This window comes from Nerophis ophidion, linkage group LG09 (assembly GCF_033978795.1).
Source record: "Nerophis ophidion isolate RoL-2023_Sa linkage group LG09, RoL_Noph_v1.0, whole genome shotgun sequence".
Lineage (NCBI taxonomy): Eukaryota > Metazoa > Chordata > Actinopteri > Syngnathiformes > Syngnathidae > Nerophis > Nerophis ophidion.
This window is the reverse complement of record NC_084619.1, coordinates 76365558-76437646: the sequence shown is the minus strand read 5'-3', so window position 1 is coordinate 76437646 and position 72089 is coordinate 76365558. Positions and strand designations below refer to the sequence as shown.

At 38.6% G+C, this 72089-nt stretch overlaps 2 protein-coding genes across 3 annotated transcripts in view; both read right to left on the bottom strand.

Annotated features, from left to right (window-relative positions):
* fas (Fas cell surface death receptor) overlaps positions 1 to 2816 on the bottom strand; it is a 41144-nt gene extending 38328 nt beyond the window's left edge. Inside the window, exon 1 of the mRNA XM_061911804.1 lies at positions 2703 to 2816. The gene's annotated coding sequence lies outside the window, so the exon portion shown is untranslated. The remainder of the gene's footprint in view (positions 1 to 2702) is intronic.
* A 12197-nt stretch (positions 2817 to 15013) lies between these two features.
* LOC133559742 (phosphatidylinositol 3,4,5-trisphosphate 3-phosphatase and dual-specificity protein phosphatase PTEN) lies at positions 15014 to 69685 on the bottom strand. 2 transcript variants are annotated; one of them, XM_061911801.1, is made up of 10 exons: positions 69000 to 69685; positions 32782 to 32866; positions 32661 to 32705; positions 32540 to 32583; positions 32182 to 32420; positions 27744 to 27885; positions 25106 to 25174; positions 24505 to 24671; positions 15474 to 15770; positions 15014 to 15404 (listed from the first exon to the last, which is right to left on the bottom strand). In XM_061911801.1, exons 1-10 carry the CDS (start codon positions 69076 to 69078, stop codon positions 15219 to 15221), a joined length of 1353 nt encoding a protein of 450 aa, XP_061767785.1. In that variant the 5' UTR covers positions 69079 to 69685; the 3' UTR covers positions 15014 to 15218. The 2 variants fall into 2 exon arrangements, with proteins under 2 accessions (XP_061767785.1, XP_061767786.1); XM_061911802.1 differs by lacking the exon at positions 25106 to 25174.
* Between the last annotated feature and the right edge of the window lie 2404 nt (positions 69686 to 72089).

Genomic DNA, 72089 nt, shown 5'->3' with positions numbered 1-72089 from the left:
TCGATCCCGGGCTCGGGATCTTTCTGTGTGGAGTTTGCATGTTTGCTTGGTCTATTTTGTTATTTATTCCAACAAAGTGCAGATTGGATTTGAACCTATTTAAAACATGTCATCAAAATTCTAATATTAATCTTAATCAGGAAAAAAATACTAATGATGTTCCATAAATTATTTATTTATTTATTTTTTAAATATTTGAATTAGCTAGTTTTTCTCTTCATTTTTTTCAGTTGAATTTTAAAGAGTCAAAATTGAAGACAAACTATGTTTCAAAATTTAATTTTCATTTTTTTTGTTTTCTCCTCTTTTAAAACGTTCAATTAAGTGTTTTTTCATCATTTATTCTCTACAAAAAACCTTCCGTAAAAGGAATAAAAATGTAAGACGGAATGACAGACAGAAATACCCTTTTTATATATATAGATGTATTTATTACAGGTAAATTGAGCAAATTGGCTATTTCAGGCAATTTCTATTAAGTGTGTATCAAACTGGTAGCCCTTGGCATTAATCAGAACCCAAGAAGTAGACCTTGGTTACAAAAAGGTTGCTGACCCCTGAGTAAAAGTATAGAATGTTCTATATGTTATAGTTATTTGAATGACTCTTACCATAATCCATCCATTCATTATTCTACCGCTTATTCCCTTTGGGGTCGCGGGGGGCGCTGGTGCCTATCTCAGCTACAATCGGATGGAAGGCAGCGTACACCCTGGACAAGTCGCCACCTCATCGCAGGGCCAACACAGATAGACAACATTCACACACTAGGGACCATTTAGTGTTGCCAATCAACCTATCCCCAGGTGCATGTCTTTGGAGGTGGGAGGGGCCTATCCCCAGGTGCATGTCTTTGGAGGTGGGAGGGGCCTATCCCCAGGTGCATGTCTTTGGAGGTGGGAGGGGGCTATCCCCAGGTGCATGTCTTCTTTAGGTGGGAGGGACCTATCCCCAGGTGCATGTCTTTGGAGGTGGGAGGAGCCTATCCCCAGGTGCATGTCTTTGGAGGTGGGAGGGGCCTATCCCCAGGTGCATGTCTTCTTTAGGTGGGAGGGGCCTATCCCCAGGTGCATGTCTTCTTTAGGTGGGAGGGGCCTATCCCCAGGTGCATGTCTTTGGAGGTGGGAGGGGCCTATCCCCAGGTGCATGTCTTCTTTAGGTGGGAGGGGCCTATCCCCAGGTGCATGTCTTCTTTAGGTGGGAGGGGCCTATCCCCAGGTGCATGTCTTCTTTAGGTGGGAGGGACCTATCCCCAGGTGCATGTCTTTGGAGGTGGGAGGGGCCTATCCCCAGGTGCATGTCTTCTTTAGGTGGGAGGGGCCTATCCCCAGGTGCATGTCTTTGGATGTGGGAGGGGCCTATCCCCAGGTGCATGTCTTCTTTAGGTGGGAGGGGCCTATCCCCAGGTGCATGTCTTCTTTAGGTGGGAGGGGCCTATCCCCAGGTGCATGTCTTTGGAGGTGGGAGGGGCCTATCCCCAGGTGCATGTCTTCTTTAGGTGGGAGGGGCCTATCCCCAGGTGCATGTCTTTGGAGGTGGGAGGGGCCTATCCCCAGGTGCATGTCTTCTTTAGGTGGGAGGGGCCTATCCCCAGGTGCATGTCTTTGGAGGTGGGAGGGGCCTATCCCCAGGTGCATGTCTTCTTCAGGTGGGAGGGGCCTATCCCCAGGTGCATGTCTTTGGAGGTGGGAGGGGCCTATCCCCAGGTGCATGTCTTCTTTAGGTGGGAGGGGCCTATCCCCAGGTGCATGTCTTTGGAGGTGGGAGGAAGCTGGAGTAGAACCCACGTATTCACGAGGAGAACATGCAAACTCCACACAGAAAGGTCCTGAGCCCGGGATTGAACGCAGGACTACTCAGGACTTTGGTATTGTGAGGCAGACGCTCTAACCCCTCTGCCACCGTGAAGTCCGGTATTTTTATGTATTTTATGTATTTTTTATATATTTATCTGAGTACCATGTGCTAATGTTTTTATGTCCATCCATCCATTTCCTTCCGCTTGTCCCTTTTGGGGTGGCGGGGTGTGCTGGCTCCCATGTCAGCTGCAATCGGGTGGAAGGCAGGGTAAACCCTGGACAAGTCGCCACCTCATCGCAGGGCTATGTTTGTATGTGTTATTATGAATTTGCACTAAATTAGTGTGCTTGCAATTTCGTTGTACAATGTAAATAAAGATATATTCTATTTTATCTATTGTGATTTATTATCATTTATTGAGCAATGACAATAAAAAAAAAAACAACGTTGTTATTAGAGTCAACATTGCAACCATTTTTCATGCACCTGTTTGCTCTTTTATTTAAATTTCAACATAAAAAAAAAAAAAGAAAAAAAAAGGCTTGCAGGACTTCCGGCAGGCATCGTCACGTGACCACTTTTCACCAATCCGACGTTTGATATTTGTTCCATTTCCCCAATCAAACTATCACAAAGCGGTAGAAAATGGATGGATGGAAGGTGTGAGAAGCTCAAATAGGTAAGTATTTGACTTAGTTGTCCAACAACAAAGTAGACACTTTAATTAGGGGAGATGACGTCATCACATCGCGGCTGCTGAACACAAACCTCACAAAACACTTGACTTTAAAGAAACAAAACGATCTTTTTGTATGTCTCTGATGATCCTAATAACCACCATTGTCATTTAAACACATTAAAAGGTTCGGGACAAGCTGAAAAGCAGTGAAGATTGTACTCACATGTTAGATCCCTGTCTTTAAAGTTAGTCACGCTAGCTTGTTAGCACGAAGCGTTATCTTCTTCTGTTGCAAGTACATCTAACGCCGCTAAACAGGCTGAGATGGCCGCCATCGCCCCCTGGCGTACTTTAGGAACACTGCGTGTGGCCGACAGTCACGTGACAGATAAGAAGATGCAAACTACAACTTCACATGTTGTGCAAATAAAAGAAACTGAATTATTTGACGAATCAGACTAATTTAGAAGATAGTTTTTTTCACAGAAACTTACTTACTCAAGTAATTATTTTTGATGGCAACTTTTTACTTGTACTTGAGTCCTATTATTCTAAAGTAACAGTACTCTTACTTGAGTACTTTTTTGGGTTCTCTACCCACCTCTGGTCTACTAATACTTGCATACTTGCATACTTGCATACTTGCCAGCCAACAAACCTCAGGACAAGGGAGGTGTTCAAAAGGCCCGCTGGGGGTCACACATTCATACATAAATACATATATAAATACATATATATATATACAGTATGTGTATGTGAAGTGAATTATATTTATTTAGCACTTTTCTCAAGTGACTCAAAGTGCTTTACATAGTGAAACCCAATATCTAAGTTACATTCAAACCAGTGTGGGTGGCACTGGGAGCAGGTGGGTAAAGTGTCTTGCCCAAGGACACAACGGCAGTGACTAGGATGGTGCAAGCAGGATCAAACCTGCAACCCTCAAGTTGCTGGCACGGCCACTCTACACCCTGAGCTATACTGCCCCGCATTATGTATATGTATATATACATAATGTATATATATAAATACATATATAATACATATACATACATATAATATATATATGTACAAATGTAATATATATATACATATATAATATATATATACATATGTATGTATATATAATATATATACATATATACATATGTATGTATATATATATATATTTATGTATGTATATATGTATATATATATATATATATACATATATACATACATACACACACTTAAAAAAAGACATACTTGAATTTCAGTGTTGATTTATTTCCACATATACACACATTACAGTCTTCTACCTGTGGTTGTATTTGAAGGTGTAATGCTTTGCAGCCAGTAGCATAAGCCTTGAAGGAGCATAGGTATGGGCAGCACCTTTTAGTGGACGTGATTGAGGACGTGATTGAGGACAGCATGAGACTGTTAAAGGGTGAAGGTTCCAGGTGAGAGAGGACACTAAAAGCTCGCCCCCAGTGAGCAAAGAGTGCTGCTATGTGTGTTGTAAATAAAAGAATGGCGTACAAACACATCACCAACATGGAGGAGGGGGCACTCATGTTTTACATCTTGTTGAAGCTGCGTGTGGAGAAGAAGGGGAGCAGCAGCTTAGAGAATCATACGCACAAATGTGGCAAGAGAAGTCGGCTGTTTGTTACTCTTGTGCTCGCTCCTTTTCCAACATCATCCCCGGTGAAGGAAGGAAGGAAGGTGTAGCAACATTGTTGTCTGAATGGAAATCAGGAGACATTCCTGAGATTGGTGGCCCGGGGAGAAATGTTCGGGAGCAGCACTGAGATTCACGACTCTCCCGAGAAAATCAGGAGGGTTGGCAAGTTTTTTCAAATGTTATACTTTTTTATTTGACATTTTATACTTTTTTATTTGACATTTTATACTTTTTTATTTGACATTTTATACTTTTTTGACAGTTTAGCATCATCTTTCCTCACTGCCTTGCACACATGCTTATTTACCCCCCAGACCACCATGAAGAAGAAGAGGAGGAGGCGCAGCGGCTTGAGAGGCCCTTCGTATGCACACACACACACACACACACACACACACACACACACACACACACACACACACACAGTGTGTGTGGGCACGTACGCTGCAATGATCCAATATTATGCCTGTGGTCCTCATGGCTTTATAGGAGACAGTGGGAGGCAAGCTAGGACTTTGTGCTTCCTCTAGCTAGTCTGTGTGTGTGTGTGTGTGTGTGTGTGTGTGTGTGTGTGTGTGTGTGTGTGTGTGTGTGTGTGTGTGTGTGTGTGTGTGTGTGTGTGTGTGTGTGCACTTTTTTTCTTGTTTCCACAGGCCTTGCATGCGTGAGTGTGCTCCTCCATGTGTGTTTAAGCTTTTTGTTTAATTTCTACTTCCTGTTTTATTTTTGGCCTAATCCAAACGCAACACAGCTGGGCTGCACATAGTGGGGGGGGGAGGGGGGAGGGGGTTATTAGTGGGGGTGTGGGTTGCCAGGTCCTGACGAGTGCGGCCATGCTCGCAGCAGATGGAAGGGAAATGGGGTCACCAGCTCAGAGTTTGTCTTGTCTTTGGGAGGCTGGACTCCTGCCAGCCCGCTGATATTCACTCATCAATATTCACCCATCAATATTCACTCATCAATATTCACTCATCAATATTCACCCATCAATATTCACTCATCAATATTCACCCATCAATATTCACTCATCAATATTCACCCATCAATATTCACTCATCAATATTCACTCATCAATATTCACCCATCAATATTCGCCCATCAATATTCACTCATCAATATTCACTCATCAATATTCACTCATCAATATTCACCCATCAATATTCACTCATCAATATTCACTCATCAATATTCACCCATCAATATTCACTCATCAATATTCACCCATCAATATTCACTCATCAATATTCACCCATCAATATTCACTCATCAATATTCACTCATCAATATTCACCCATCAATATTCGCCCATCAATATTCACTCATCAATATTCACTCATCAGTATTCACCCATCAATATTCACCCATCAATATTCGCCCATCAATATTCACTCATCAATATTCACTCATCAATATTCACTCATCAATATTCACCCATCAATATTCACTCATCAATATTCACCCATCAATATTCGCCCATCAATATTCACTCATCAATATTCACCCATCAATATTCACTCATCAATATTCACTCATCAATATTCACCCATCAATATTCACTCATCAATATTCACCCATCAATATTCACCCATCAATATTCACCCATCAATATTCACTCATCAATATTCACTCATCAATATTCACCCATCAATATTCACTCATCAATATTCACCCATCAATATTCACCCATCAATATTCACTCATCAATATTCACTCATCAATATTCACCCATCAATATTCACTCATCAATATTCACCCATCAATATTCGCCCATCAATATTCACTCATCAATATTCACCCATCAATATTCACCCATCAATATTCACCCATCAATATTCACTCATCAATATTCACTCATCAATATTCACCCATCAATATTCACTCATCAATATTCACCCATCAATATTTGCCCATCAATATTCACCCATCAATATTCGCCCATCAATATTCACTCATCAATATTCACCCATCAATATTCACCCATCAATATTCACCCATCAATATTCACTCATCAATATTCACTCATCAATATTCACCCATCAATATTCACTCATCAATATTCACCCATCAATATTCACTCATCAATATTCACCCATCAATATTCGCCCATCAATATTCACCCATCAATATTCGCCCATCAATATTCACCCATCAATATTCGCCCATCAATATTCACTCATCAATATTCACCCATCAATATTCACCCATCAATATTGACGGGTCAATAATAATAATAAAGAGCAAACCACGAGACTTTTTTTGTCCCACCGCGACGGCCGTGTAATCCCGCCCCCGTCTGACCCAAATAAAAGCGCTCGCTCAGCATGTTGGCGATAAAGCTCCGCCTTTAACAGGTGGGCTTTCCCTCATTTCCCCCCCGGCAGAGATTATTATTGATCTGTCTTGTCTGCCCAAGCCAGGGTTCTCCTTCACCTCCTTATATGGTCAAACAGGAACAGCCCCGTTCAAAGGGGAGGGAGGCCGTGTTTATTATGACGGAAATGACAACAAAGCTGTTTGATTTATTTCTGCAAGAACGCGAGTCATGCAATCATGTGAAGGATATATCCGCGTCGTTATAACTTTTATCTAATTGTTGCTGATATCAATTTTCGATGGTTTATGAATTTGACATATACGTGTATCGCAACGTTGACGGGATAATAGTCGCCTGTAGGAGATGAGCCGATTGTTGTAACAATTTGATAAGGTGAAGGTCATTTTAAGTAGAAAGGCTTAGTCAACAGCCGTACATGTCACACTGAGGGTGGCCGTGTAAACAACGCCAACACTCTCATAACCCTGTGCCAAACAGTGACACCACACTGATCAACAACAACAATCACATTTCGGGAGAACATTTGCACCGGAACACAACGTAAACACAAGAAATTCCCAGAATTCCCTGCAGCATTAACTCTTCCGGGACGCTACATTATCTACCTTTAGCAGTGTTCCTAACAACAATGTTATATCATAACGCATTTACGAGTCATCTCATGAACTACTTTTAGGTCCGTGACACCGCCGTCAGCGATAAGTTGATGTAACGTAGCACGCTACTTTGGATGTGCTTTTATTTACATCCACGACCAGCAGTATCGCACTAAAATAATCTTGATATCAAACCAGAAGTGGCAACATCACATTGTGAGTCAGTAGACAACAACACACGTACACATTGGGGAATATTGAACAACAAAATCAATGATTTAAGTGACAAACTTGCCATCCAAACAATACACCGTTTGTTGACAAAAAGATATGACAGCCATGCAAAAACTGTCAATCTATTTATTTATTTATTTTTTGAACCGAAGGGAACACAATCCGGTGGAAAGATGTTTTAAAAAGTGCATTGCTAAAGCTAACAAACACAGTTCGGTTGAAAGTTTCCATGACGTCACACGTCACTAAGCAACAGGACAAGTCACTTCATGGATGTTTGTCTCTCAACATTCACTCAATAACAATACAACACTTTGAATTGTTCACTTAGATACAAAATAAGAGCATACATTGATGCTCAGCTCTTATTCAATAACAATATCATGCTTTAAATCCTTCATTTAAAAAAATAATAGCGTGAATGTTCATCTCTGAGCATTCATTCAATAACAATATGATGCTTTATTGGCACAAAATATACACAATATGTTCCATTTCCAGTATTTACTCCAACAATATTATGCTTTGATGATTTTTTACGAGTAATAGTGTGAATGCTATATCTCCTAGCAATCATTCAATGACATTGTTATTTAAATCCTTACTTTTTGAAATAATAGCATGAATGCTCATCTCGGCATTCACTCAATAAAAATATCATTCTTTCTTGGCACACAATGTGTTCCATTTCCAGTATTTACTCCAACAATATTGTGCTTGCTAAACTTTTTGGAGGGGACATCTGTGGTCCCCTCCAAGGTTTCTCGTTGTCCCATTGGCCTGAGTTTTTCCTTGCTGAGGATGCGGTTGTGGCTTGTGCAGCCCTTTGAGACACTGGCGATTTAGGGCAACATAATTGAACATTGATTGACTGATTGAATGTAATGTTTAGTTTCAGCGCATCGTCATTTGGTTGGGAATTGTTGACTTTCTAGCAGCACGTTGACCCTCTGACACCTGGCAGGGACGTTAGCGAGCGTGTTAAGGAAGAGCGTCTCTCTCCAGATGAAGTGAGCGCTCGGCTGCCAGCCCACAAGGAAGATGAGGATGATGTTGAGGAGGAGGCGAGACGGGCCTGCTCCACTTGGAGTGTGTAACAGGATTATGTGACTGCAGAAAGTGGCCAGACCTGACTACAGACTACAGACTACAGACTACAGACTAGAGACTAGAGACTAGAGACTACAGACTACAGACTACAGACTAGAGACTAGAGACTAGAGACTACAGACTACAGACTAGAGACTAGAGACTACAGACTACAGACTACAGACTAGAGACTAGAGACTAGAGACAATCCCCTGCTCTCCTGATAATAACCTCGCAGTGTTTGATTAAGTGAACATTTTTATATTCCCATAATCTTCTCTGCTCTGGTGAGATGTCTCATGCACGTGATGAGACATCAAAGTGGCTGAGGGACCGCGTGATTGGCTGAGGGACCTCGTGATTGGCTGAGGGACCTCGTGATTGGCTGAGGGACCTCGTGATTGGCTGAGGGACCTTGTGATTGGCTGAGGGGGACCGAGGAGACCAGGGGCCGCGTCCTCGTGGACTCCAGCATCGGTCAGAAAGGTCATGTTGACTCAGGACTTTAGCGTCCAGCAGCTTCTACTATTAATCACCTCTTAAAGCAACCATCAGGAATAATTGTCTGTCTTTTGTGCCACTTAAAGGGGAACATCATCAGCAGACCTATGTCAGCCTCAATATATACCTTGATGGTGCAGAGAAAAAATAATTTTTTTTAACCGATTTCCGAACTCTAAATGGGTGAATTTTGGCGAATTTAACGCCTTTCTATTCTTTGCTCTCGGAGCGATGACATCAGAACGTGACGTCATCCAGGTAATAAAGCCGCCATTTTCATTTTCTCAAACACATTACAAACACCGGGTCTCAGCTCTGTTATTTTCCGTTTTTTCGACTATTTTCTGTAACCTTGGAGACATCATGCGTGGTGGGTGTGTTGTCGGAGGGTGTAACAACACTAACAGGGAGGGATTCAAGTTGCACCACTGGCCCCAAGATGCCAAAGTGGCAAGAAATTGGACGAGATTTGTTCAAAATACGAGGGTGTGGGGAAAGCCGACGTGGTTTGTTCCGCACACTTTACCGACGAAAGCTATGCTACTGCAGGGATGGCAAGATTGTGTGGATATCCTGCGACACTCAAAGCAGATACATTTCCAACGATAAAGTCAAAGAAATCTGCCGCCAGACCCTCATCGAATATGCCGGAGTGTCTCCACATTTGACCGGCGATGCTAAGGCAGACATGGCACAGAGATGTATGGATAACCTGCAGATGCATTTGCAACCATTAAGTCAACGAAATCACAAAGGTGAGTTTTGTTAACTTATGTGCTAATCAGACATATTTGGTTGCGGCATGACTGCCAGCTAATCGATGCCAACATGCTATTTAGGCTAGCTGTATGTACATTTGAAACTATATTTACATCCAGCGTTTCCCTCCACCCACATTTAATGGCAAACAAACACTTACCAATCGATGGATTTAAGTTGATCCAGTGTCAAAAGATGCGAAACTTCTGATTGTTGGTCTGCTCATCTTACCGGCGATGCTAAGGCAAACATGGCCGAATAGCATCAATAGCTATTCGCTCAATAGCTTCAGTTTCTTCTTCAATTTCGTGTCCGCTATCTGCCTCCATACTCCAACCATCTGTTTCAATACATGCGTAATCTGTTGAATCTCTTAAACCGCTGAAATCTGAGTCTGAATCCGAGCTAATGTCGCTATATCTTGCTGTGCTATCCGTATTGGCATCACTGGATGACGTCACAGGAAAATGGACGATGGCTTCACAGATAGCAAAAATCAGGCACTTTAAATCTTTTTTTAGGGATATAACGGGATGGGTGAATTTAAAAAAAATAACTTTCAAAAATAATATAAGCTACTGGGAACTGATTTTTATTAGTTCTAACCCTTCTGAAATTGTGATAATGTTCCCCTTCAAATAATATTGTTCTTGAATACAAGCTGAGAGATGAGCATTACTCTATGCTATTTTTATTTAAGTGTAGAATTCAAAGTGTTGTATTGTTATTGAGTGAATGTTGAGACTAACATTCATGAGTTTACTAAAAAAAAAATGGAGGAATTAAATATTGTTCTTGAATATGAGCTGAGGGATTAGCATTAATGTATGCTATCATTTTTTATTTGAGTGGAGAATTCAAAGTGTTATATTGTTATTGAGTGAATGTTGAGAGACAAACATTAATAAAATTGGTTTAAAAACATTCGATGATTTAAATAATATTGTTCTTGAATATGACCTGAGATATGAGCACTAATGTATGCTATTATTTTTATTTACTTAGTTATTAGAGATTTCAAAGGGTTTTATTGTTATTGAGTGAATGTTGAGACATTTAAATATTCATGAAATTACTAAAAACATAGAGGATTTAAATGATATTGTTCTTGAATACGAGATGAGAATTACTGTATGCTATTATTGTTGTAAGTGCAGAATTCAAAGTGTTGTATTGTTATTGAGTGAATGTTGAGACAAACATTCATGTAATTACAAAAAGAAAATGGAGGATATAAATAATTTTGTTCTTGAATACGAGCTGAGAGATGAGCATTACTTTATGCTCTTATTGTTATTTAAGTGAAAAATTCAAAGTGTTATATTGTTATTTAGTGAATGTTGAGACAAACATTCATGAAATTACAAAAAAATGGATGATTTAAATATTGTTCTTGAATATGAGCTGAGAGATGAGCACTAATGAATGCTATTAATTTTATTTAAGTAGAGAATTCAAAGGGTTATATTCTTATTGAGTGAATGTTGAGAGACAAACATTCATGAAATTACTAAAAACAAAATGCCATTATGCTATAATTAAAGAAATAACTCGCAATTTAGCGAATTGTGTGTAAATGCTGTAAGACAGCATTCGTGTTCATGTGTCCACAAAATGTTATTTTACTCTGTGAATGCTGGGAGATAAACATGCACACCAATGCTTTTTTGTATTCAAAAAAATGCATTCTAGCTGTGTGAATGCTTAAAAACTATATAGGACAGCTATGAGAGACAAGTATTCATACAAACTATTCTGCAAGTTAAAAAAACTAAACGATTTTGGTTGAGTGAATGTCATTTTTCTTTACATGCTGAGATACCATCTTGAAGATTATGCTAACAAACGAATTGTTGCACAAATGCTGAGATAGTGTGTTGTAAAATGATCATGACTTTGTGAATGTTTCTCCGTCAATTGTTGTGTGAACGCTGAAACATGCGTGCATACAAACGGTTGCGTTGGAAAAGGCTAAATTGCCTCGACTAAATGCAATTTAGCCAACTGTGTTTGAATGCTACAAGACAGCATTTGTGTTTATGTGTCCACAAAATGTTATTTTACTGTGTGAATGCTGGGAGATAAACATGGACACTAAGTTTATACATACACACACACATATATATATATATATATATATATATATATATATATATATATATATATATATACACACACACGCACACACACTAGGGGTGTAACAGTACATGTATTTGTATTGAACCGTTTCGGTTCGGCACGCGTGTGTACCGAACGAGTTTGCGAGCCAAAGTCTTAACAAGCTGCTGTGCTTTCTGCCTCTGTCTCCTACACAGCACCCAGCATTGTCCCGCCCACACAACCATCTGATTGGTTACATACAAAGCCAATCAGCAGTGCGTATTCAGAGCGATGTGACAGCCAATCAGCAGGGTGTATTCAGAGTGCATGGAGTCAATGCTTCAGCGTCGAGTGTTTAGCAGGTGAGCAGCGGACAGCGTACTCTCCCCAAATGATAAAAAACACCTCCCAGTCACAACTACCAACATCACTATGAGCCCGTTGACCTTCTAGAAACTTAAACTGCAGCTCAGCTCACTCGCAGTCCTGGCTTTAGGTGAAGGCTAATTAGCTTTTAGCATAACGTTAGATCATTTTGCTGTGTGCGTGCGTGTGTGTGTGTGTGTGTTAGGGGCAGCAAAGCCCTGTCTGTCTGTTATTTCATTGAACTCCATGGTGTTCAGGGATGAATAATCTCTCCTATTGCTGTTGTACTATTCTTTCAGCTATAGTTACATGAATCATTAGTAATGTAGCAGCCTAGTTTTGAATGGCAGGGTCCCTGCTATCACATGTTGATAAAAATATAACATTTACAACATAAAAATCAACTACAGGCTTCCCCAATGCTGTAATAAATTAAGCATGATGAGTTGACCTGAAACTGTTTAATGATGCACTTTTTATATGTAGAAGAAAGGTTTTGTCGTTTTATTTAATCTGAGCAACAAGTTGAAGCAGTTTAATGTGGATTAACGTGGGCAGAATTATTATTGTGTTCCCAGTGTTAAAAGGATAAAGCCATCGTTTACAAATTTGGTAAATAAATAACCAAAAGATTTATATTTTGTTTTCTTACTGTACCCAAAATGAACCGAACTGTGACCTCTTAACCAAGAAACGTACTGAACCGACATTTTGGTGTACCGTTCCACCCCTAATATATATATATATACACCATATTTCCTTGGCGCTAATTAATTTAAAACCTCTTCTCACTCCTGCACTTACCAAAGGCATGCGGTAAAAGTAAGCATGTGCTAATTATTTTAAAACCTCTTCTCACTCCGGCACTTACCAAAGGCATGCAGTAAAAATTTAAGTGCGATGTAAGAATACCATCATGAAAATCACATTTAATTAAAAAAAAAACGTTATTATGGTCTTACCTTTATTTATAAATGAAATCCATGCCAGCTCCTTCTGATCAAAAGCATCGATAACTTGTTCATAGAAGTCTTCCTTATCTTTCTTCAGTTTTAAAAGTCCTTCTGTCTCGATGGAGATCTTCCTTTACCTCCTGCTTTGATTGAAAGTCCAGTTTGGAAAACTGCTATCAGACCGCTGCTATCAGTTAGCTCGGGTGCGGGCAACGACAGAATTACCCTCGGACAACTCCCCCTCCCGATCTGCTAAATGGGCGATCTCTTTATCCCACCGGTGCCAACATGAAGTGTTATTGTATAAATAATACACTGGGTATTTAGGACTGGAACACGCTTTATTTCAGCCCGGTTGTTTACATAGCCAGCATAGGTGTTACATCCTAAAAGGTCCGTCGTGCACCCGCCGTGTCATATCCGTCCCAGCACAATACACGTCACTCATTTCACTTCTTCTGCAGCCGAGTAGTCGCAAGAAGGATCACTAGCGCCCTCTACCACCAGGAGGCAGGAGTCATTTAATGACTCATATTTGACACACGCAGCTACGGTATTGTGACGGTCTCAAGCCGTCGTCCTGCAGGTTCCCAGGACCACCAAGGAAGGACATGGCTTGAGCAGTTTGACTTTTTTTATTTTTCAATAAAACCTCAGTCCAGGTTGCTTTTCCGCTTCTCCTCTCCGCTTGCCTGCAGTCTCCTCACCGCCATCTTGGGCCAGGCTCCAGCGTGCCCTGCCTGTCTGTTGGACCATCGGCTCCACAGGTATATTAATAAAACATAGCTGCTTACTCTTCTTTTCAGCATATTCAATAGCTTGGACCTTAAATCCTACTGAATAGCTCTTAATCTTCTTCCCTTTATGCGATTTCAAATGATTGAAATCAGCCTCCTCCATTTTGAAAATGATGACAGGTGAAGTGTCACTCGTGACGTGATGAGTTTGACCCGGCGGTAATACTAAGCATGCGCTAATTATTTTGCGAAGAGAGTTTGACCCGGCAGTAATTCAAGGCAGGTGCAGACTATATTCAAGGAAATACGGTATGTATGTAAATATATATTTATGTATGTATATATATATATTTATGTGTGTATGTATACACACACACACACACACAATGATGCTTGGGTTGTTCACTTGGGCTGCAAAGTCATATATTTTGCATGACAGTCCTCAGCTGCTCGGCCTGCTTTGCTGCATCTTTACGTACGGTAGACAGCGACACTTTTGGAACATTTTTTTTTTAAAAGTAAAGACAAGATGGCCGACATTTATCATGACACTGCACCACACTCGCTTCCCCTGCTTGTTTTGTGTATTATATTTTTATTATCTTAGGATAAAAAAAACATTAACAATTACATGGGATGCCTTGTTCTGCATAATTTAAAAGGTATACACAGTGGGAACAGGAATGGCAATGCTTTTTAGACATCATCACAGCCTCTTCATAAACCCGCCCCGCCCCAGCCCGCCCGCCCAAAAAACCCGCGGCCCGCATGCAGTTTGCACTGCACAAAAGGCCAAAATTCACGTGAGACAGCCTGCAAAGAGCACAAGAAGCATTCACAGTAAAGGAGGAGGAGGAGGATGGAGAGTAAAAGAGGAGGAAGAAGAGGAAGAGGAGTGAAACAAAGTGACTGCAGCACTGGCCTTGGTTTCGACAGGAGGAGGAGCAGCATTGTCCCAGCACATGGTTCTTCTCCTACTTCCACTGCCGTCTCCTGATTGTGGTACTTGTCCATTGTCTTTGACACCAAAAAGAACACAACTTGTTGATATATATATATGTATATACATAGGTCTATGTATATAGATATAAACACATTGGATAGCTACAGCACCTTTTCCTGTGTCAATACCTGCACGTGGTGGATGGCCGTGCCAAAGGGGCAAAAAATAAAATCAAAAGAAGAAGAAAAAACAATATATTGGTCAGGATATTGATCTTTTTCCCTAAAGTTGGCATTTGACATGATGATGTTCTATTGCCAGGTGGGCAGGGAGTGGTAGGGGGGTGGGGCCACAAAAAGGTTCTTTTAAGTTTATATTCAAGTTTTCTCCTTTTTTTCTGGTGTATACTTTCTTCTTCTCCTGCTTTTTGTTTCGCTTTTTTTCTTTCTTTAAAAAGAGTTCACACTTTTGTGATTTGCGTGTGCTGCTCTTCGTCAAAAGGTTCATTTTCCGGGTCAGAGTCAGTGGTGTCAGAGTATCGATAATGGTCTGGCTCATTGTCGCTAACGTCCGGCGTGACGGATGTCGAAGTGCTTGCCTCGGAATTCGAAGGCTCCTCCACGGTTTTTGTGAAATACAACTTCACCTGCGGGCGGGGAAAAGGGCAAAGGTCAGCGGTGGCGCCACACCGGTCGGCTTTGGTGGCGGCTTTTACCTTGAAGTTTGGCGAGAAGTAGCGGTTGGCTTTGTCTTTGTTGGCCTTGTCCAGGTCGTTTTTAGTCAGCGTCAGGATGAGGTAGTCCCTGTCGCCGTCCCTGCACTCGGCGCTCAGCGGCGGGCCTTGGCCCCCAGCCCCTGGCTGCTGCTGCGGCGGTGGTGGTGGTGGTGGTGGTGGTGGTGGTGGTTGTTGTTGACTCTCCAGATTATTAAGTGCGCCGTTCTCCAGCTTTTCCCCGCTCTCCTCCGGCCCCGGGATGAAAAAGGTGTTCACCCAGAAGTGAAACATCTTATCCTGCGGGAATGAAAGGAGTCATTGCATTTATGAAGTTAAAACACCAATAATAGTCTCACAAACACACGAGGTGTGGTGACATTCCACCCATCCCCTTGTTCATCCTCTAGGACAGGGGGCGGGAAACTTTTGGGCTGAGAGCCAAAAAGCCAAATATTTAAAAATGTATTTCCGTAAGAGCCATATAATATTTTTTTTACCACTGAACACAACTAAATGTGTGCATTTTTAAGGAAGACCAACATCTCTAGAGTGCCGTACTTTTCGGAGTATAAGTCGCACCTGCCAAAAATGCCTAACAAAGAAGGGAAAAAACATATAAGTCGCATTTTTAGGGGAAATTTATTTGGTAAAACCCAACACCAAGAATAGACATTTGAAAGGCAATTTAAAATAAAGAATAGTGAACAACGTAATATGACGCATAAATAATCAGTCCACTTTATTTATATAGCACATTTAAACATCAAAATGTTTCCATTGTGCTGCACGACAATATTAAAAACATTCAAATCCTATCCTGAGCTCCACCAATGACTGAAAAAACAAAAATAAAAATAAATTTGTATTATCCTCTGTGTGTTCTCTCCTGAACAAAACACTGTTGTATCATTCGTAAATAATACTAACTGTAAATCTCTTGTAACTTTACAAATGTCATTTATATAGAGATTGAATAATGTAGGTCCTAGTATTGATCCCTGAGGTACACCACAGGAAACATTGTGGAAGTGTGTTCGCCTAGCTTCATGTATTGTTTCCTGTTTGTTAGATAACTTCTTATCCAATTTAAGACTAACCCTCTGATGCCATATCGTTCTAGTGTTTTTATTAAAATATTGTGATTAATTGTGTCAAATGCTTTAGTTAGATCCATAAACACTGCTGCCGCACATTTTTTACTATCTATTGCATTGGTCATTTCTTCTGTGATTTCAATGAAAGCCATTGAAGTTGAAACATTAGCTCTGCATCCATATTGCTTCTCTTCGAGTATTCCATATTTATTTATGAAACTCTCTAATCTGTTATTGAACAGTCTTTCTATGATTTTAGAACATTGTGGAAGTAAAGAAACAGGTCTATAATTTGTAAATAGATGTTTATCTCCAGTCTTATTAATTGGTGCAACTTTAGCTATTTTCATTTTGTTTGGAAATGTACCTGTTTGAAATGATATCTTACTAATAAACATTAATGGTCCTGAGATCTCATCAATCACCTTTTTTATCGTATCCATATCTATTCCGTTACAATCAGTTGAAGTCTTTGATTCACATTTTTTCACAATTTCAACTATTTCCTCCTGTGTCACATTACTGAGGAACATAGAGTTGGGATTTTGCTCTAAGGTATCATTATAGTCCTTAATTGAAACTGGGTCTGGAATCCTTTCTTCCAATTTTGGGCCAATATTTACAAAGTACTTATTAAAGCTTTCAACTACTTCCTTTATGTTGTCATTATGTTTATTTCCGTCTAAGAAGTATTGTGGGTAATCCCTCTCAGTGCCATTTTTAATAATGCTATTGAGAATGCTCCATGTTGCTCTCAGATTATTTTTGTTCCTGTCCAATAATTCACTGTAATATTCTTTTCTACATGATCGTAGTATGTTTGTTAACTTGTTTTTATACTTTTTGTACTTAACTTCTGCCTCTGTAGTTTTTTGTACTATACATTTTCTATATAGTGTATTTTTCTTCTTACAAGCATTTTTTAATCCTTTTGTCATCCATGGTTAATTATTCTTTCTCTGTTTACTACTGGGGCTTCACGGTGGCAGAGGGGTTAGTGCGTCTGCCTCACAATACGAAGGTCCTGCAGTCCTGGGTTCAAATCCAGGCTCGGGATCTTTCTGTGTGGAGTTTGCATGTTCTCCCCGTGAATGCGTGGGTTCCCTCCGGGTACTCCGGCTTCCTCCCACTTCCAAAGACATGCACCTGGGGATAGGCCCCTCCCACCTCCAAGGTTGATTGGCAACACTAAATTGGCCCTAGTGTGTGAATGTTGTCTGTCTATCTGTGTTGGCCCTGCGATGAGGTGGCGACTTGTCCAGGGTGTACACCGCCTTCCGCCCGATTGTAGCGGAGATAGGCGCCAGCGCCCCCCGGGACCCCGATAGGGAATAAGCGGTAGAAAATGGATGTATGTATGTTTACTGCTGAGTTGTCTCCATGGACAATGTTTGTCATAAAGTATTATGAACTTGTTTAAGAAATATTCATATGCTTCATCAACCTCTTCTTCATTGTACACATTGTCTCAATCTTGCTTTTGTAGCTCCATTTTGAAAGCAATCATCCTCTTCTCTGTGCACAGTCTTTGAAATGTCCTTTTGTCTTCCATGTTCTTTTTGCAGTTTCCATCATATATTGTAAAAACTGGCAGATGATCACTAACGTCGGTTATAAGTAGACCACTTGTAGTGTTATTATCAAAATCATTAGTAAAAATATGATCAATAAGCGTGGCACAGTGTCCTTTGATTCTGCTTGGCTTTGTGATTTTAGGACATAAACTGATGCTGTACATTGTATCAATGAAGTCATCAATAGACTTTTGCTTGTTAGGGTTCAATAAGTCAATCTTAAAGTCACGGCACAAGAAAATTATTTTTTTTTACCATTGTCCATGAAAGTTGCCTTGATCCATTCTTCAAATGTTTCTATACTTGACTTAGGTGATGGGTATATACTACTGATTACTATGTTTTTGCTATTTTCCTGACATATTTCAATGGTAATACATTCCAAGATATTATCTACAGCAAATGACATGTTTTTTACCACTTTGTAGTTCAGGTTCTTCATCACATACACAGCTACTCATCCTCCATTTTTGTTGGTTCTGTTAATATAATTTAGTTCATATCCTTCCAGATCAAAATCTATTCCTTTTTTATCATCAATCCATGTTTCTGTGACGGCAATCACTTTGAAGGGTTCGTTGATGTGTTCCAAAAAGTTCTTAATGTTGTTGTAGTTTGCATACAAGCTTCTGCTATTAAAATTAATAATTGAATATTTGTTATCACTTTTAATGATGCTATTGTATTGCTCATCTGTGTAATAAAAACAATTACTAATGTGGGAGGAAAAAAATTGTATCTGGATCTATATCGTTTTCCAAATCCTGGTTTTTGTGCTCTTTGTTGCAGAAGTTTTGTAGTTCCATATTTCCTTGCTCAACAATCTTTGATGTCGTTTCAATAATCTCTATAAGTGTAGATGGATGCAGTCCTGAATCTAGGTCTTCTTTTTTAGTCGTCCCTTGCAGCGTAGAAGTGTTGATGTTGAGTTTAGGTGCTTGTTTTCTGTCAGAGTCCATTATCATCGTTGTTGTGGAAGCTGTGTAAACTTAAAATTTGTCCAGGCCTTTGATGTCATCGACAACAATTACTCTTGCTTCTGGACCTCCATCCAGCTCGATGTAGATTTTACAGTTGGCGCTCCAAGTTCCCTGGATTTTTCCCTGCTTGCTCAAGTCCCGTGCTTTCTTGGCGATTCCAGCATTACGTTTAGTGAGATGCTCATTCATGTCCACATTTGTTCCCTTCAGCTTCTTTCCCTGTCTCAGCAATGCCATTTTAGATTTTCTGCATACGAATTTCACGAGCACGACTGGAGTGGCGTTGTTGTCTCTTCTGTTCAGTGGGATGCATGTTTCGATGGTATTAATGTCGATTTCAATTTCCTTTGATTGCAGAAAGTTGACCACTTGCTGTTCTGCCGAGACAAGATCCATTTCATCTGGTTCACTTCATTATTCAAAGCCTTCACATAGGATCTTGGTTTAATTCGGTACCCTGTCACCATGATATCATTCATTCGTTTATCCTGCTCCATTTCATCTATGATATTCCACAGCATGCAGTTGTCTTCTTGAAGGGTCTTCTTTTGTTGGCACATTTCTTCTTGAACGGTCTTCAATTGTTGGCACGTATCAGAGACTTCATTTTTTCTGGTGATGATTTGAGTTTGCAGACGTTCAATATTTTGCTGCAGACTTTTCACATCTTGTTTGTGTTCTTCCATTGCTTTTTTCAGATCTTTTTTTATTTCTTTCATTTCTATCCAACCTTCTTTTAATTCATGGAGTATTTTTAGTAGTACTCCTTGTTCCCCGTCATGTCATGTGTCCAGTCTCAAATCTTGGTCCCAGTTGTGTCCTGTGTCGGCTGACACCGAAGGTTTCGGGCTTTCAGTCTTCCCTTTAGCTTTTGGCATCGCAGCAGATCGATGACGTCAGTGCCTCTTGTGTCTTAAACGGCAGTTACTTTAGCAACTTGCAGCACGTCTAACTTGGTTGTTCCAACAATGCGTACCTTGTGTTGTTCACAGATCAATTTGAGGTGTTAGTCTGTAAACTTATAAAACTCTGCGACGTTGGAAGCACTTTAAAACAGCTGTAAACTCGCCGTAGTTTTTGGTTGCTAGGCAACTGCTTTGAGCTGCGGTAAGGCGCAGATGGCTTGAGGCAAACGTCTCATCCAACTTGCCTTATTTCAGTGTATCAGTGCCTCACAACTGACCAAAATGAGGTCAAGGATGCCAGGTGACTCCTGTGGCTGTGATCGCAAATCAGTGGTCAAAATCTTCAGAATAAACAAAAACTCCGGTAGCAAAAGCGGAGCCTTTTTCTTTTCTGTCCTTTCTCATCAACAGGAAGTTTTCTCCTCTTAATTAAGACTACAAGCTGGAAGGCGGTTGTTCTTTACTCCAAACATTTCCATTCTTTTTAAAAATACAATATCTGAACATTTGAACACATTAGAACTTCTGAATAAAGGATTGGTATGTTCATAGGAGCAGGCTTTGTGTATAACAAGGAGAGTATCAGTACATGATCAATTGTAGACTGATTACATCAATATTTGTGTTTACTCAGGTCTTTTTTTTTTTGTTAGATTTTTTTTTTAATGTTTACAAAACCAGGGAATAGTTCCCTGGACACAGGATGACACAAAATAACATAAATGAGTAGTAGTTAGTAGTTGTTGCTTTCTTTGGGTTATTGTGTACCATTGACTTTGTTTTGCTCAAACAATTGTGTCAAATGAAAGAAAAGGAGGAACTAGTTTACGGTACATAGTCTTATGTTAGACCACAGGTGTCAAACTCAAGGCCTGGGAGCCAGATATTGCTGGCCGCCACATTTTATATGGCCGGCGAAATGGTTTTTTGACATTCAAAAAAATAAACGAACTGCATTCCTATCTTTATGTACAAATCCGCAACCGCAGACGCCACCACCGTGGATATGTTTCTTTTACTTTTTATTCATAGCTGTATGTAGAAGTGTCTGGTTGTATCTGCTGCTTTAATGTCCTCTGTGTTCTTTAATGTTTGATGTTTCCCTCTTACACACATGGAAGAGGGATGTGTGCTATGGCTATGAGTTGGTTTTGTTTCCCCTTGGCCTCAGTCTGCACCCCCTCTCCAGGGCCCAGGCTAAGACCCATCCATCCATTTTCTACCGCGTATTCCCTTTTTGGGTCGCTGGCGCCTATCTAAGCTACAATCGGGCAGAAGGCGGGGTACACCCTGGACAAGTCGCCACCTCATCGCAGGGCCAACACAGATAAGACAGACAACATTCACACACTAAGGACTATTTAGTGTTGCCAATCAACCTATCCCCAGGTGCATGTCTTTGGAGGTGGGAGGAAGCCGGAGTACCCGGAGGGAACCCACACATTCACGGGGAGAACATGCAAACTCCACAAAGAAAGATCCTGAGCCTGGATTTGAACCCAGGACTGCAGGAACTTCGTATTGTGAGGCAGACGCACTAACCCCTCTGCCACCGTGAAGCCCCAGGCTAAGACCGATTTTTATTTTATTTTAATCTTCTATTTTTTTCTCCCATTCCCTCCTTGTTTACCTGTATCTCATCTTTTTTGTAAGGGGCGCTGGAAGCCGGCAGACCTGTCAGCAATCCTGTTCTGTCTCCCTGTAATGCTTGTCTGATCTTGAATGGGATTGTGCTGAAAATTGTAATTTTCCTGACGGAATAAAGTACTATCTAATATCTTTTAAAATGCGATATCTAATATCCATCCATCCATTTTCTACCGCTTATTCCCTTTTGGGGTCGCGGGGGGCGCTGGCGCCTATCTCAGCTACAATCGGGCGGAAGGCGGGGTACACCCTGGACAAGTCGCCACCTCAATCTAATAATGCAACAAAATGTTATCATATTTACTTAAGTACTTATAAATGAGTAGTAGATAGTAGTTTTTGCTTTCTTTGGGTTATTGTTTACTACTGACTTTGTTTTTCTCAAACAATTGTGTTAAAGAAAAGGAGGAACTAGTTTACGGTACATATTGTCTTATGTTAGACCACAGGTGATCTGGCCCGTCACATTTTAATATAACATTTTAATATAAAAATATACTTTAAAAAAATAATATTTTCATATTAAATAGTTGTTCTTTTCATTTTGACATTCAAAAAAATACATGAACTGAATGCTTATCTTTACATACATAACCTTTAAAATGTGATATCTAATAATGCAACAAAATGTCATCATATTTTACTTGAGTACTGTATTTTTCGGAGTAAAGGTCGCTCCAGAGTATATGTCGCACCTGCCGAAAATGCATAATAAAGAAGGGAAAAAACATATATACGTCGCACTGGAGTATATGTCGCATTTTGGGGGGAAATTTATTTGGTAAAACCCAACACCAAGAATAGAACATATAGAACATACTATACCTTTACCAAACTATCTGTCACTCCTAATCCATAAATCCCATGAAATCTTATACGTCTAGTCTCTTACGTGAATGAGCTAAATAATAATATTTAATATTTTAAGGTAATGTGTTAATAATTTCACACATAAGTCGCACCCCGGGCGGCCAAACTATGAAAAAAAACTGCGACTTATAATCCGAAAAACATGGTACTTAAATACCAGCGTGACTTGTGATTTCAAAGCAACGTATCAAATTGTGCACTGTACAAATGACAGACATTTCGGTAAAACTTTTTTTTTTTTACCAAAAACAACTTTGGTACAGTATGTTTACAGTAAAACACTACAAAATCTACAACTTTAGATGTTACCATAAAAGAGTTGTACTGTTTTTCCATTCCATTTACAGTATTATGCCGTGAAAAAACATTGCAACCTTTACGATTAAATTCCGGCAACTAAGCAAGTTTTCTTTTTTTTTTACACAAAAATCTTTTATTTTCTTTTTTTTCAAGCCAAGGTAAAAAAAAAAGTGAAAAGTCAAATGCTAGGGCAAAAATGCGACATTAAGAGGCGAATCCTTACACTTAAAAAAAAAGTCCTACATTTATAAGTGGCCCTGTGAGGGCGGACATAACTCAATGAAAACAAGTTAGTGCGTCAATAGCACTCCCCATAAATACATGAATATGTGCTCGGTATCGGCCAATCTCACTCATTGATTAGCATACACGCCTGATCAGAAAATCCCTCATTTCTATGGCATATGTGTCAAACTCAAGTCAGATCCGGCTTGACACGTTATTTACTGTGGCCTGCGAAAGCTTGGAAATAATGTATCATTGTTCTTACTCAATGTTTTCATTGTTTCCATTTTGACAGAATTTTTTTTTTATGTAATACAGGAAATTTCACATTTTAAACTTTGATATTATATGCTCATTGGGCCGGGCGATATATGTAATATACTGGGTATATCGCGGGGTTGTTGCTCTGCGATATAGCAAATGACTATATGGTGATATTGGAGTATACGTCCTCACGCAGTTGCTTTTAGCTGCTGGCATTACACTGCAGGAGTTTCTCACTCTCTTGTCTCTCCTCACACAGACATAAAACAAGCGCACCTTCTTACACACGTCACATACTGACACGAGTGCAACGTCATACGCCCTCGCCGAGCAGAGGTAGAGACATTGGTAACGTTAGCGGTGCGAGTGGTAATACAAGACAGAGAAGGTGCGAATCTAGTAACAAATGAAGTATTAATTCCCAAGAAAAACAGCAGAGGTCCATCGTCTGGTGGTGGTTTGGCTTCAAGCGGGAAGATGTCGAACAAGTATGCAAAAGCCTTGCTACAAAAAGTAGCGCCACTGCTAATGTGTAGCATCCTTTGAAAAGTCACCCACAAGAAAATGAAGAGTGCTTGAAACTCTGCATGTAGACATCTCGGCCGGTGCACCACACACAAAATGCGCAAGCAACCATTTCCACATCAACACCGTATGAAAAAAGTGGTCAACAACAGAAGGAGATAATGTCCGCAGTAACCTACCACATAGTGAAGGACATACACTATTTGATTTCCTATTATGCAGCTAATTTTTATTTGACACTTATATGGCAGTGCAGTGTTTGTCTTTTTTTTTCCATATCTTGAGTTGATTTATTTTGGAAAACCTTGTTCCATTGTTTAATGCATCCAGAGGGGCATCACAACAAAATTAAGCATAATAATGTGTTCATTCCACGACTATACATCGGTATCGGTTGATATCAGAATCGGTAATCAAGAGTTGGACCATATCGGGATATCGGCAAAAAATCCATTATCGGACATCTCTAACCCAAATGCATAGGCAATAATATAATGAGGCGATTACACTTTTCTATTCTCACTTTCACCGTTACAAGCAGCCCTCTGAAGGCAGCCATGGCTGCAACGTGGCCCTCCAAGAAAACAAGTTCGACATCCCTCATTTTTAAATGTCCTTGGACTTAAGCAGGAAGTGACCCGACTGACCTTTTTCATCATTTTGCTCTGCTTGTGGAAGAACTCCACCTTGATGTCGCCGCAGACGGGCAGAGGCTGCGGGAACTCGAAGAACATGTGCTTGTCCTCGCGCCGGGTGTGGGTGGGGTTGGATGTGTGGATCTTCACCTTCAGCTGGTAGACCACAAACTGGGGATCTGCAAGAGGCGGCGGCCACAGCGCCACATATGCCCAAGGTGCCATTGTCAGAAAAGGTTTTTTAAGCAAGTTGGACAGAATGTTGTTTGTTTTTTTTTTTTAAAGAAGAAGAAAAGGGGGAGGGTGGGAAATATTGTTATTGTGTGAGTAAACACATGCACTAAAATATAAAATAAGAGAAAGGAACATGCTATGAAATAAAACACCACTAAAGAGACCCAAAACCAGAGATGCAGGACCCTATTCTGATAGACTGCATCTTTTTCTTTTTGCCTCGTCGGGGGGGCGGAGCTAGTCCTATCCTGCCAGGCAAGTACATCTACTACCTAAAGACTGGTCCTGCCTGTGGATGCTGGATCTCTGGGGCCTTTTTTTTTTTATTTTGAAAAAACACATCGAGTGGAATAAAAATGAATTAAAAAGGCTCATTTACCCCAATGCCAATTCCCTTTCTTGAAGCCCTGAGGGGTCGGCTCGCTCCTGTTTTTAACGGTACTGTCCCCTTAGAGAGAGAGAAGGGAACATGGTCACAAACGGCAAAATGGGAAGTTTGGTGGAGGGGAACACAGCAGGCACAAACACAAGAAGGGTCCACACAAATATTTACACCAATATCAGAGGCAAACTATGACTGAAATGTTTGGTTATCAAATCTTTATATATATATACATACACAGTCGTACTCATAAGTTTACATACCCTGGGAGAATGTATGATTTCTTGGCCATTCTTCAGAGAATATGAATGATAACACATGCTTAAGTGAAGCTATTCATTGGCAAACTGTGTTTACTCTTTTTAATGACAAAAGAAAGTACCCAAATGACCCTGATCAAAAGTTTAAACATACCCCAGTGACTTTGATCTGATAGCATGCACACAAGTTGACACAAACAGGTTCGAATGGCTAATCAAGGTTCCAATCCTCACATGTGACCTGTTTGGTTGTAATTAATGTGTGTGTATAAAAGGTCAGTGAGTTTCTGGGCTTCTGACAGACCATTGAATCTTTCATCCAGTGCTGCACAGATGTTTCTGGATTCTGAGTCATGGGGAAGGCAAAATAATTGTCAAAGGATCAGCGAGAAAAGGTAATTGAACTGCAGGAAAGGGTTATAAAAAGATATCCAAGGAATTGAGAATGCTGATTAAGAAGTGGAAAATTAGGGATTCGGGTAGATTAGCAAAGATTTCAGCCACAATTGCGAGGAAAATTGTTCGAGATGCAAAGAAAAATTCACAAATAACTTCGGCTGAAATACAGGACTCTGAAAAATTGTGGTGTGGCTGTTTAAAGATGCACAATAAGTAGGCACTTGAAGAAAAATGGGCTGCATGTTATCAGATCAAAGTCACTGGGGTATGTAAACTTTTGATCAGGGTCATTTGGGTACTTTCTTTTGTCATTTTGATTTAAAAGGAGTAAACTGTTTGCCAATAAATAGCTTCACATAACCAGTGTGGTAGAAAGGTTTTTGTATTATTTGTATTCTCTGAAGAATGGCCAAGAATTCATAAATGTATGTACATTTCTGAGCACAACTGTATATATTCATGTGGACTTACAACCTAGACAAGCGAACAGGAGTGTGTTTGGTGTCTCACTCAGAATAGGGCCTTTCTTTTAGGAAAGGAGGGAAAGAGAAAAATCCATACAGGTTTGGTTGGGAGGAATTAAAGGGGAAGAAGCCACAGAAGTCATTAATAGACAAGATTTTTTTTTTCTTTAAACCAGAGCGTTTCCATCATACAAGAAAAATGGTGTGAGTCACACAGACTGTATGCATCAGTGCAGTGTTAAAGTAAACATAGCAGCGTCAAGTGCAGTATATTCATTACAAAATTCTGTCAACTTCTGTTAGTAGGAAATGACAGGAAGTATCAATACAAATGTTGTGAGCATTGACCAACTTCGTTTTTGTACAAAAGATCCCAACAGAGAGTAGAGCGCTCTTGTTAGTGGGAACACCCAACGTGCCTTATTTGATGCAGCTATTTGGTGAAAATTCTTATTGCATTTTTTTTTTTTTTAAATAAAAGGGCAGAAGTATCAACTTAGGATACACGATGGCAGCAGTGTTCAAATGTTTTGTCCAGGGGGCCACAGTGGGCTAAAAAAAACAATTTGGTCGAGGGCTAAAAGCCAACTCCCATGTAAAGTAAAGTCACGCGCGCACACACACACACACACACACATATATATATATATGTATATATATATATATACACATACACACACGTGTATATAAACACACACACACACACACACACACACACACACACACACACATATATAAATATATATACACACATATTTTTATATATACACATACACACATTCATGTGTGGCGCATTATAGCTGCTTGAGAACTACCTGCCAGAAGGTAGCATTTTTTCATATTTAATTTTAAATGTAAATGAACACAAAAGACTGGCAGTTTTATGTTTGGCATTTTTTTTTTTTGCCTTACTATACAGAAAATGAACCAAACGGTGATTATAGCGGGGGTTACACGTTACCATTCACCTAAAAAATTCATTATAAAGAAAAATGTTGCCAGTTTATGAATTATTTTGCGTTACATTTATATTTGATTCACAGTTGATTAAAAGAGAAATAAATACATTTGACATTACTGCTGAATTGCACCTAGCTAGGGAGCCACATGATTTAATGGCGTTAAATAATGTATCCCTATTTCACATTAATGTGGGTTAAGTGGCTGTAAAAGCACTAAACTAGTCAGCTCCTGTTGCAACACAGAGTTTGGAGGTATAAGTTTCCTCACTGAGGGTCTAATAATAATCTAAAAAGTTACATTTTCAGGTCAAGTTGACTTTGAGTAGCTCATCAGTAAGAATCTGTCCGCATTAAGCACGGTGGCCAATGGGATTCAGAAAACCTGAGAAGTAACAGCACCACTGAGGTACTGGCCATGACCTGCAGCGTTCAAATGCGAGCGTGGGCGAGTCCTACGTTGCGCCGGCCTCTCGTCCCGTGTGAACACGTGTGTGCGTGTGTGTGTCGGCCTAGTTTGCCGTTCCAAAAGTTGAACAGGAGTGTGACTCACTGCAAGTGCCCCCGCTGAACATGGGGAGAGTCTCAAACACCATTTTGTGGAAGAGCAGCGCCACCGGCTTGTACTCCAGCTGGTTCTTCAGTAGGAAGCTGTAGTAGTAGACGTAGCGGCGCTGGCTCGGGATCGTCACTCCCTGCAATGGCAAGAGGCGTGGTTCAGAGGACCAAACGCAGGCTTTTCTCCAAAGTGCTAAATGTACACCGCTGAGTCACTGACAATTTGATTAGGAGTGATGCAATGCAATGTTTGTGGTAATTGAAAATGTTATGGCATCAGTCTCTTCTGTTTTGAAGGATACATGCATGCTTTTTTTGGGGTGACTGACACGACCATTTATTGCATATCAGGCATGTCAGACAACCCCTCAAACATCAAAAAATTAAAAAAAGATCAACAATTGATGGAAATCTGACACTTTGAATTAGGGCTGGGCGATATATGGAATACACAGGTTATATCACGGGTTTGTCTCTGTGCAATATAGAAAATGACTATATCGTGATATTGGAGTAAACGTTCTCACGCAGTTGCTTTTAACTGCAAGCATTACACTGCAGGCGGTTCTCACTCTCTCTTGTCTCTCCTTCTCAATAAAACAAGCGCACCTTCTTACACCCGTATACGCCCTCGCGGAGCAGAGAGGTAGCGGCATGGGAAACGTTAGCTGTGTTGCGAGTGGTAATACGAGAGAGAGAGAAGGTACGAATCTGGTAACAAATGAAGGAAGAATTCATTCCCAAGAAAAACAGCAGGAGGTCCATCGTCTGGCGATGGTTTGGCTTCAAGCGGGAAGATGTTGAACAGACAACAGTAATATGTCAAGTATGCGGCAAAAGCGTTGCTACAAAAAGTAGCATTACTGCTAATATGTAGCATCATTTGAAAAGTTACCCGCTAGAGAATGAAGAGTGCTTGAAATTCTGCATGTCAACATCTCTGTTTGGTGCCACACCCACAAAATGCAGAGGCAACCATTTCCACATCAACACCGTATGAAAAAAATAGTCCACAACAGAAGGAGGTAACGTCTGCAGGAACCTACCACATTTCCTATTATGCAGCTTCTTTTTTTTTACACTTATTGAAATATATTGTTTGACATCATGAACATAAGTGCACTTTATTTGTTTTAAAATATTGTAGTGGCGTTCTGTACAAAAAGTGAACTTTAATTTAGTGTTGTTTTGATATGTCATCTTAGTGACATCATGCACAAAAGTGCACTAATAGATTGTTTGTAAATGTCTCTGACAATCTTGCACTTTCTGTTTTGGAAATGACATGAATGTTTGTGCCACTGTGCCAATAACTTTTTAATAAATACACTTTTAGTTGTGATTTCCCTCTCTGCATGAAAGTTTAAAAGTAGCATATATGAATGCAGTATGAAGTAGAATGTTTGAATGTAGACACATAGAATCATCATACTGCTGTCATTATATGCATCAAGTGTTCATTCAAGGCTAAGGCAAAATATGCAGATATATATTGTGAATCGCGACATGGCCTAAAAATATTGAATCACTTTGAATCACATACTGTCTTTTCCTTGAAGCCAAAGTCCAGTGTTGTCATAAATGCTAGTAAATAGCTTATGGAAATGTTTCATTTTTATATTTATTTATTTGATAGGGAAACAGAAACCAAAAAATATATGACGGAAATGGAAATCATAAAATAAAATAAAAACGATGGGGCGGGTCACAGACCGGTACTTTTTAGAGGCGGTATAGTACTGAATATAATTCTTAATTTCATTCTTTTCATGAAAATGCATACATCCAAGCCATATACAGTTCACACTTTCATTGTTTTTTTGTTTCCATGATTAGAAAAGCGCAGATGGAAGAATAATTATTCTATTTTTCTGCCCCCCTTTTTGAACACAAATTATTTTAGATGACTGTCACTGTTCTCTACACCAACACCCGAACTCCAACATACTTTTAATTTTCGTTTCAGCATTTTCACAAAAATCAGTTTGATATAATGCCCGTTGTCTCTTTTTGTAACTCTTTTTAAATACAAAAATATTCTTCAAACTTTAAGTCTTTCCTCAGATTCATTAGTGTCATGATTCCTTAGTATTGCGGTATTATACCAATACCGTTATACCGTACAACCCGAGTTTGGATATAACATTTTGGACCTTGGACATGTAAGGAACCCAGGCAATGTAGACGGTGAACAGCACTGATGCAGACTGAGGGGATGAAGTCATCTGCTTTCTGACTTTGCATCAGAGCTTGAACAGAGGCAGGATGCTGCCTGTGTGTAAAGAGGATGCTGGGGTGTGTGGTTTGAATACTTGACACTCACTTTTCCCCCACCTGGTTTGCTGAAAGCATTTGTTTCAAAAAGCAAAGGTCCTCTCTTTTGGCTTGGATGCAGAATGTTTGGGGGATTTGTCAAAGTGTTTTTTATTAAGGGCCACATGGCAGTTAAAGGCCGCTTGTAACAGTGAATAATGTATGAATTTGCCTCAAAATTTCATTATATAAATTGTTTTAACTAGACTGTCAATTTGACAGTAAAAACTTAACATTTACAAACTTTTACTGTAAAATAGTGTTTTTATAATTTTTTTACATCATTTTACGGTAAATGAAAAAAATTGTTTTTTGGGGGGTTTTCATGTAAAAATCTAGCACCTTAGTTGCCAGATTTTTTGTGTTAAATTGACATTGGTTTTTACAACATAATATTGTTCATGGAAGACAGTACAAGTTCTTTTTTTATTTTGGCAATTTAGCTGGCAGATTTTCTACCGTAAAAACAAACGTCTTTCCATTTACAGTAATACACCATTAAAAACAACAACCCTAGATTTTACAGTTAAAAGCTGGCAGCTTAGTAGCCAGAATGTTTGTGTTGTATTGACATTGGTTTTTACAACATGATATTGTTGAAGAGGATGGATAGATTGCACACTAGACTGTATCTCGCGGCACACTAATGTGGTTGAAAAACACTGGGCTAAGCGAACTAATGAGCTTGTTTTGGGCACCTGACGTCTCCCAGTTCTTCTAGTCATTGCGGCGTTTAGGCAAGAGAAACAGCAAGTACCTGCGGCATTTTTTATTGATATTTCATTAAAAAAGGAGGAAGTGATATCTTGACACGAAAATGAATGTTTAAAAACACGGGGAAACACGGCGGAAATTTCACATGCCTGATTCATACACTGTACATACAGTACAGGCCAAAGGTTTGGACACACCTCTATTTTCATGACTATTTACATTGTAGATTGTCACTGAAGGCATCAAAACTATGAATGAAAACACGTGGAGTTATGTACTTAACAGAAAAAGGTGAAATAACTAAAACATGTTTTATATTCTATCCATTCATCCATCCATCTATTTCCTACCACTTGTCCCTTTAGGGTTCGTGGGGGGTTCTGGAGACTGTCTCAGCTCCATTTAGACGGAAGGCGGAGCACACCCTGGACAAGTCGCCACCTCATCACAGGGCCAACACAGATAGACAGACAACATTCACACACTAGGGCCAATTTAGTGTTGCCAATCAACCTATCCCCAAGTGCATGTCTTTGGAGGTGGGAGGGGCCTATTCCCAGGTGCATGTCTTTGGAAGTGGGGGGGGCCTATCCCCGGGTGCATGTCTTTGGAGGATGGATGAAGCCGGTGTACCCGGAGGGAATCCACACAGCCACGGGGAGAACATTCAAACGCCACACCGGGATCGAACCAAGGTCTGTCATATTGTGAGGCACACACACTAACCTCTAGTTTCTTCATAATAGCCACCCTTTGCTCTGATTACTGCCTTGCACGCTGCTAGCATTCTCTTGATGAGCTTCAAAATGGTTTTCACTTCACAGGTGTGCTTGAAGCTCATGGAGAGAATGCCAAGAGTGTGCAAAGCAGTAATCAGAGCAAAGGGTGGCCATTTTGAAGAAATCCAATCCACTTTATTTGTATAGCACATTTAAACAGAATTGTTTCCAAAGTGCTGCACAACAATATTAAAAACTAGGGATGTCCGATAATCTTGGACTGCCAATATTATCGGCCGATAAATGCTTTAAAATGTTTTAGCAGAAATTATCGATATCGAAAATGTATGACTTTTTAAAACGCCGCTGTGTACACGGACGTAGGGAGAAGTATAGAGCGCCTTATATTCCAGGGCGACTTATGTTTTTTTCCTTCTTTATACTCCGAAAAATACGGTACATAACTCTACGTGTTCATTCATATTTTTAATGTGACAATCTACAATGTAAATAGTCATGGAAATAAAGTAAAGGCATTGAATGAGAAGGTGTGTCCAAACTTTTGGCCTGTACTGTACTGTAACTAAATCTCATCTTTCATTTTGTGGAAAAGTGGGGTTGTCTTATATTCGTGCAGTCGGGTATTGCACAGGAACACTGCACAAACTGAAGCTGGACAAATCTTACCTTCTTGTCCCGTGTCCTGACCTCGCCGTAAAAGTCGAGCGCTTCTTGGGCCTCCAAGAACTTGCCGCGATGGAGGAGATAGGCGCAGATCATAACTCCGGTGCGGCCCTTGCCGGCCTTACAGTGGATGGCCGCCACGTGATTGTCGTCCTCGCTGAGCCACTGGTCCAGGTCTTCGCAAAAGGGCTTGATCAGCTCCAGCTGAGGGGGGTTGTGGTCTTCGAAGGGGTACTGTGCAACTGGCCACGTCAGAGGAGAGAAGAGCAAGTCGGTGAGACTTTAACAAGTGTTTGTGTGTGTGTGAGTCACCAGGTGTTTGGGTTATGAGAAGTGGAAAACAGGAATAAAAGCGCCGTACCTCTGCAGTTAAATTTGGCAGCGTCGTAGTGTCTTTCTGCGCAGCTGAAAAGTGAACAACATCCAGTCAGGAATCCCACAGAAGCAAACCCACAGAGTGGAAAGAACGTGGAAACACTTACAGGTTGTAGATTTTGTAATGGTTTTTATGCTTTGAATCCAAAAACCTGTTCAAGAAGAGAGAAAATTAGGAGCAAATTCAAAAAACGTCCAAACGGCAGCCGAGGGCGTGCCAGGACTCACCGTACTACGTCGTCTATATTATTTCTGTACACGCCTTCAAGTCGCTCCGCAGGAAAGCCCATGGCGATGATGTTTGGGTAGATATCTGGTCAGCCGGGGGTCAAGGAGCAGGACAGTATGTGTGTCGGTGGCAATTAGGCCTTAAAAGGGGGCGCAGTGCGATGCTGGCGACAGAATGAGTTACCGTATTTTTCGGACTATAAGTCGCAGTTTCTTTTTCATAGTTTGGCCGGGGGTGCGACATATACTCCAGAGCGACTTATGTGTGAAATTATTAAGACATTACCGTAAAATATCAAATAATATTATTTATCTCATTCGCGGAAGAGACAAAGAAAATGTCAGCAATCGTCACACACACGTCAACCAATAAGAACTCGGTGGGGGAGGGTCATGGCAAAAGTGCATTGTGGGTCATGGATTGCTAACTGCTATATGCTACTGCTGTAGCTATTACAATGGATCATTTCATCGTTGGCGGTAACTTATAAAATGTGAGAAGGGCTGAACAAAAATGGAAATCATGTAGTGCGGATTTCAAGCTGGATGTAGTGAAATATGCAGCAGAAAAGGACAAGAGGAAGCGGCGCATACCTTTGGAGTTGGCAGAGTTGTTTAGAAGCGACATCGAGGAAGAAGATTGCATGGGATTTATGGATTAGGAGTGAGAGACAGTTTGGTAAAGGTATAGCATGTTCTATATGTTCTAGTTATTTGAATGACTCTTACCATAATATGTTAGGTTAACATAGCAGTTGCTTATTTATGCCTCATATAATCTACACTTATTCAGCCTGTTGTTCACTGTTCTTTATTTATTTTAAATTGCCTTTCAAATGTCTATTTTTGGTTTTGGGTTTTATCAAATAAATTTCCCCCAAAAATGCGAGTTATACTCCAGTGTGACGTATATATGTTTTTTTCCTTCTTTATAATGCATTTTCGGCCGGTGCGACGTATACTCCAGAGCGATTCATAATCCGAAAAATACGGTACTTGTTTGGCTACTTAACAAGACGTTGCCATTGCTAGGAATTAGAGCTGGAGTACATGAACGAAGGCGTGAGCAACAGACCGTGACAAAGTTTCAAGCCGACGTCAACACCGCGATGTCATTATAGTCGCGGCGAGATGGGAGCGCAGGAGGGACGCTGATCTGTGTGTGTGTGTGTGTGTGGTGACAGATGGCCTTGACAGTGAGGAGAAAGGACATGGGGGGAGCCAGGCCCACATGTGGGTGCACGAGAGGAGAGCCTCCGCTCCCTGACCTGTAGGTATTTTTAGTGGCCAAAAGTTATATCAGAGGCAACGCTTCGTATGGTCATCACTGGAGTCACACAGTCCAGGTGGGAATATTTGGGCACCTGCCAGTTCAATTACGTTTCAAGCGGTACGAATCTATTATTTACTCATCTTAATTACTATATAGAAAAATTATATATTGTATAGCAGGCCTGCACAATTATTTTGACTCAGGGAGCCAAATTTAGAGGGAAAAAATGTTTCTGGGGGCCAGTATATCTGATTTTTAGGAACACCAATACAAAACCTCACAATAATGTCTGATTTAATGCAAAAAATTTATGACAGAGCGCCTTAAAAAACATAATGGAATTTTTACATTTTTTTTACTGAATGAGACACCCAGAATGTACATGAAAATAAAGAACGTGGTGTTTACAATATTAATGATGGACGATAAATCACAGAAAATTGACAAGTCGGTGTTTAAGAAACACTTTAAGACCAATGTCTTGGAAAAATATATCACTCTTGAATCAACACAGCAGTTAATACTATGATTATTGTTAAATACAAACTAAACGTGGGGTATAAATAATAATTAGAGATGTCCGATAATATCGGACTGCCGATATTATCGGTCGATAAAATGCTTTAAAATGTAATATAATAAAAAAAAAAAAATAAAAAAATAAAAAATATAATTCACTAATATCGGAAATTACCGGTATCGGTTTCAAAAAGTAAAATTAATGACTTTTTAAAACGCCGCTGTACTGAGTGGTACACGGACGTAGGGTGAAGTACGGATCAGTGGCGTCACCCAGTCATACTTGACAACCCTCCCGATTTCCCCCGTAGGCTCACAAATTTCAGTGCCCCTTCCGAAAATCTCCCGGGGCAACCATTCTTCCGATTTCCACCCGGACAAGAATATTGGGGGGGTGCCTTAAAGGCACTGCCTTTGCGTGCCGGACCAATCACATGATATCGGCGGCTTTTCACACACACAAGTTAATACAAAGCGTACTTGGTCAACAGCCATACAGGTCACACTGAGGGTGGCCGTATAAACAACTTTAACACTGTTACAAATATGCGAACCCACACCAAACATGAATGACAAACATCCGTACTGTAACACAACGGAACAAATATCCTGAACCCCTTGCAGCACTAACTCTTCCGGGAGCTACAATATACACCTCTGCCACCCCCCCACCCCAACCTCCTCATGCTCTCTCGGGGAGAGCATATCCCAAATTCCAAGCTGCTGTTTTGAAGCATGTTAAAAAAAAAATGCTCTTTGTGACTTAAATAATAAATATGGCAGTGCCATGTTGGCATTTTTTTCCATAACTTGAGTTGATTTATTTTGGAAAACCTTGTTACATTGTTTAATGCATCCAGCGGGGCATCACAACAAAATTAAGCACAGTAATGTGTTCATTCCACAACTTTATATATATGTATGGGTTGATATTGGAATCGGTAATTAAGAGGTGGACAATATCGGATATCGGCAAAAAAGCCATTATCGGACATCTGTAATAATAATGAAAGTATAATAGTTTGTATATAGTATATAATTGGTACAAAGCTTTAACTAACACATGTACAAGAATATTTTACATGTCTTTACTGTGTATATAATAGAACAGTGTTTATGTCGTGTACAAGGTGTATTTATAATATGTTGTGCAAAGGAAATGGTAGATTTCTTGGAAGCTCATCTTGTATTTGACATTGTTTGTAGGGTTAGGCACACAAAGTGTTCAACTTCAGCCTAAACCCTTTCGGTCTGCAACATTTTCAATGTATGAATGCACAACTGTTTGTTTATTTTGTTGACCACTGACTGAAGAACAATAAACTAAACTAAACATGAATGTCCCACACCCTCTTGATCGACATATTTTACAATTAAGCAAAACGCAACAAAACTGCAACAAACAGCAAAATATGAACAAGAAGGGTAAAAAAAAAAAAACACCTACAATTTGATATATCACTAGGCTTTACAACTTTGTTGTAAACATCTCCTTCCGCGTCTGTCTCTGACTGCCGCATTTCAGGCTGGCTGCTCTGGAAACACTCAGTGGAAACGCTCCCCTCCCACACTGCTATCATTTGCTTTGAGTGCCTGGTATTTTTATCTATTTATCTCTGATTTTATGTGTTATGAATTTGCACTAAATTAGTTTTGCTTACAATTTCCTTGTAAAATGACAATAAAGATATATTCTATTCTATTCTATTTAGATTACCATAGTAACTACTATATCAAGCAAAAGCGCAAAATTCCAACCATTGAAATACTTTGTATACTTCAAGACTTACGGTCATTTGAAAACATCACTGCACATCATAATGGCGGCTACAGTTTCAATCTTAAAGATCTAAAAAAAAATATTTGAAAAGCTTAATTTTGTCTCTGTTAATTTGCCCAGGTCAGTTGTACAGTGTTACGTATTTTTCGGACTACAAGTCGCAGTTTTTTTTCATAGTTTGGCCAGGGGTGCGACTTATACTCAGGAGTGACTTGTGTGAGAAATTATTAACTCATTACCGTAAAATATCAAATAATATTATTTAGCTCATTCGCGTAAGAGCCTAGATGTATAAGATTTCATGGGATTTATGGATTAGGAGTGAGAGATAGTTTGGTAAAGGTATAGCATGTTCTATATGTTATAGTTATTTGAATGACTCTTACCATAATATGTTAGGTTAACATAGCAGTTGCTTATTAATGCCTCATATAACCTACACTTATTAAGCCTGTTGTTCACTATTCTTTATTTATTTTAAATTGCCCTTCAAATGTCTATTTTTGGTGTTGGATTTTATCAAATACATTTCCCCAAAAAATGCGACTTAAATATATTTTTTTCCTTCTGTATTATGCATTTTCGGCAGGTGTGACTTATACTCCGGAGTGAATTATACACCGAAAAATACAGTAGATATGTATAGTATCTAATTATTAATATGCATAGAAGAGCTCTTTTGGCTACTGCATAATTTCCATGTTGTGGATGTTAGTGGCACAGCACAGACTGGCTAAGTGAGAACATTAGACAGCTACTAAGTGAACAAATAAAAATCCTTACATGGCGAGCAGACATACTTGATTTAATTTTCTTGTCTTCTGAAACCGCAGAATGTTCAGACACTTTTCTCCAGTCACCATAAACTTGCGGCTCAAAAAAGCTTGTCGTCTGTCTACACATTCATATCTGCGGTGGAAAGAGTTGGCGGCCGGCAGCCAAACTTTGTGTACGTTATTGTCTCTGCGACTTATTAATCCACTTGCCAAGTTCCTCTATTATTAGCCGGTTACTCTGCGGTCCCAGTTACACTTCTGTTCAAGTGTTTTCTTCTTGTTTCACTGCCTCACATTTAAGCCAGTCTCAGGTCTGCGCTCGATTGCTGTATAAAACCATCTGTATTACTTTAATTCACATACATAAATAATCGATGTTTGGACATTTGTCTATCGAGTTAGCATCGTCCATGTTCTAACCGTGATGCATCTGTGAATCCATTATTTTCCCCTACTTCTTACCACATCCCCTCATAAATATCAAACTCAGACATGGTTGGTGACAATAGGTGTGGTAAGTAAAAATTCAAAGGGATCTCCTTTAGGCTCTAATTAAGCATCAGAAAGGTGCTTTTAGCTTTCCACGTTCGGATCATGGGTTTGTAAACGTGCTCGGTTACCACCCATGTCCACATCTGATTTGCATGTTTACACAAAAAAACGTTTGTTTTTTTTTAAATAAAATTGAAACTTGACTCGTCTTTTCGACAACTGCATTTGTGTAAATTGGCTGTAGGCAACCACCAGCTTTGTTTATTACAACTACACATGTCAGTAGGAACATTTGAAGCCATGGTAGCTTTATGGACCTCTGCTACTCATCATTTGGCATACTTTGTAGACCAAAACACGCACGATGTGGTTCTCTCAAGTAATCCTCTGGTTACGGTTGGATTATTTCTGTAATTGATGCGCTATTTGGATTTTTAAGTGCTACAATTTCCAGTGTTTTTCTGAAAAATGTCTAAAGAAAATGCACAGATGAAAAAGCCTCATTAGGGCAGAGGTTAAAAATTAAGATAGAATTAACCCCTCGCTAAAAACTACAGATAGAAGAGCATCTTTGAATGCCTTAAACTTGCAGAAAATGGAATTGAGGGCCAAACACTGCTTTTGTCAGTGTAGAAGAAGAAAATAACAGCAACTTAGTTAAACACTTTAGTTTCATTATCTGCTACTCTGGAAGTGGACTTGCAGGCAGGCACAGAACGTCTTTGTGACTCAACTACTGTATTGGTCTCGACTGGGAGAATAAATACACCCATTAACCTATTCAGAAAAATACATTTTTATGTGTATATGTGTGTGCGTGTGTATATATATATATATATATATATATATATATATATATATATAACATTTTTATGTATATCTCTTTATATAACATGTTGTAACAGGTTGGAATTGGGGGTTAAATCACCAAAAATAATTCCCTGGCGCGACACTGCTGCTGCTCACTGCTCCCCTCACCTCACCTCCCAGGGGGTGATCAAGGGGATGGGTCGAATGCAGAGGACAAATTTCACCACACTTAGTGTGTGTGTGACAATCATTGGTACCGTATTTTTCGGATTATAAATCGGTCCGGAGTATACATCGCTCAGGCCGAAAATGCATAATAAAGAAGGAAAAAAACATATAAGTCGCACTGAAGTCACATTTTTGCGGGAAATTTATTTGATAAAATCCAACACCAAGAATAGACATTTGAAAGGCAATTTAAAATAAATAAAGAACAGTGAACAACAGGCTGAATAAGTGTAGGTTATATGAGGCATAAATAAGCAACTGCTATGTTAAGCTAACATATTATGGTAAGAGTCATTCAAATAACTATAACATATAGAACATGCTATACCTTTACCTAACTATCTCTCACTCCTAATCCATAAATCCCATGAAATCTTCTTCCTGGATGTCGCTTCTAAACAACTCTGCCAACTCCAAGGTATGCGCCGCTTCCTCTTGTCCTTTTCTGCTGCATATTTCACTACGTCCAGCTTGTAATCTGCACTACATGATTTCCTTTTCAACGCCATTTTTGTTCAGCCCTTCCCAGTTTTAATAAGTTACTGCCAACGATGAAATGATCCATTTTAATAGCTACGGCAGTAGCATAAAGCAGTTAGCATTCCATGACCCACAATGCACTTCAGCCATGAACCTCCCCCGCAGAATTCTTATTGGTTGACGTGTGTGTGACGATTGCTGACATTTTCTGCATCTTTTCCGCGAATGAGATAAATAATATTATTTCATATTTTACGGTAATGTGTTAATAATTTCACAAATAAGTCGCTCCGGAGTATGTGTCGCACCCCCGGCCAAACTATGAAAAAAACTGCGACTCATAGTCCGAAAAATACGGTACTTTAACTTAACTAAAAACTCTGTAGAGGAACATTGTGTTCAAATCATTTTGAGTTTGTGGATAAAATAACACTTTGTTCCTGACATAATCATTGAACTTGTTTTTTTTTGTATACTTTATTTTACAGTACATTAAATTCAATGTACTTTAATCAAATATAAACTACATAATTAAAGTTTTTTAAAAAACTCCACAATCTGGGTTGCTGAGGCTAAAACTTGGCATGGGATGACATAAAATGGGCAATGAACATGTCTGCTCTCAATTATTGTTGCCACTTCTGAGTTTTAAACCCAATGAGCAATCCATTAGATACATGTACTAAATGTTTCAACACATCAGGCTAATGATTAGGTGGTAATCTTAGGCCACTTCACAATTCAATTACAATTTAGACTTAGACAAACTTTGTGTATATTAATGCAGTTTTACAAATCTTTTTGTTTCACTAAAAAAGCGTTTTAACACTTGCAACTTTAAAACAGTCAATTTGTAATAAAAAGTTAAATTAATTCCCCCATCCATCAAATTCATTGAAATGTGCGCAAAACTGGAACCTAAGTGTCCTATAATAAAAATGGTCTGAATTTTCAGTGAAGTGGCTCGGTGCAGTCAGCCAAATTTTAGATCTGTCTGCATGACTTTATTTACAATAAATAAATCTATTATTGATCTTTATTACGCAATTTCACAACTGTCAATGTCCGAATTGCAATGCATCTAAATATCCATTATTTCCCCCACCTCTAGTATGGAGAATAAGGGAGCCAGGAAAAAATGTATCAACATCCAATCGGCGATTCTTATTCATTCAATTCTGCAACCATTTTTAAAGATGTTTTTAGACCATCTTTGTGCTTACTCGAATCCATCAGTAGCCGAGAAGAGCTTTTGTAAACTGTACCCCGTTTTGAAGGAGTTGTATTATTTACCCACCAAATAATTAGGGATGTAACAGTTTTGCAGATACCGCGATGTTTCGGTTTCAAAGTCTTTACAATAACACCGTGACGCCTGGCGCTATGAAACAAAAACTTGGTGTGTAGTTTTTTCCGGCGCTTTACAATGGCCAGGTTTGAAAATATACAAATTCTCCCAGAATCCTCTGCGCAGCCCGGAATATGGAAGTCAAGTGTGTTTGTTGTTGATGAGAGGAATTATTTTTTCGGACAGTTCTTGAAAATGTCATCAAAATCTATGCATAACTCTTTGAGTTCCGCTGCAAACAAACGACAGAGCCAGCGGGGAATATGAGGAAACTACTTGATGAATCTTCAATCCATCCACCCTTGTTTCTCTGGATGTCGCGTGACGCCTGGAGTCTGTCTGCTGAGACAAGACAAGTCACCACCTCATAAACTGACATCCAGAAAAGATATTTGAAGCCGGTGCAGCCAAAACATCAGTTTGTGTGCTATTTACATAACTAAAAGTTGAATTGTCAGTTAACTTCTCAGACAAACAACATATTCCAGACTGGTATAAACATGTTGAACACAAGTTGAAAGACACTCAAGTGACAGGATGTTTACATTGTCACTTAACCCCAAGGCCAAAGCTGTTTTTTTTTCTACATGCTTTTTTATTTCTCTTTGCCATTTGGCCTAATTGAACCCTAATGAGAATAAAAACTAACAGTCATTTTTGATATGATGTCCATAAGTACACAAACATGTACTTCATGTTTAGCGACATGCTATACACTTTTTTTTTCAAAATTCAATTGTATGTTATACTCTTCTAACACCCCCAGATGGCAGTATAAGTGTCCACATAAGCGGCCATAAGACCCCAATTCAGTGGTGTACACAATTTTGGAAATAAGAACTAAAAGGTGCAGTCCACACATGTGGCCACTAAGGCTTTAGAGCAGGCCTGGCCAATTATTTTGACTCGGGGGCCACGATTAGAGAAAAAAATGTGTCTGGGGGCCGGTATATCTATTTTTAAGAACACTTATACAAAACCTCACAATAATGTCTGATTGAATGCTAAAAACGTTATGATGGATGGCCTTAAAAAACATAATAGAATTTTACATTTTTATACGAACGATAAAACACTGAATATTGACAAAATATGGACGTCACACCCGCTGTTGATCGACACATTTTACAATCAATTGAAACGCAACAAAAATGTAACAAACATTGAAATAGGAACGCGTAGAACCCACCTACAATCTGATACATCACTAAGCTTTAGAACTTTGTTGTGAAAATCTCCTTCCGCATCTGTGGAAATGCTTCCCGCCCACACTGCTTGGTGCCTCGTCTGAGCTGCTGTGACGTACATGAACATAGTAACTAACTACAAACCCCATTTCCATATGAGTTGGGAACTTGTGTTAGATGTAAATATAAACAGAATACAATGATTTGCAAATCATTTTCAACCCATATTCAGTTGAATATGCTACAAAGACAAGATATTTGATGTTCACACTCAAACTATTTTTTTTTGCAAATAATTAACTTAGAATTTCATGACTGCAACACGTGCCAAAGTAATTGGGAAAGGGCATGTTCACCACTGTTTTACATCACCTTATCTTTAAACAACACTCAATAAAGGTTTGGGAACTGAGGAAACTAATTGTTGAAGCTTTGAAAGTGGAATTCTTTACCATTTTTGTTTTATGTAGAGCTTCAGTCCTTCAACAGCTGTAGTATTTTACGCTTCATAATGCGCCACACATTTTCCATTGGAGACAGGTCTGGACTGCAGGCGGGCCAGGAAAGTACCCGCACTCTTTTACTATGAAGCCACGCTGTTGCAACACGTGCTGAATGTGGATTGGCATTGTCTTGCAGAAATATAAGCAGGAGCGTCCATAACGTTGCTTGGATGACAACATATGTTGCTCCAAAAACTGTAAGGACTCTTCAGCATTAATGGTGCCTTCACAGATGTGTAAGTTACCCATGCCTTGGGCACTAATACACCCCCATACCATCACACATGTGTAAGTTACCCATGTCTTGTTCACTAATACACCCCCATACCATCACACATGTGTAAGTTACCCATGCCTTGGGCACTAATACACCCCCATACCATCACACATGTGTAAGTTACCCATGTCTTGTTCACTAATACACCCCCATACCATCACACATGTGTAAGTTACCCATGTCTTGTTCACTAATACACCCCCATACCATCACACATGTGTAAGTTACCCATGTCTTGTTCACTAATACACCCCCATACCATCACACATGTGTAAGTTACCCATGTCTTGGGCACTAATACACCCCCATACCATCACACATGTGTAAGTTACCCATGTCTTGTTCACTAATACACCCCCATACCATCACACATGTGTAAGTTACCCATGTCTTGTTCACTAATACACCCCCATACCATCACACATGTGTAAGTTACCCATGTCTTGGGCACTAATACACCCCCATACCATCACACATGTGTAAGTTACCCATGTCTTGTTCACTAATACACCCCCATACCATCACACATGTGTAAGTTACCCATGTCTTGGGCACTAATACACCCCCATACCATCACAGATGTGTAAGTTACCCATGCCTTGGGCACTAATACACCCCCATACCATCACACATGTGTAAGTTACCCATGACTTGGGCACTAATGCACCCCCATACCATCACACATGCTGGCTTTTACACTTTGCACCTATAACAATCCAAATGGTTATTTTCTTCTTTGTTCTGGAGGACACCATGTCCTCTGTTTCCAAATATAATTTGAAATGTGGACTTGTCAGACAACAGACCACTTTTCCACTTTGCATCAGTCCATCTTAGATGAGCTCAGGCCCAGCGAAGCCGGCTACGTTTCAGGGTGTTGATAAATGGGTTTGGCTTTGCATAGTAGAGTTTTAACTTGCACTTACAGATTTAGCGACCAACTGTAGTTACTGACAGTGGTTTTATGAAGTGTTCCTGAGCCCATGTGGTGATATCTTTTACACACTGATGTCAGTTATTGATGCAGTACTGCCTGAAGGATCAAAGGTCCGTAATATCATCGCTTACGTGCAGTGATTTCTCCAGATTCTCTGAACCTTTTGATGATTTTACGGAGCGTAGATGGTAAAATCCCTAAATTCCTTGCAATAGAAATGTTCTAAAACTGTTCGACAATTTGCTTACAAATTGGTGACCCTCACCCCATCCTTGTTTGTGAATGACTTAGCATTTCATGGAAGCTGCTTTTATAGCCAATCATGGCACCCACCTGTTCCCAATTAGCCTGCACACCTGTGGGATGTTCCATATAAGTGTTTGATGAGCATTCCTCAAATTTCTCAGTCTTTTTTGCTACCTTTCCCAACTTCTTTGTCACGTGTTGCTGGCATCAAATTCTAAAGTTAATGATTATTTGCAACAAAAAAAAGTTTATGAGTTTGAACATCAAATATGTTGTCTTTGTAGCATATTCAACTGAATATGGGTTGAAAATTATTTGCAAATCATTGTATTCCGTTTATATTTACATCTAACACAATTTCCCAACCTAATGGAATTGGGGTTTGTAGATTACCATAGCAACTAATTGAATTGTGAAGTGGCCAAAGATTACAACCTAATCATTACAGCCTGATGTGTTGAAACATTTAGTACATTTATTAATGGATTGCTCATTGGGTTTAAAACTCAGAAGTGGCACCAATAATTGAGACCAGACATTTTTAACGTCCATTTTTTGTCTACCCATGCCAAATTTTAGTGTCGGTCACCTAGATTGTGGAGTTTTTATTTTATTTTAAATTATGTAGTTTATATTTGATAAAAGTGTGTTACATAGTGGTTTGAATTTAAGGTACTGTAAAATAAAGTATACAAAAAAAAAGTTTAAAATGTTATTTTATCCACAAACTCAAAATGATTTGAACACAAAATGTTCGTCTGCAGAGTTTTTAGTACATGTTATATACAGAAATATACATACAAATTTTATATCTACATAAAAATGTATTTTTCTGATTAAATTAATGGTGTATTTATTCTCCCAGTCGAGACCAATACAGTAGTTGAGTCACAAAGACGTTCTGTGCCTGCCTGCAAGTCCACTTTTCCAGAGCAGCAGATAATGAAACTAAAGTGTTTAACTAAGTTGCTGTTATTTTCTTCTTCTACACTGACAAAAGCTGTACTTGGCCCTCAATTCCATTTTCTGCAAGTTTAAGGCATTCAAAGATGCTCTTCTATCTGTAGTTTTTAGCAAGGGGTTAATTCTATCTTAATTTTTTAACCTCTGCCTTGATGAGGCTTTTTCATCCGTGCATTTTCTTAAGACATTTTTCTGAAAAACACTAGAAATGGTAGCACCTAAAAATGCAAACAGCGCATCAATTACAGAAATAATCCAACCGTAGTCAGAGGATTACTTGAGAGAATGTGTTCTTTTCCATTTTTATTTTAATGAATTAACGTTTATGACGAGTGAAGCGACTGGGATGACAATCAGCACCTCCAAGTCCCAGTCCATGGTCCTCGCCCGGAAAAGTGTGGAGTGCCATCTCCGAGTTGGGGAGGAGACCCTGCCCCAAGTGGAGGAGTTCAAGTACCCAAGAGTCTTGTTCACGAGTGAGGGAAGAGTGGATGGTGAGATCGACAGGCGGATCGGTGCGGCGTCTTCAGTAATGCAGACGCTGTACCGATTCGTTGTGGTGAAGAAGGAGCTGAGCCGGAAGGCAAAGCTCTCAATTTACCGGTCGATCTACGTTCCCATCCTCACCTATGGTCATGAGCTTTGGGTTATAACAGAAAGGACAAGATCATGGGTACAAGCGGCCCAAATGAGTTTCCTCCACCGGGTGGCGGGACTCTCCCTTAGAGATAGGGTGAGAAGCTCAAAGTAAAGCCGCTGCTCCTCCACATCGAGAGGAGCCAGATGAGGTGGTTTGGGAGTCTGGTCAGGATGCTACCCGAACACCTCCCTTGGGGCACGTCTGACCGGTAGGAGGCCACGGGGAAGATCCAGGACACGTTGGGACAACTATGTCTCCTGGATGGCTTGGGAACGCCTCGGGGTCCCCCGGGAAGAGCTGGACGAAGTGGCTGGGGAGAGGGAAGTCTGGGCTTCCCTACTTAGGCTGCTGCCCCCGTGACCCGACCTCAGATAAGCAGAAGATGGATGGATGTTTATGACAAACTTTTTCCAGAACACAATAAAGAATGTGAGCTATAACAGGATAATGCATACATTTATCATTTGTTTTCAAAACGCTTACAAAAAAGTGGGACCCCATTTTTATGACTTGATGAGGTCCCTGGGAACCCCATTTTGGAAATTCCTAGCGCCAACACTGATAGATGCGCGTAAAACAGCAGCAGGTGGCTGTGGACAGTAATGTACCATGAATTGATTCACGTTGACCCCGAATTAAAAAAGTTGAAAAACTTATTGGGGTGTTACCATTTAGTGGTCAATTGTACGAAATATGTACTGTGCAATCTACTACTAAACGTTTCAATCAATCAATCAATCAATCAATCAATCAAAAGGCCCTGCGGGCCGTTTTTAATACTAATCCAATATCACCCCGGGGGCCGTAGATCATTTATTCACATGTCGGATCTGGCTCTCGGGCCTGGACTTTGACACCCCTGTTCCAGCTGGTGTGAACATGTTGTCCCTAATCAATTGACCTGACACAGCTATTGCCATTCTGCCCAAATAAGCGGGCGGTTACCCTAATTGTGCTGCGTTTTCCGAATAGCACGACGTCAGTGAACAACATTGTGAGCTGGGGGCGGGGGGGGGAAGTGTTACAGCCAATTATACACTGACACACATTGGCCCCTAAAACGGTGCACATCAGTGTCAGAGAAGAACCGAGCTGGCAAGAAACGACCGCGAGGCTCGGCCGCCAACGCCTACCTGAAAGTAGAAGTCTGCCTGTCGCCATACGCTAAAAGAGATTTCACACTTCAACCAATGACTAAAAAGGGCAACCTTTTCTCACACTTCCTGCGTTGAAAATAGAGAAGCTGAACGTTTCTAAATTGGCTTTGTCTGTTTTTTTTTTTTTTTACATCGTGCTTCTACTTTTTTTCCCCCTCTCCCATAGCGTTGTAAAGGCATGTTAATTTCAAACGCCAGACCACTGCTACGACGGCAGGGCTGGAAACACAAACTGTGCAAGTTTTCCACAAAAACACATGGTAGAGCAGCTATTATTTTGCATTACCATTTAAATGATGTGTGCATTAACATCTGGACAACACCAAACGGTCACATAAGTCAAAAACCAAGACAAATGCGCACAAAAACATGAAGGTCAAACCATCAACACAAGACCTCAGACATACCTCAGTAAGGTTGACCTTTTTTTTTTTTTTTTTTTTACAAGACTTATTCCAAAAGAGAACAGCCTTAAGAACCCGACAAGAAATATTCCTGCAAATGTTCCAATTAGCGCCTCTCTTCAAGCGGGTGCATTATCAACACACTCAAACAACTGCCAGGGTCTCTAATGATAAACTCCAAAAGTTATGGTAGCCGTATTTCAAGAATCCTGCAAACATTATATCCAGGGGTTTTCAGACAGTCATTAGACTGTGTATTGGATATGTTCATTTTGTCTGTAAATGTACTGTAAATTTATAATACATTTATATTATTCACATATGATTAACGCTGTATAATAGACTGTAATTATATTATTCACATGTGAATAATGCTGTATAACAGACTGTATTTATGATATTCCCATGTGAAAAATGCAGTATAATAGACTGTATTTATATTATTCACATGTGAATAATGCTGTATAATAGACTAATTATAATATTCACATGTGAATAATGCTGTATAACAGACTGTATGATATTCCCATGTGAATAATGCTGTATAATAGACTGTATTTATGATATTCCCATGTGAATAATGCTGTATAATAGACTGTATTTATAATATTCACATGTGAATAATGCTGTACAATAGACTGTATTTATATTATTCACTTGTGACTAAAGCTGTATAATAGACTGTATTTATATTATTCACTTGTGAATAAAGCTGTATAATAGTCTATTTAAATTATTCAGATGTGAATAATGCTGTGTAATAAACTGTATGTTATTCCCATGTGAAAAATGCAGTATAATAGACTGTATTTATAATATTCAAATGTGACTAATGCTATATAATAATAGACTGTATTTATGTTATTCACCTGTGAATAATGCGGTATAATAGACTGTATTTATATTATTCACATGTGAATAATGCTGTATAATAGACTGCCTTTATGTTATTCAGATGTGAATCATGCTGTATAATAGGCTGTATATATATATATTATTCACATGGAATGTGAATAATGCTGTATAATAGGCTGTATATATATATTTCACATGTGAATAACGCTGTACAATAGACTGTTTTTATATTATTAACATGTGAATGATGCTGTATAATAAGACTATTTATATTATTCACATGTGAACAGTGCTGTATAATAGACTATATTATTCACATGTGAATAGTGCTGTATAATAGACTATATTATTCACATGTGAATAGTGCTGTATAATAGACTATATTATTCACATGTGAATAGTGCTGTATAATAGACTATATTATTCACATGTGAACAGTGCTGTTTAATAGACTATATTATTCACATGTGAATAGTGCTGTATAATAGACTATATTATTCACATGTGAATAGTGCTGTATAATAGACTATATTATTCACATGTGAACAGTGCTGTATAATAGACTATATTATTCACATGTGAACAGTGCTGTATAATAGACTATATTATTCACATGTGAATAGTGCTGTATAATAGACTATATTATTCACATGTGAACAGTGCTGTATAATAGACTATATTATTCACATGTGAATAGTGCTGTATAATAGACTATATTATTCACATGTGAATAGTGCTGTATAATAGACTATATTATTCACATGTGAATAGTGCTGTATAATAGACTATATTATTCACATGTGAACAGTGCTGTATAATAGACTATATTATTCACATGTGAATAGTGCTGTATAATAGACTATATTATTCACATGTGAACAGTGCTGTATAATAGACTATATTATTCACATGTGAATAGTGTAATAGTGCTGTATAATAGACTATATTATTCACATGTGAATAGTGCTGTATAATAGACTATATTATTCACATGTGAATAGTGTAATAGTGTTGTATAATAGACTATTTATATTATTCACAAGTGATGAGGTAGCAACTAGTCCCGGGTGTACCCCGCCTTCCACCCGATTGTAGCTGAGATAGGCACCAGCGCCCCCCACAACCCCAAAGGGAAAAAGCGGTAGGAAATGGATGGACATGTGAATGATGCTGTATAACAGACTGTATTTGTCATTCACATGTATAATAGACTGTATTTATATTATTCACATGTTAATAATGCTGTATAATAGACTGTATTTATGTTATTCACATGTAAAAAATACCTAAGTGTTTATTGCCATCGCAGTCATTCTTTTATTATTATTGAAATTGCACTTTTAGCATGTGTGCGTTAGAAAAAATTGGAAGAAATACACCATCTGTTCTTCACTGCCTCGGCACCCACACTGCACCGCTCTAGGGATGGCCAATATGGCCTTAAATCTATCACAATATATATTGCAGCCTCTTGCAATAACTATAATATTATATTATATTATATATATATAATCTCACAATATATTATGTAATATGTGAATCGAAATATTTCAATTCCGGTTATAAAGGCTCCTAATTTGGCTGCTGACATATGTGGCAACAGGACAATGTTTTATTTTCTCAAAACTGTTATTAATTTACTTTCTGATTTACTGTAAACATTAACAATAGTTGGTTACTTTCTGCTATAACATGGTTCTAGCTACACTTCTGGTAAAATATTATTTTATCATTTTGTACGATTGGCTCTGTAATGATACCAAGTACAGGACCATCTCTAGTCGATACTACTATAATTACATTGGTTTTTTTTTAGCATCACAACCTTTTTATGTGTTTTTTAAAAATCAATATGTTGTTTAAAAACTCAGGAAATACGTCCCCGGACCCATGAGGACTTTGAATATGACCAATGTATGATCCTGTAACTACTTGGTATCGAATTGATACCCAAATGTGTGGTATCATCCAAAACTAATGTAAAGTATCAAACAAGAGGAGAATAAGTGATTACATTTGAACAGAAGTGTAGATAGAACATGTTAAGAGAAAATAACCACATATTAACAGTAAATGAACTAGTAATCATAATGCATTTTTACAGCTTGTCCCTCACAATGTAGACAAAATATTGGAATGGTAAATGACACAATATGTTACTGCATACGTCAGCAGACTAATTAGGAGCCTTTGTTTGTTTACTTACTACTAAAAGACAAGATGTCTTGTATGTTCACTGTTTTATTTAAGGACAAATTTTCAATAAGAAACATATTTAATGTACCCTAAGATTTTTTGTTAAAATGAAGCCAATAATGCAATTTTTTGCGGCCACTTTTATTTAGAAAAGTATCAAAATACAACAAAGTAGTATTTACCATGTACGGCTGTTATACTTGGTATCATTAGTCAATATTTGTATGGTTGCACCCACCGAGGTTTACGTTTAAGAGCCTTCCCACTTTATCGGTCAGCATGTATTATTGTTTCTTCCTATGGTGTGTAGTGAAGCATGTACAGTGTAGCCATTCCCCATCCTCCAGTAATGCCTGTGAGAAACTACGTTTATTGGAGGCCAGGAGTGAAGGCAGAATATCATGCTCAGAAGTTATTCCCCTTTAGGCAGCTGCAACTTTAAAATATAAGTAGTATCTCTCTAGCTGCTTTTTTTTTAACACGCAGTCTCCTTTGCAGTTTAGGTTGACAAATGACCCAGTGGTGGTTCACACCTTTGCTGTCAGTTTTCACATCCGACTAAAGAAAGTAGCAGTTTGTTGTTTAAATGACAGAACACACTAACGTGCGGAATAAATACGCTGAACCAATGTTTTATGCGGCGAGTGTGCTGAAACTACCTGCCAACTGTTCAGCCAAGCTACTTTAATGTACCATATTTTGTACCATAGGGCGCACCGGATTATAATGAGGTGCACTTCCGATGAGCGGGTCTAGTCAGGTCTATTTTCATACAAAAGGAGCACCGGATTATAAGGCGCATTAAAGGAGTCATTATATATTTTTTTTAATAAATGCAACAGATTTCCTTGTGGTCTACATCAGTCTTTTTCAACCACTGTGTCGTGAGATACAGTCTGGTGTGCCGTAGGAGATTATATCATTTCCCCTATTTGGGTTAAAAATGTTTTTTGCAGAGCAGTAATTATAATCCGCAAATGATGTGTTGTTGTTTAGTATCGATGCTGTCTGGAGCTCGGCAGAGTAACCGTGTAATACTCTTCCATATCAGTAGGTTGCAGCCGGTAGCTAATTGCTTTGTAGATGTCGGAAACAACGGGAGGAAGGGTAAAAAGGTGTATAATGCTTAAACCAAAAATAAAGAAAAGGTAAGTGCACCTAAGAAAAGGCATTGATGCCTAGGGAAGGCTATGCAGACCGAAACTAAAACTGAACTGGCTACATAGTAAACAAAAACAGAATGCTGGATGATGGAAAACACTTACTGTGGAGCAAAGACGGCGTCCACAATGTACATCCGAACATGACAATCAACAATGTCCCCACAAAGAAGGATAAAAACAAATGAAATAGTCTTGATTGCTAAAACAAAGTAGACGCGGGCAATATCGCTCAAAGACATGAAACTGCTACAGGAAAACACCCAAAAAAGAAAAAGCCACCAAAATAGGAGTGCAAGACAAGAACTAAAACACTACACAGGAAAACGGCCAAAAACTCCAAACAAGTCTGGGTGTGATGTGACAGGTGGTGACAGTACACCTACTTTGAGACAAGAGCTATAGTGATGTATGATTGATTATGCTTTAACAATTGCGACGACTTTTTAGTGTCAACTGAGTTTGTTTTTTAATGATTTCTGCTGGTGGTTTGCCTCTGGATTTTTTCAACGCAAACAATGTGCCTTGGCTCAAAAAAGGTTGAAAAACACTGGTTACATAACATGTAATGGTGGTTCTTTGCTCAAAATGTTGCATAGATGATGTTTTACACATCATCGTCAAGTCGCTTTCTGACAGTCGCTCCAGGATGCGGCGTTTTGTGGGCGGTCTTATTTACCTGGCTCACCTTCGACGGCGTCTTCTCCCCGTCATCTTTGTTGTAGCGGTGTAGCGTGCAAGGACGGGAGTGGAAAAAGTGTCAAAAGATGGCGCGAACGGTTTTCATGACATTGAGCATCTCCTCATCCGTGGCTCACTAGTGCAACAAAAACGCTGGAAGTTTGTCCCATGAAAAACTGTCCGACCAGAACTTTCTAAAAACTAAAGTTCCTTGGGTGAACAATGTAAACTCACTACACCGGTATGTTTTTAACACTTTCATGGTGAGTTAACTGACAGATATAAGTAAGAACTTTACACTACTTTATATTAGAAATGGCAACAGCAGATGTTGAATATCCCATAACAAGAAGATAGAGAAAAATAACTTTATTGACTACGGGGTCGCCACGGACTATAATAGCAGACGCGCGCAAATTTTCAGGACTTATGCAGATCCCACATACAGATCAGCAGGTACCAGAATGTAAGACAAGTTGCTTTTGCATAATATTGCAAAACAACACGCCAGATAATGTCTTACCTTATACACACACCATAATAATACTCCTATGTTGAAGCACAGTACAATCTATCCAGCGGTGTGGCTTCATAGCTTAACAAAGTCCTACTAAAATATTTTGATTGATTTTTAAGGGCTGTGTGTAATGTTCTATAGGTGTTGTTTACTTGAGTCATACTGCAGTCTACATGTATCTCTTATGTGTGACTGCCATCTACTGGTCACACTTATCATTTCACCACGTACCAAATAAAATAGCTCTGAGGTCGGTAAGTACAACCAAAATTATTTTGTACATTAGACGCACCGGGTTATAAGTGGTACTGTTGAGTTTTGAGAAAATGAAAGGATTTTAAGGGTGCCTTAATAGTCCGAAAAATTCTGTATGCATACATAGACATCCTGCAATGTAATACCAACAAATCCCGTATTAAGTGAAAAGCATGGTTTTCCATTGCCTTTCTAACCCTTGGACTTACTGACAAAGTGATCGCGGTCAGACTTTTTCAAGTGTTTTTAAAAAGCTGCCCAGCTCCCAGGAGAGCCTCAGCCCAAGGCATGGAGAGAGGTGTACTGGTGTGGAGGGGGGGGTTGATTTCTGCAGCTGGGAGGAAATGCACATGCGATACCCCCTGACGAAAGCTCCAAGGAAGAGGGACAACAGAGAAAAAAAAAATCTCCCTTTTTGGAAACGTTTTTTTTTTTTTTTTTTTTTTTTAAAGCCAGCCCTGCCTTGGTTTTACGCATATGCCAAATCCACAACTGTGAGCATGGGAGAGCGGGGCGGTGGTGGCGGGTGAAGGGAGAGTGGGAACAGGCAAGGAGGTGGGGGTGGGGAGGACAGGAAAGGAGGAGAGCAGAGGAAAGGGGGAAAGCTGGAGGGAGGGAGTGGGAGTAGTCAAGAAAAGGAGCAATAAGAGGAGAGGTCGTGGGCTGAGAGGCAAGAGCGTTGCCTCGCTCGCTGATACGAGACCACTGGTTAACTCCACTTGAAGAGCAATTCCCAGAACTGTGATAGTGGCTTATGCAACGGCCGGGAGCCCGTATTGCTTTAGACGCTGTGCCAAAACGATAACAGGGTCCACTTCCACTTTGGAGAACGAGGAGACGTCCAACTCGCACAGTTGCATCCTTCACAAACCTAACAAGCCAACTATCCATTTCTGCACAAAACACCCACCAGACAGCCTTATTTTTGCAACAATGCTAGGAAAGAACCGAGGTTTAAAATCAAAATAAATACAGTATTGTCAAATTAGTGACAGGTGCAGGTAATACTACCACCTTAGATCCAAAAGAGCAGAACAACTTTCACCTAATGGCCATCAACTCCAATTAAATGATTGACAAGTACCATGACTTGATAAACGTGGACCCCGGCTTAAACAAGTTGAAAAACCTATTCGGGTGTTACCTTTTAGTGGTCAATTGTACGGAATATGTACTCACTCTACTGTGCAATCTACTAATAAAAGTTTCAATAAATCAATCAATAAATTAAACAGCTCTGCAAAGATATCCCCACACACACCTTCAATTAAGCACTGGAATATCTTGTAACAATCTGATCTACATTTTCTGGTATATCGTATTTTTCGGAGTAAAATTCGCCCCGAAGTATAAGTCGCACCTGCCGAAAATGCATTAGTCGCATATTTGGGGAAATGTATTTGATAAAACCTAACACCAAGAATAGACATTTGAAAGGCAATTTAAAATAAATAAAAAATAGTGAACAACAGGCTGAATAAGTGAAGGTTATATGAGGCATAAATAAGCAACTGCTATGTTAACCTAACATATTATGGTAATAGTCATTCCAATAATTATAACATAAAGAACATGCTATACCTTTACCAAACTATCTCTCACTCCTAATCGCTAAATACCATGAAATCTTATACGTTTAGTCTCTTACGTGAATGACCTAAATAATGTTATTTGATACTTTACGGTAATGTGTTAATAATTTCACAAAAGTCGCTCCTGAGTATAAGTCCGACCCACAGCCAAACATGAGAAAAACTGCGACTTATAGTCCGAAAAACACGGTATATATTGGTATCGGTTGATAACGGACCGGTAATTAAGAGTTGGACAATATCGCAATGTCGGCAAAAAAGCCATTATTGGACATGTCTAGTTTAAAAGGCACAATAAATTAATTTTTCTTTTTTTTAGTTGTTGCGATGGCAGCTGAATTAACAGGAAAAAAACTGTAAAAGATAGGAAAATAAGTTTTTTCAAGGCACATAGTGCAGGCCCCAGTCAGATTACTGTATATTCTGAAGGTAATGATATGCAGCAGCTTGACAAAATACAAGAAAAACCTCTTAGTGTTAAGGTGGGAATCTTTTGGCACCTCACAATTCGATTAAAAATCGATTATCAATGCATTTTTAATTTATGTATGCAGTTTTACATTTGTTTTTCTTTGACTCAATAAGCATTTTATTACTTGCAACTTTTGAGAGCAGTGCATTTATAATAAGAAATGTTTTAATTCCCATCAATTTTTACATTAATGGTAAAATTAGAACATAAGTGTCCTATAATAAAGGAGTTGGTCGGATCAAATTTTAGAACTGTCTGCATGACTTTAAAAATAATTACATCGATTATTTACGTTTATTAATCGATTTTATAATCGTCCATGTCCAAAACAATAATTTCCCCGTCCTCTAATTGGTGTTAAGATGGTGCTTTTTGGGGGGTTTTGTGCAGTGTGTATAATGTATGATTTTTTTGCTCATTTTAATGTGTTTGTTTTTTTCGTTGTGTTTGACTTTCGTGGGTCTATGTCAAGATGAAAGCGCTAGCAGCAGGTTGCATCAGCTCTGCGCTCTTTACGTTCCCCGATGTCCTCGGTGTTATTTGATGTTCCCCCAATGTTTTCATATGTTTTTATCCTTGTTCTTCGCGGACTTTTGGCGCCTTCACTTCAAACCACATGGTTTTGATGTGCACTTTTTTTAAAGAGCGGGAAAAGATCAAAGTAGCTCCTGAGATTTTCATCATTTTACAATTGAGTTACTGTGCGTCCAACAATTCCCCTTTGGATCATTTAAGTTTTTCTAAGTCTGCAAAGCTAACGTCGGTTACGTCTAAAGCACAGGTGTCAAACTCAAGGCCCGGGGGCCAGATCTGGCCTGCAACATCATTTTATCTGGCCCGCAAACACCTGGAAATATGTGTCAATAAAGTACCGTATTTTTTGGACAATACGTCGCAGTTTTTTTTCATAGTTTGGCCAGGGGTGCGACTAATACTCAGGAGCGACTTATGTGTGAAATTATTAACACATTACCGTAAAGTATCAAATAACATTATTTAGGTCATTCACGTAAGAGACTAGACGTATAAGATTTCATGGGATTTATGGATTAGGAGTGACAGATAGTTTGGTAAAGGTATAGCATGTTCTATATGTTATAATTATTGGAATGACTATTACCATAATATGTTAGGTTAACATAGCAGTTGCTTATTAATGCCTCATATAACCTACACCTATTCAGCCTGTTCACTATTCTTTATTTATTTATTTTAAATTGCCTTTCAAATGTCTATTCTTGGTGTTGGGTTTCATCAAATACATTTCCCCCAAAAATGTGACTTATACTCCAATGCAATTTATATGTTTTTTTCCTTGTTTATTATACATTTTCGGCAGGTGCGACTTATACTCCGAAAAATACGGTATTTTATATCCATCCATTTCCTACCGCTTGTCACTAAATGTAATTGGGGTTTTTTTGACAGAAAAAATGTATTTACTGCTTGGAATTGCATACATTTTAAACTTTAATAGTATCCAATATTGCAACAAATATTAAAGTACGTATATTATCATACTTTCCTAACATGTTTTTGTCTAAATAAAAATACCTAACTCCACAGCAAACTACCCACCAAATTAATAACAGACAATATATATTATGCTGCCCTTTACAGCAAATTATTGTAAAAAAAAAAAAAAAATACTAACGTTTTTGCGTTAAAAATCTGTTGACTGAGCTGCCAGTTTGTGACTGTAAAATCTTGTTTTTAACGGTGTGTTACAGTAAATGGAAAGAAGGTACATTTGTTTTTACGGTAGAATATATATATATATATATATATATATATATATATTTTTTTTTTTTTTTTTTTTTTACAATTGTTTTTAACATGGCTGTGCAGCACTTTGGAAACTTTGTTGTTTAAATGTGCTATATAAATAAAGTGGATTGGATTGGATTGAAAAACTGAAAATAACTTGTACTTTGATTGATTGATTGATACTTTTATTTGTAGATTGCACAGTACAGTACATATTCCATACAATTGACCACTAAATGGTAACACCCCAATAAGTTTTTCAACTTGTTTAAGTCGGGGTCCACGTTAATCAATTCATGGTACCATGGTACTGTCATATCATGTTGTAAAAACCGATGTCAATTTAACACAAAAATTCTGGCAACTAAGCTGCCAGCTTTTTAGGTAAAACCCCCCCAAAAACAGTGGCGATGTTAATCCATTTATGGTAAAAATGTTGTAAAAAAAAAAACATTTAAAACACTATTTCACAGTAACGTTTTGTAATTGTAAAGTTTTTGCTGTAAAATCAATCAATCAATGTTTATTCATATAGCCCTAAATCACAAATGTCTCAAAGGGTTGCACAAACCACAACGACATCTTCGGTACAGAGCTCACATAAGGGCAAGGAAAAACTCACCCCAGTGGGACGCCGGTGACAGTGGCTATGATGACTATGAGAAACCTTGGAGAGGACCGCATATGTGGGCAACCCCCTCCCTCAGATGGTCTACTTAAAACAATTTATATCATTAATAATGAAATCCAGAGGCAAAATCCTACCTTATTCACTGTTACAAGTGACCCTTTGATGGCAGCCATAACTGCCATGTGGCCCTCAATGAAAACCAGTTTGACATGCCTGCTGTAAAGGGATGGAAATGACCAGACTTTTCAGTTCCTGGAATGCGAGCGTGAACACAGTCACAAAAAATATCTAAAAAGATGAGTTTCTCGGGGGAGTAGGGAGAGCCCAATTATGCAACGTTAAAGAAATATTTTTTTGGAAGCTGCTGAGCCAACGTCAGTTGAGTTTAAAGTAGGGCTATCAAAACTAACCAGTTAACTCATGTCATTAATTAAAAAACCCATTAATCCTGCATATATATGCAGATAAATCGCTATTTATTTGGCCCGCACTGCATATGTCGATGCATACGTTAAGAGTGACTTTAGATCAAACTGTTAGCAGGTTTTAAGCAAATGGATGATGTGCATTCAAGTAAAACGTTTTTTTTTTTATAAATAGTTCCTCTAGGACACCGACAAAGTTACATGTGCGCTCAAATAATCGGGGTCTTTTTATGGTGATTTAAATTATGCAGGCGACTAATTATAATCTGGTTAAAATAATTATTTAACAGCACGAGTTCAAATCCAAATTGAGTTACTGGCTTTGAGTCGCAAAATGAACTACGGCCCAAATTATGATCTCTGAGGGTGGGAAGTAGAGGTGGGGTACATAATCGATTTTTAGATGCATCGCAATTCGGACTTGGACAATTGTAGAATCGATTATTTAACTTCAATAATTGATAATCGATTCATTTTTATGTACATAACAGTAATGCAGACAGTTGTAAAATTTGTCTGACTCACCGAGAGATCCGACCAGTTGCCTTTGTGATAAAATGGCAACCAAGGTAATCAAAAAGGTTAACCAAAGAACGAGATTCCTCAACAGAATCTCCTCTCTGGTCAACAAAAGCACCCTGAAGATTATAGCGGGAACTCACATTCAACCCTTTTTCGATTAGGCTTGCACGTCCTGGTACCCCAGCACATTCCAAAACCCTCAAATATAGACTCCAAACAACAAAAGCACCCTGAAGATTCTAGCGGGAACTCTCATTCAATCCTTTTTCGATTACGCTTGCACCTCCTGGTACCCCAGCACATTCCAAAACCCTCAAATCTAGACACCAAACATCCCAGAGTAAGCTAGTCCGGTTACTTTTGGACCTCCACCTCAGATCACACCTCACTCCAACCCACTTCTCCAAAGTGGGCTGGCTCAGGGTGGAGGACAGAGTAAAACAACTTGCACTGGGCCTAGTCTATAAAATCCGCTACACCTCCCTGATACCGAAGTACATGTCAAACTACTTCCTTAACGTAAATGACCGCCATAACCACAACACCAGGGGGAGCCCCACAAACCACTTTAAACCCAGATTCCAATCTAACAAAGGTCTTAACTCATTCTCTTTCTATGCCACATCAATGTGGAATGCACTCCCAACAGGTGTAAAAGTAAGTGCATCTCTATCCTCCTTCAAAAGCGCTCTAAAACAACACCTCCAGGCAACTTCAACACTTTACTAATACCCTCCTCCATTCACATGTCATCTCCCCAGATTATAAATAACCTAATGTAAATAATCAAATGTACTTCTAATGTATTTACTTGCTCTTATGCTATGTGAACTCACTATGTTCTCTGCTGGCTGTACATATTGTACCAAGTAAGACCTACACTGTTTCAATGTCCATTTCTCTGTTGATGCAACCAAAGCTCCTCATCCCAACCCCCGGATTGTAAATAATGTAAATAATTCAATGTACATACTATGATGATTAACCTGTGTGATGACTGTATTATGCTGAAAGTATATATTTGTACCATGAATTGACTAATGTGGACCCCGACTTAAACAAGTTGAAAAAATTATTGGGGTGTTACCATTTAGTGGTCAATTGTACGGAATATGTACTGTACTGTGCAATCTACTAATAAAAGTATCAATCAATCAATCAATCAATCAAAGCTCCTTTACTATCGGGCACATATGGTCCAGTTTTGCACACATTTTCATATATTTTATACATGTGGGAATACATTTAACTGCTTCTCATTAAAAATGAATTTTTTGTTTAACCTTGCAAGTGATAAACGCTTATTTAATGAAACAAAAAGAAATGCAAAACTGCATCAATATAGATAAATTAAAGATACATCAATAATCGATTTTTAATCAAATCGTAGCTCCTGAACCGTAATTGTGAGGTGCTCAAAGTGTCCCACCTCTTGTGGGAAGGGACAGCAGCTCGAAAAAAACATTTTTCAAACCTGCTAATTTCAATAAAAAAAATAATTATTCCGTTCCTATGGCATGAGAATAAAAACAGTATTTAATTTCAGTAAAAAATATAATTATTCCTTCATACGGCATGAGAATGAAAACAGTATCTAATTTTAGTAAACAAAATTATTATTCCTTCCTACGGCATGAGAAAAAAACAGTATTTAATTTCAGTAAAAACAAATATGTTCCTTCCTACAGCATGAGAATAAATACAGTATTTAATTTCTGTAAAAAATATATTCATTCCAACGGCATGAGCATGAAAACAGTATTCAATTTCAGTAAAAAACAAAATTCCTTCTAATGGCATGAGAATAAATACAGTATTTAATTTCAGTAAAAAATAATATAATATTCCTTCCTACGGCAGAATAAAAACAGTATTGTATTTCTGTAAAAAAAATATTACTTCTTGCGGCATGATTAGAATAAATACTTTATTTTCCGGACTACAAGCTGCTTTTATTTCCGCCAACCTTTGAAATCCTGCGACTTTTATAAAAATGCGGCTAATCTATGGATTTTTTTTTCACGAACGGCTAAATTATGGAATGAATTAAGATAAATTAAAAGTACTGAAATGATCCACATTAAGAAACTGTTCAACCTTAGTGTTTACAAAGTACAAAGAAGAAGAATTCTGATTAACATTTTGAACCTTAGTCATCTCATAAAGGATGTTTAAAGACATCAGTTGACTTTTCAGGGGTTTTTGATCAGCCGTTTTACTGCCCTGTTCCAGGCACCCTTTGGAAACAATTGAAGTATGTAAATAAACATTTACAATTTTCTTTTCCGGTAAGTATCGAATTTCGCAAAATTTACATCTATCTATATAGCGGATAATATTTGACAAATCAGTTTTTCTTCTAAAATTTCATAGGTGCTGTTTATAACAATATCAATTGTTTTTTTAAAATTGATCTCAACTCTGTACACTGCTGCTGGAATATTAATTTTCCTGAAGGAATCAATAAAGTACTATCTATCTATCTATCTATAAACGGATGCAGTTTTATATTCCGGAAAATACTGTACTCTCAAAACTGCGTAACATTTTCGCGAGTGTGTACGTCCAAAAGGTGTGAAGATGCAGCAACTTGAGAAACAAAATAGTATTTTGTTTCCTCATTTCAGTTAATTTGTTATTTTAGAAGTTCAATAGAGTCATGCATTAAATCTGTTTTTCAGGGGATGTGGGAGATGTACTTGAGACAAATAAGTGACAAACTATTTCAAAGCTGCCAAGGCAGGGGCGTTAAACTCCTTTTCATTGAGGGCCACGTTGCACTTTTGTAACATTAATAAAAGAAACGTACATGTATGAAGATTAGTAGCCATATGATATTGTCACCCGATTACCGATGCATTTCATTTCTAAAAGTATATTTTACCTACACTATGAGAAAAAAAAAATATGCGGATTTTGCAGTCAAAAAAAAGTGGCAGAATTTTACCATAAAATTTACTGTAAAATGGTCACACGATTTTACTATAAAATTCTGGTGATTGAGCTGCCATTTTTTGTTGTTTTTTTGCATTAAAATTATGGTTGCCGTTTTCAGTGTATTACTGTAAATATAAAAATGGCACCAGAGTTTTTTCTTACAGTACGATTCTGAAAAAAAAAATACAGTAGAGGCCAAAAGTTTGGGACCCCATTCTCATTCAATGTGTTTTCTTTATTTTCATGACTATTTACATTGTAGACTGTCGTATCAAAATTATGAATGAACACTTGGAGTTATGTACTTAACAAAAGAAGGAACTGAAAACATGTTTTATATTCTAGTTTCTTCAAAATAGGCACCCCTTGGTCTAATTACTGCTTTGCACACTCTTGGCATTCTCTCCATGCGCTTCAAGAGGTAGTCACCTGAAATGGTTTTCACTCCACATGTGTTCATTCATAGTTTTGATGCCTTCAGTGACAATCTACAATGTAAATAGTCATGAAAATACAGAAAACACATTGAATGAAAATGTGTGTCCAAACATTTGGCCTTTACCGTATATTGTCAGGCTTACAGTGTACAATTTGATGGATAACTTGATTTTAAATCAAAAGGCTAAGTAGACATTATACCACAAAAATGTTACGAATGTATGATAATACATGTTGCATTATTAAATAGATCAGGTTTAAAAGACATATAACTGCATGTAGTACAAGTTTTTTTCCTGTCAAAATAGAAAAATAAATAAAGACTAGATGAAGAAATTCCTGAAGGAATTTCATGTGAATTCTCCAATGCTGAGATGAGAGTTCAACTTCAAAATGACTAATTGTTGAGCACACAATTCCCAAATAGGTTGAATATTTTGAAGTGGGAATGGTTGGAATCGAATGAAAAATGTCGGAGTTGTGGACCTTTGAAAAATGCCCGATGCTTTTCAGTGGGAATTTCATGAAAATTTTGGAAAAAGCAGATTTTTGGAGGGAAAATGCTGAATATTTTGAATGTTGTGAATGGGTTTGGAATCTATTTAATCGATCGAGAAATGTTGAAGTAGCAACATTTTTAATTGAGAAATAGTATTAAGGAATTCCTGGATTTTTGGAAAAAAAAAAATAGAATTTTTCCAGTTCAAAAAACAACTTTGTTTTTTGAACTGATTAAAAGGAATGTTTGGACAGTGGAACGGTTGAAAAATGTGGGAGGAGTCGTCGACAGATAAAAGGGTGAAAAAAGGGTTTGAAAAAACGTAAATTCCTGGAATTTTCTTTGAACTTGGAAAAATGATAGTTTGACTGTCCAGGATGTGGAATGTGTTGAAGGTGGAATGGTTTGAATAGGTTGAAAAATGGCCAATTCATTTCGAATGGGAAAAATGTCCCATTATTTTCAGTAAGAGTTTCATGGAAATTTTGGAATTTCTAGAAAAGCGGGATTCTTTGGAAAATGCTAAACATTTTGAATGTTGTGAATGAGTTGATGTTGAATTTTTTCAAATTGGTCAAGAAATGTTGAGGTAGTAACATTATTGAGAAATAGTATTACGGAATTCCAGGAATTTCAGAAAAAAAAATGGCAATTTTTCCAGTTCACAGACAAAAGGGTGAAAAAAGGGTTTGAAAAAAACGGAATTACTGGGATTTTTTTTTAACTTGGAAAAATGATAGTTTGAATTTCCGGGATGAGTGGAATGTGTTGAAGGTGGAATGGCTGAAAAATGTGAAAATGGAAGTTTGAAAAATGACCAATTCATTTTGAATGGGAGAAATGTCCCATTCTTTTCAGTAGGAGTTTCATGTAAATTTGGGAATTTCTAGAAAAGCGGATTTTTTTTGAAAATGCTTAATATTTTGAATGTCGTGAATGAGTTGGTGTTGGAATTTTTCTAAATCAGTGAAAAAATGTCGAGATAGTAACATTTTTAATTGAGAAAAAAACAATACTTTTTTACAGTTCAAAAAACAACTTTTCAAAAAACAAGATTTCCACATTGTCAACCGATTCACACCATTCCACCATCCTGGAAATTTGAACTACCCTTTTTCCAAGTTCAACAAAATTACAGGATTTTCCAAAATTCCTGCTTTTCTAAAGGTTTATTTCTCCCCTTTTCTGGTGCCTACTCCTTCCACATTTTTCCACCCACCTCAACCATTCCAACTTCAAAACATTCCTCTTAATCGGGACAAAAACGTTTTTCAGATTTGGAAAAATTCCAGGGATTCCGTAATACCATTTCTCAATTCAATATGTTACTACTTCAAGATTTCTCTACTGATTTGAAAAATTCCAAGACCAACCATTTTAACCATTGTATTTTTTTTTCCACTTTAAAAAAATTCCCGCTTTTCCTTAAATTTCAATGGGACAGTTGTCAAAGTTCCACAACGCCCACATTTTTCATCTTATTTCAACAGTTCCAACTTAAAAATATTCAGCCTTTATTTTACTTCAACAGTTCTAAAAAAAAATTAATTCCAGGATTTCAGTTCAACTTCCGCATTGGAGCATTCACATGCAATTGCTTCAGGAATCGCCTCATCTAGTTGATGCATATTATTTCCGAGGCTTTCAAGGGCCAGTCCATAAATAATATGGCCCCCGGGCCTTGACTTTGACATCTAAGATAAGTGGAGTTTGTTTTGAAAGGGCGACTTGTCCAGGGTGTACCCCGCCTTCCGCCCGATTGTAGCTGAGATAGGCACCAGCGCCCCCCGCGACCCCAAAAAGGGAATAAGCGGTAGAAAATGGATGGATGGATGTTTTGAAAGGCTGATTCACTGACTTTTAGCTGCAAATTGACACTCTGGGTCTACGTTCAAGGTGGAGGCCACGCTTTGAACACCCCGTCTATATAACACTATAATAATGAAATCAGAGAATTGATTTTTTAAAACAATCTTTTCCAGCTGCAAAAAGCATGGTGACTTTTAATGCTCGCTGCCTTTTGACAGATCCATCATCTTTCAAACACGCTGGATTACAGCAAAGAGGGCTGTCTCTCTGCAGCTAGCCAGCTAGTTAAATCCAAAAATTCCCAGATTTCACAGAATTCCGGGTTTTCCGGGAATTTTTTCCCATTCAAAATGAATTGTCCATTTTTTTTAAACTTCCACCATTTCCACATTTTTCAACCAATTCAAACCATTCCACCTTCAACACATTCCATCCTGGAAATTTAAACTACCTTTTCTACCAAGTTCAAAAAAAATTCCAGGATCTTCCAGAATTCCTGGTTTTCCACCGTTAAAACATTCCTCTTAATCTGGAAAAAAAACTAAGTTGCTCTTTGAACTGAAAAAAGTCCCAGATTTCCTGAAATACCATTTCTCAATTCAACATGTTACCACTTCAACATTTTTCGACCGATTTAAAAAATTCCAACCATTCCAATTTTTTTTAACCATTTTCCAAAATATTCCCGCTTTACCCCAAATTTCAACGGGACATTAGTCATAGAGCCACAACTCCCACATTTTTCATCTGATTCAAACCGTTCCAACATCAAAATATTAAGCCTGTCCAAGAACGTTACATTGACAATTCTTGAAAAAAAAAATTCCTGTGTTTTTTTCCGAAATACCAGGAATTCCGTAATTCTATTCCTCAACTGAAAATGTTACTACTTCAACATTTCTCCACCGATTTGAAAAATTCTAACAAACAACCATTTCAACCATTCTATTTTTTTTTTTTAACCATTTACAAAAAAATTCCCGCATTTCCCGAAATTTCAACGGGACATTTGTTAATGTTCCACAACTTTCAATAATTTTTCATCTGATTTAAACCGTTCCAGCTTCAAAATATTCAGCCTGTCTGGGAACTCTACCTCAACAATTCTAAAAAAAAAAATTCAGGATTTCAGTTTAACTTCGGCAATGGAGCATTCAATCAATAAAGTACTATCTATCTATCTATCCATCTTCACACGCAATTCCTTCAGGAATTGCCTCATCTAGTTGATGCGTATTATTTCCAAGGCCTTCAAGGGACAGATCAAAATGATGTGGCCCTCGGGCCTTGACATCTAAGATAAGTGGAGTATGTTTTGAAAGGCAGATTTGTTGACTTTTAGTTCCTAATTACTTGACATTCTGGGTCTACGTTCAAAGGGGAGGCCACGCTTTGAACACTCCTTCTCTGTAGCACCATATTAATGAAATAACACCAAAATTGATTTTTTTGGGTTGTTATTTTTTTAGGCCTCTAATCCTCTAAATCCAGACTTGACAAAAAATGTCTAACTTTTTTTTTTGATTCCCAGACTTCATCCATTTTTTTTCCAAGTTCCAAAAAATTCCAGGATTTTTAAGAATGCCTGGTTTTCCAAAGCTGTACTTACACCTTTTTTCCTTCCACATTTTTTAAACCACCTTAACCGTTCCACTGTAAATCAGGACAAAAAACAAAGTTTTTTTTTTTAACTGCAAAAATTCCCAGTTTTCCCAAATATTCCGTAATACCATTCCTCAATTCAACATGTTACTACTTCAACATTTCTCACCCGTTTAAAAAAATTCCTACACCAACCATTTCAACTCATTCAGACCATTCAAGATTTTTTTTACTAATTTCAAAAAAAATTCCCACTTTTCCCAAATTTTGGGGAAATTTCCATTGAAATCAATGGTATATTCTTCGAAGTTCCACAACTACTACATTTGTCATCCGATTCCAACCGTTCCAACTTCAAAATATCGAGCCTGCCCGGCTCTTAATTCTTAGAAAAAAAATAAAAATCCAGGAATTCCGTAATTCTATTCCTCAACTAAAATTGTTACTACTTCAACATTTCTCGACTGATTTGAAAAATTATAACAACCAACCATTTCAAACATTCTAATATTTTACCATTTTCAAAAAAATTCTTGCTTCTCCCCAAATTTCAACGGGACATTCGTCAAAGTTCCACAACTCACACATATGTTTCATCTGATTCAAACCTTTCCAACTTCAAAATATTTTGCCTGTCCGGGAACTTCACTTCAACAATTATTTAAAAAAAAAAAAAAAAATCCCATTTTTTCCCCCGAAATTTCAGGAATTCCGTAATTCTATTCCTCAACTAAAAATGTTACTACTTCAACATTTCTCAACTGATTTGAAAATCCAACACCAACCATTTCAACCATTCTTTTTATTTTTTTTTCCAAATTTATAAAAAATTTCCTCTTTTCCCGAAATTTCAAATGGGACATTCTTCAAAGGTCCACAACTCCCACATTTTTCATCCGATTAAAACCGTTCCAACTTCAAAATATTCACTTTACTTCAACAATTCTAAAAAATTGGATTATTCACACACAATTCCTTCAGGAATTGCCTCATCTAGTTGATGCGTATTATTTCCAAGGCTTTCAAGGGCCATTTCAAAATGATGTGACCCGAGGGCCTTGACTTTGACATCTAAGATAAGTGGAGTATGTTTTGAAAAGCAAATTCATTGACTTTTAGCTCCAAATTGACACTCTGGGTCCACGTTCAAAGGAGAGGCCACGCTTTGAACAGCCCTTCTCTGTAGCACCATAATAAAGAAATAACACCAGAAGTGCCTTTTTTTGATTCCCAGATTTCATCCATTTTTTTTCCAAGTTCCAAAAAATTCCAGGATTTTCCAGAATCGTTAGTTTTCCAAAGATCTATTTCCACCCTTTCTTTTCATGGCAACTACTCCTTCCACATTTTTCAACCCACCTCAACCATTCCACCGTTAATCGGGACAAAAAACAAAGTTGTTTTTTGAACTGCAAAAATTCCCGGTTTTCACAAAAATCCATAATACCATTTCTAAATTCAACATCTTACTACTTCAACATTTTTCGACCGATTTGAAAAATTCCAACCCCAACCATTTCAACCGTTCGATTTAATTTTTTTTACCATTTTCCAAAAAATTCCCACTTTACCCGAAATTTCAATGGGACAAACTTCGAAGTCCCACAACTCACACATTTTTCAACCCACCTCAACGGTTCCACTGTTAGTCAGGACAAAAAGCAAAGTGATTTTTTGAACTGGAAAAATTCCCGCTTTTCCCAAAATTCCAGGATTTCCATAATACCATTTGTCAATTCAACATCTTACTACTTCTACATTTCTCGACCGATTTGAAAAATTCCAACACCAACCATTTCAACTCATTCTTACCATTCAAGGTTGTTTTTACCAATTACAAAAAACAAAACAAAAACAAATATCCCACTTTTCCCAAGTTTTGGGAAAATTCTTCAAAGTTCCACAACTCTCACATTTTTCATCCGATTCCAACTTCAAAATATTCAGCCTGTTCGGAAATTTTACTTCAACCATTCTAAAAAAAAAATCCAGGATTTCAGTTCAACTTCAGCATTTGATCATTTAGATGTAATTCCTCCAGGAATTGCCTCATCTTGCTGATGCATATTATGTCCAAGATTTTGATGCATATCATTTCCAAGACTTTCAAGGGCCAAGTCAAAATGATGTGGCTCCTGAGATAAGATAAGTGGAGTATGTTTTGAAAGGCAGATTCATTGACATTTAGCTCCAAATTGACACTCTGGGTCTACATTCAAAGGCCTTGCTGTGAACACCCCGTCTTTATAGCACTATAGTAATGAAATCAGAGAATTGATTTATTTTTGTTTTTTTTAAACAATGTTTTCCAGCTCCAAAAGCAGAGTGACATTTAGTGCACGCTGCCTTTTGACAGATCCACCATCTTTCAAACACGCTGGATGACAGCAAAGAGGGCTGTCTCTCTGCAGCTAGCCAGCTAGTTAAGTCCAAAAAATCCCAGATTTCACAGAATTCCAGGTTTTCCGGGAATGTTTTCCCATTCAAAACGAATTGTCCATTTTTTTTTAAACTTCCACAATTTCCACATTTTTTAACCAATTCAAACCATTCCACCTTCAACACATTCCATCCTGGAAATTTAAACAACCTTTTCTAAGAAGTTCAAAAAAATTCCAGAATCTTTCACAATTCCTGGTTTTCCCTAGCCCCATTTCCACCCTTTTTTCTGGCGACTACTTTGTTCCACCGTCAAAACATTCCTCTTAATCAGGACATAAAACTAAGTTGTTCTTTGAACTGGAAAAATTCCCAGTTTTCCTGAAATTCCGTAATACCATTTCTCAAATCAACATGTTACCGCTTCAACATTTTTCGACCAATTTAAAAAGCTCCAACCATTCCAATTTTTTTTACCATTTTCCAAAAAATACCGCTTTACCCTAAATTTCAGCGGGACATTCGTCAAAGTTCCACAACTCCCACATTTTTCATCTGATTCAAACCGTTCCAACTTCAAAATATTGAGCCTGTCCGGGAAAGATACTTTGACAATTCTTTAAAAAAAAAATCTTGTTTTTTCCCCGAAATTCTATTCCTCAACTAAAAATGTTACTACTACAACATTCCTCAACCGATTTGATTTTTTTACCATTTTTTTTTAAATCCTGCTTTTCCCAAAATTTCAACAGGACATTCGTCAAAGTTCCACAACTCACAATAATTTTTCATCTGATTCAAACTGTTTGAACTTCAAAATGTTCAGTCTGTCGGGGAACTCTACCTCAACAACTCAAAAAAAAAAAAAATTCCAGGATTTTAGTTCAACTTCAGCATTGGAGCCATCAATCAACAAAGTACTATCTATCTATCCACACATGCAATTCCTTAAGGAATTGCCTCATCTAGTTGGTGCGTATTATTTCCAAGGCCTTCAAGGGCCAAACCAAAATGATGTGGCCCTCGGGCCTTGACTTTGACATCTAAGAGAAGTGGAGTATGTTTTGAAAGGCAGATTTGTTGACTTTTAGCCCCAAATTGACACTCTGGGTCTACGTTCAAAGTGGAGGCCACGCTTTGAACACCCCGTCTATATAGCACTATAGTAATGAAATAAGAGAATGGCGTTTTTGATAGTTTTTGTTTTTCAATCTTTTCCAGCTGCAAAAGCAGGGTGACATTGAGTGCACGCTGCCTTTTGACAGATCCACCATCTTTCAAACAGGCTGGATGACAGCAAAGAGGGCTGTCTCTCTGCAGCTAGCCAGCTAGCAGCTAGCGACCCAGGAACACTTACTGACATTTCTGCTCACTCTCCACCGAACACCAATCGATTGCACGGTAATCGATCGGCATGCTGCTGCAAAAAAAAAAAAGTTGAAAATGAAGATGGAAGGATACATGTTAAGTCCAAGTCGAAGCCGTCCTCCTGGTATCTCCTTTTGTTCCGGCTGACAATTTCCTTAATAATGGCAGTCATTGCAGCGGCCGACAGGAGTCTAGAAGGAGTAAATGTTGTTTTGTGTAAGGGGGGACTGCTCGGCGGCTCTCTCCCCCGGGATGTCAGCGAGCTATCGCGGGATTAGACGGGCTTCCTCTGGAACATAAAGACGGGCCTCGGCTCCGCTTCTCCTCGGCTGCAGGCCCCACTTTCCCCAACCTCGATCCAGGCGAACGCGTCCCAATAAACCACATCCAGAAAAAAAACAAAAAAACAAAGCCTTCGCGACGTCGAGTTCGCTCCGAGGCCGAATGCGAGGAGAGAAGAAAACCCCCCGGAAAAAAAAAGGCCAAACTCGGTTAGCGACGAGAGCTCGCTAGCCTGCTAGCTCCGCAGCTAGCAACAATAGCTAGCTTTTTTCGACTCCCCCCCCCCAAAAAAAAGCCTTCCTAACGATTCAACATTGTCCCAGAGGAAGGAAAGGGAGGGCAAACAAGGTGACAGGCTCCACCGTCGAGCTCGGCGGGGATCAGGAATAAGCAGAGAAAGCTCTGACAGCTCCGTCCATCTTTCTTGTGTCCGGCTGCACTCCGTCAGGCTGCCATCATGGCCTCCGCCGAGGAAAAAAGGAAGCTAGAGCCGGCCGGCCTTTTTTAGTACTCGTATCCCGCCGCCGTCCCCGTGTAGTCCCGCGCGTCAATGGCGAGATGTCGCCACGGCGTCAATCGATCACATTGATAGATTTTAAAAAATACATCGACGCCGGTGGAGATTTTTGCTTCTAGATAAGGCGCGAAACGGGAAACGAGACGTTTAGTTTCTGGAAGGCGGCGGAAGGATACGAGCAGGACACGGCCCCCTTCTGTCAAAGTGATCATGTGTGACTATAATTAGGGAAGTTTCTCACATAAAATTAAACTATTCCCGGCTTACTACAAAACAACTTCAATATTTTCGTCAATCTAAAAATTATATAAAAATAAAATCATATCAAGATGGTTATAAAATATTATGTTCACCCATGGAGCCTCTTTAAAAAAATAATTTTCCTCAGGAAACCTGCTGAAATTAATTATGAATATCATCAACACTAAAAACGTTATTGTGTAATGAATATTTGAAATACAAATATTACAAATGAATAATATTACCACTATACTGCAATCAGTACCACTATCAAAACTATTACTACTACTACTACTACTACAACTAATGATAATATTTTAATATAACAATATTAATACTACTACTACTAATGATAATAATTTAACATATGAATAATAATAATTATAATAATAATAATAACTAAACTACTACTACTTCTAATGATAATAATTTAATATAATAATAATAATAATAATAATAATAACAAAACTTCTACTACCAATAATAATAATTTAATATAATAATAATAATAATAACAAAAGTACTACTACTAATACTACTACTACGGATGACAATAATTTAATATATTAATATTAATGCTACTACTATTACTAATAATAATGATAATAATTTAATACAATAATAATAAAAATAAAACAATGCTAGTACTAATGATAATAATTTAATATATGAATAATAATAATAATAAAAATACTACTACTACTAATAATGACAATAATAATTTGATATACAAACCCTGTTTCCATATGAGTTGGGAAATTGTGTTAGATGTAAATATAAACAGAATACAATGATTTGCAAATCCTTTTCAAGCCATATTCAGTTGAATATGCTACAAAGACAACATATTTGATGTTCAGACTCATAAACTTTATTTTTTTGCAAATAATAATTCACTTAGAATTTCATGGCTGTAACACGTGCCAAAGTAGTTGGGAAAGGGCATGTTCACCACTGTGTTACATCACCTTTTCTTTTAACAACACTCAATAAAGGTTTGGGAACTGAGGAAACTAATTGTTGAAGCTTTGAAAGTGGAATTCTTTCCCATTCTTGTTTTATGTAGAGCTTCAGTCCTTCAACAGTCCGGGGTCTCTGCTGTCCTATTTTACGCTTCGTAATACGCCACACATTTTCCATGGGAGACAGGTCTGGCCTGCAGGCGGGCCATGAAAGTACCCACACTCTTTTACTACGGAGCGACGCTCTTGTAACACGTGGTTTGGCATTGTCTTGCTGAAATAAGCAGGGGCGTCCATGACAACGTTGCTTAGATGGCAGCATATGTTGTTCCAAAACCTGTATGTACCTTTCAGCATTAATGGTGCCTTCACAGATGTGTAAGTTACCCATGCCTTGGGCACTAATACACCCCCATACCATCACACATGTGTAAGTTACCCATGCCTTGGGCACTAATACACCCCCATACCATCACACCTGTGTAAGTTACCCATGCCTTGGGCACTAATACACCCCCATACCATCACACATGTGTAAGTTAGTCATGCCTTGGGCACTAATACACCCCCATACCATCACACATGTGTAAGTTACCCATGCCTTGGGCACTAATACACCCCCATACCATCACACATGTGTAAGTTAGTCATGCCTTGGGCACTAATACACCCCCATACCATCACACATGTGTAAGTTAGTCATGCCTTGGGCACCAATACACCCCCATACCATCACACATGTGTAAGTTACCCATGCCTTGGGCACTAATACACCCCCATACCATCACACATGTGTAAGTTACCCATGCCTTGGGCACTAATACACCCCCATACCATCACACATGTGTAAGTTAGTCATGCCTTGGGCACTAATACACCCCCATACCATCACACATGTGTAAGTTACCCATGCCTTGGGCACTAATACACCCCCATACCATCACACCTGTGTAAGTTACCCATGCCTTGGGCACTAATACACCCCCATACCATCACACATGTGTAAGTTACCCATGTCTTGGGCACTAATACACCCCCATACCATCACACATGTGTAAGTTACCCATGCCTTGGGCACTAATACACCCCCATACCATCACACATGTGTAAGTTACCCATGCCTTGGGCACTAATACACCCCCATACCATCACACATGCTGGCTTTTACACTTTGCACCTAGA

Bases quoted from the DNA above. Each gene is read 5' to 3' on its own strand.
- LOC133559742 (XM_061911801.1), bottom strand. From the start codon at position 69,078: ATGACTGCCATTATTAAGGAAATTGTCAGCCGGAACAAAAGGAGATAC. The intron at 32,584-32,660 runs GTAAGTGTTTCC...TTCACTTTTCAG, and splicing joins CATTACAAAATCTACAACCT to CTGCGCAGAAAGACACTACG. The intron at 15,405-15,473 runs GTAAAAGCCGCC...CCCCGCCCGCAG, and splicing joins ACTTCTCGCCAAACTTCAAG to GTGAAGTTGTATTTCACAAA.